Source organism: Alosa pseudoharengus, unplaced genomic scaffold, assembly GCF_046254945.1.
Source record: "Alosa pseudoharengus isolate Yale_2024_CS ecotype anadromous, Long Island Sound unplaced genomic scaffold, YU_APseudo_1.1 YU_APseudo_1.1_scf_2, whole genome shotgun sequence".
Classification (NCBI taxonomy): domain Eukaryota; kingdom Metazoa; phylum Chordata; class Actinopteri; order Clupeiformes; family Clupeidae; genus Alosa; species Alosa pseudoharengus.
Genome location: NW_027468663.1, coordinates 21,121,715 through 21,186,532, shown reverse-complemented (window position 1 = coordinate 21,186,532; position 64,818 = coordinate 21,121,715). Strand labels below are relative to the sequence as shown.

General features: G+C 42.2%; 5 protein-coding genes and 1 pseudogene across 8 annotated transcripts in view; 3 read left to right on the top strand and 3 right to left on the bottom strand.

The window, feature by feature from the left end:
* Positions 1-8,404: 8,404 nt before the first annotated feature.
* Positions 8,405-10,117, bottom strand: LOC143133404 (uncharacterized; annotated as a pseudogene).
* Positions 10,118-24,241: 14,124 nt separating this feature from the next.
* LOC143134070 (choline transporter-like protein 1) lies at positions 24,242-34,639 on the top strand. The gene is made up of 16 exons (XM_076294148.1): positions 24,242-24,523; positions 25,173-25,259; positions 25,408-25,550; positions 25,847-25,983; positions 26,101-26,194; positions 27,960-28,120; positions 28,330-28,419; positions 28,597-28,733; positions 29,014-29,200; positions 29,902-30,070; positions 32,708-32,864; positions 32,955-33,038; positions 33,442-33,579; positions 33,759-33,995; positions 34,109-34,180; positions 34,296-34,639. The coding sequence occupies exons 1-16, from the start codon at positions 24,500-24,502 to the stop codon at positions 34,311-34,313; spliced, it is 1,935 nt and encodes a 644-aa protein (XP_076150263.1). The 5' UTR covers positions 24,242-24,499; the 3' UTR covers positions 34,314-34,639.
* A 273-nt stretch (positions 34,640-34,912) lies between these two features.
* On the bottom strand, positions 34,913-37,959 carry aptx (aprataxin). Of its 4 annotated transcripts, XM_076294149.1 has the most exons (8): positions 37,566-37,959; positions 37,391-37,437; positions 37,223-37,276; positions 36,730-37,035; positions 36,554-36,613; positions 36,246-36,469; positions 35,468-35,571; positions 34,913-35,296 (listed from the first exon to the last, which is right to left on the bottom strand). In XM_076294149.1, exons 1-8 carry the CDS (start codon positions 37,693-37,695, stop codon positions 35,142-35,144), a joined length of 1,080 nt encoding a protein of 359 aa, XP_076150264.1. In that variant the 5' UTR covers positions 37,696-37,959; the 3' UTR covers positions 34,913-35,141. The 4 variants fall into 4 exon arrangements, with proteins under 4 accessions (XP_076150264.1, XP_076150267.1, XP_076150265.1 ...); XM_076294152.1 differs by lacking the exon at positions 36,730-37,035 and having other exon boundaries at positions 37,187-37,276; XM_076294151.1 differs by lacking the exon at positions 34,913-35,296 and having other exon boundaries at positions 35,486-35,571; positions 36,215-36,469.
* A 60-nt stretch (positions 37,960-38,019) lies between these two features.
* On the top strand, positions 38,020-48,033 carry dnaja1 (DnaJ heat shock protein family (Hsp40) member A1). The gene is made up of 9 exons (XM_076294145.1): positions 38,020-38,121; positions 39,040-39,177; positions 40,920-41,112; positions 41,227-41,331; positions 41,950-42,177; positions 42,298-42,412; positions 42,696-42,811; positions 45,955-46,055; positions 46,324-48,033. Exons 2-9 carry the CDS (start codon positions 39,046-39,048, stop codon positions 46,558-46,560), a joined length of 1,227 nt encoding a protein of 408 aa, XP_076150260.1. The 5' UTR covers positions 38,020-38,121; positions 39,040-39,045; the 3' UTR covers positions 46,561-48,033.
* A 1,147-nt stretch (positions 48,034-49,180) lies between these two features.
* Positions 49,181-57,557, bottom strand: LOC143134069 (WD40 repeat-containing protein SMU1-like). Its single transcript, XM_076294147.1, has 12 exons — positions 57,507-57,557; positions 56,847-57,057; positions 56,571-56,723; positions 56,300-56,410; positions 55,673-55,813; positions 54,414-54,533; positions 53,359-53,475; positions 52,887-53,014; positions 51,205-51,331; positions 50,889-51,056; positions 50,222-50,374; positions 49,181-49,815 (listed from the first exon to the last, which is right to left on the bottom strand). The coding sequence occupies exons 1-12, from the start codon at positions 57,533-57,535 to the stop codon at positions 49,717-49,719; spliced, it is 1,557 nt and encodes a 518-aa protein (XP_076150262.1). The 5' UTR covers positions 57,536-57,557; the 3' UTR covers positions 49,181-49,716.
* A 6,255-nt stretch (positions 57,558-63,812) lies between these two features.
* The window catches only part of rps6 (ribosomal protein S6), a 7,419-nt gene continuing 6,413 nt past the window's right edge, over positions 63,813-64,818 (top strand). The window contains exons 1-2 of the mRNA XM_076294144.1: positions 63,813-63,869; positions 64,735-64,818. The exon at positions 64,735-64,818 is cut by the window's right edge and continues 48 nt beyond it. Coding sequence (XP_076150259.1) covers positions 63,864-63,869; positions 64,735-64,818 — 90 coding nt within the window. The 5' untranslated portion in view covers positions 63,813-63,863. The remainder of the gene's footprint in view (positions 63,870-64,734) is intronic.

The following is a 64,818-nucleotide window of genomic DNA, read 5'->3' as shown; positions in this document are numbered from 1 at the left end:
ATGAGGGTCGCCTACTAGCCTACAATGGAAAAAGAAAAATACGTCAGAGAAAAGTCATACTGAGTCTATGTTAACAGTATATGGCTACAGTGATATAGCCCTATGCACAATGCTTGATCAAGTCTAAACCTGTCAGTGTTGGTCTGTCAGTGTTGGTAGCTTACACCAATGATGTTGCAAGGGTGTTATGATTGTTGCAGACACAGTGATTTTCTGGATGAAAATGCAATTAACAAATTGATTTTGAGGGGTTTTTACAATAATTATTTCTTACAGGAATTGGCCTAAAGATGTGATCCCACCATGGATCTTATGAGGGTTTGTTATGATTGCAGCACAAAGTGATTTAATTTAGAGCAGGAATTCTCAAACATTGCTGTGATTTTGGGTTCAGATCTATTGCAATAATGCAGAGATTGTTGACATGTAGGCTATAAGCCTAATGGAACATAATGCATTTTGCAGACATATCCTTAAATAAGAGAAAGGGCAGCCGGCTCCTTGAATTTGCGAAGTCAGAGCCCAGAATTGAGAAACTGACTATCTGCTTGTGGGGGGTGTATTTGTCTTTGCATGTGTAGCCTGGCTCATTCTCAAACTTTTTGTAATTTTGTTTAAGTGCACTAGCTACTAGGGTGACTGCTTATCCCATGCTCTCCTTTGAGGCCCAATCAGTTAGCTCCTCAGAATAGCCTTCCTGCTTTGTCAGTTGCCCTTTTAAGACTGTATAGCCCTGGACATTTTGTCAGTTTTGTCTCAACTGCAAAGAAAAACAATTTTGGGAAGGTTTTTACGACTCAAGTCATAGCCACAATATTTTATTGATGATTTTGCATTTTGTTTTCAATTTTGTGTATGTGACCTACAGCTAAGGGAAAACATAGTTTGCACTTTTAATGCGTGTTAGTTGTAATGCCCCATTGTGATAGCTGCAGACAACCAATCAGGAAACTGAAATTGTTGCCAAGTAGAACATTTTAACAAACCCCCGACAGAGCGGCGAGGCTTTTCGGGCTGTTTAACACGATGCTTCGGTGAATTATGCAGAATAGGCTATGTAATAAAAAGGAGATTGTGTCTTGGTTAGCCTATTGTTAATACATTAATAGCCAATTCCACATTAGATGACATCACATTAGCCTATCTTATACTGGAAGTAAGTTAGCCATACACGGGGTTTTATCCTATCATGCCTATAGGCTACATAACAAAAATGTGAATCTGGTTGTCTTTTTCACCATTATCATCAAAAGATAACGAGATGGACACATCATGTCTGCTGCGTTCCATTTGACACTCCAAATATGCAGCCTATTAGCGTAAAGCCTGAAGAGCGTCGCTTTTTAATCTATTTATACTATAGACTGTTCTCAGTCTATGATTTATACAGTCCGTGCTTCTAATGCAAACAAAAGAAGTTCATCGTGTGTCCATGTGGGAAATATCAGAACTGGAAATAGCCTATGCAAGGCTGCGAGTTGTTTGTCCGATAGTAACCTCGGTACAGCGAGGGGGGATGGGTAGATAAAACTAAAGGAGATGAATTGTTAGTCTAGAACATATGAATATGTCGACTTGAGGATTTCTGTTGTCTATTTGAGATCATTGCTCGATTTCGGCCAACTAGGCATGGATGACTTCGAAAGCAGCAGCATAGCGATAAGATTCGCCTGAATGACCGAAAGTAACCTCTTTAAGAGTCGTAGGAACTAGGTGAAAGGGAACATGATGTCATTGCGCTCTAGACTGTGTGGACTGCCATATAGCCTATGTGTGATGGATAAACAATTGTTGGTAGGCTTACAGGAAACTGCGAAACAGTTACTTTTCTTAAAGAAATGTGAACATACATAGCATACGAAACTGATTTCTAAAAGAATAGGTAAAGCATAGGCTATTATATTTTGCCAGTGTTGGTTTCCCCGTAGGCTAGGCTATATGCTTAGACCTACCTGAAATATTTATTTTGGTAATTTGTTAATTTAGCTACCTCCATCACTGAAAGAGAGTGTTTGGTGTTTGTATCATTTCAAGGCAATGGTGAGACACTAAAACCCCATCCCTGAAATCTGGGGTTGCTTGGTCTTAAAGGGATAGGGTGGAAAGAATAAAAGCTGATTGATCTCATTATTCAATCAATCATTATTCATTCAATTTTTAAAAGAATATCTGGGCTCCACTAACCCTGAGCTTAATGAATGTAGGCAGAAATAAATGTGCTTTGTCGCTGTGTCCATGGAAACATACTAAATGACCCCATGATATAAAATACAAACTTTCACTGACATGTTCAGATGGTATAAGAGCTGGTAAACAAATGCTTTACAACCAGCCATGTGCGTTTTTAGGGTGAGTGGCGTGTGCGGCTGAATTACCAACAGCTGACAGGACAGTCTACAAAAGACAACTGGTTTGAAGGGAGCCTCAGTCTTTATTCCAGCTGGCCGGGGGGTTGGGGTCCTTCTCTGGCCACACGTGCCTGCCACAGTAGCAGTTCACAATGTTCAGTCTGTCATGCAGGCAGGTTAATTTAATAGTATTCTTCAGACAGGGGCCTCTCCAAACAGGCTGACCCAGTGCAATGGACATCTTGGTGTTATTTGAAATATGTGAAGTCTTCAATAATAAAACAACATGAACCTTAAATCTGGAAATTACAGACAGAACATGAATTGTATTTAATTATATGTGGGTATTAAACAAACCACCGTTCTGATCTGGAAAATTCCATTGGAAATAGTTACAGGCATTGCTTTTGTCAAAGTAAAAAGTATTTCATCATGGACAGCTTAACTGAGGGGAATCATTTAAACTGGTCATGTAAGATTTTTAGAACTTACCAAACCTTGAAAGCTTGTCTTTTCTTTGACACATAGAACAGAATATTGTTTTTATGATCATTTTCTGACCAACATTAAATTAAAGAAACAGTTTGAGGTGAGGTGAACATCAATTATAGAAACATTTGCTCAACGTTGTCGGCTTCCATGGCTTTCATAAAGATTGCATGAGATGAACTGTCTAATCACTTTTTGACATATTGAGACAGTTTTGAAATGCACACAAATGCACATGACGGACGCACAACTGCTAAGGTAAGCTACTGGCTAAGGTAGTTAGTTAACCACTGATTTTAGCTCATTAACTGGTATAAAACTAGATGTACCGCATAGCGGTACAAAATATGACCGCCGCTCAGTCCTGTACATCCGTTCCGCGAAAAGAAATCACACTTCAATTTGTCTCCATATTTTACTCCATCCCCCACTCTTGAAACTTTTGTGTATGCTTGTTTGGTATGCCTGAGTGTGTGTGTGCGGCTGCACAGAAAGTAGCCTACTGGTGCTGAAAAGGTGAATAGATTGTAGAATAGCCAAAGAAGATGTAGCATTGTTATAAAACCTTTAAAATCTCTAAACAATCACAAGTAGGGCAGTTCATCACAGTTCATCCATTGCAACTGGATTGATGAAAGGTCACTTACACCTGTAGGCTACATTGTATTTGGGAAAAGCAAAAGGTATCAGCATAATGTTATTTATTTATTTATTTATTTATTTATTTATAAACAAAAAACATCTCTGTCAGTTCCATGCCGTTTTCAACAGCTATCAAAAACAAAGGTCATTTTTGGATGGATGGATTTTTTGTGAATGTTTCTCCTTTTACATAAGATTTTAGTCATCTTTAGTTTATGTGATACTTTATTGTCAATGCACAAATTAAGTAACAGTAGTCTGAAACGTTATTGTTAATGCACAAATTAAGTAACAGTAGTCTGAAACGAAATGCTGTTTTACATCTAACCAGTGGTGCAAATAACTGACATGTCCAAATGGGCCTTGATGAAATGCGTCGCTAGACTGTTCATACACATTTTAACGGGCCAAAGTTGAAGAGCTGTTGTCCGTTATTGTTCGTGCAAATATAGGCTGATTCATGTTCCCTTGCATTGTGTAACTGAGGTCTATGGCTAGTCTGGCTTTCACCAGACCAAGCTCAATCTTTTAAGAAATCAAAAAATAAATAGCAGGCAGATCAGGCTGGGTTCACCCAGCCTAGTCTATAGGCACCCGATATGTAGTAGTCGTCCTACTATGGTTGTTATAGTTACCATTCATAAGCATTGATATGGAACGGTGTCCTGTTATTCAGAATTAAAGGCCACCCGCCAGCCAATCAGAAAAGAGTATTTCTTCTCTCCGGGTGATAATGTTTAATTATTACACGGCTCTTCATAATGCTGCAGAATGCTCCATTCACTTGAATGGGCCTTCCCAACGTTCGGCGGTCTGCTAATTCTGAATAACAGACCTTTGCTAAGTATAACAGACCGCTGTCAAGGAAAATGGGCTTTGTGCTTCTGAGTCAATTCTTTCATATCACTACTCAAGGATTGGAACTTCATTCAAAAGTGAAAGCAGACGGTTGATCAGCTGTGTTCTAAAGAATGTTTGATTCAAGTTCAGCGTGTGTTGTTGCGAACTATTTGTTTCTCAGCCAAAGCCATGATGAAACGGTAACAAATAGGCTATAGCCTAGGCTATGTAGGCTAAAGAGTCATATCGTGGGGAGTTTATTGTGTCGTTTTGGTAAGTAGCCGTGTAATAAGCGGGATAATGTATAGAACACCGGTCATTATCGGGAAATAGGTCCCTTCAGGGCGGAACAAGACCCCTCCGCTGCGCGTCGGGGTCCGGTTCGCCCTGTCGGGACCTATCTCCCGACAATGACCGGCGTTCTATACATTATCCCTTACTTATCCGATTGAGATATCTACGCTCTGGCTATTCTAAATGCATCAGGGAGTTATGACAAAACTGTAACTAACAAACTAGATCCTAATAGAAAGCTGTTAGCTTACCTAAGCTACAGGTAGGCTCATAAGGTAGGCCTATTTACAACATAAATTGTCAATAGGCTATGCTGGCGACACAAATAAAATCTCATTTGGAAACCAATGGCTCACGCCTTACAGTATCAAGCGGACTTAAACTGCCATATCGTGGCGAAAAGTTGTAATAAAATTCACGCAGCTCCATGAGTCAAGGAAAGCGCGAATGAAGTAGCCATTTCTAAATGGGACCCACCACACAGTAGCTTAAGGTGTGTTGCTAAAGCAGCCACAATGAAATGAAGGTGTCATTGTTTGGATACTTCACACACACGTGCTTTTTAATTTCACAGACTACAACTACCAAGCTGGAATCAAAGCACATCGATTCCCCTCTCACACCCTGCACGCACTTAAAACGAAATAAACAGGCGTCTCAGTCTCACGCATGTATAGGCAAAACTGTATCAGACCGGTGTAACGTTGGTAAATCTTCCATTGCACAGAATGATTTTTGTAGCACGTGCAACAAATGACAGTCGAAAGATACAATTACAGTGCTGCTATCAATTTGCTTGGTATAACCGCATAGTTTTCTACAAATGCAATCAATCAAATTGGCCTCCATCACTCAACCAACGCTAACGGTAACATTACCTAGGTCCTTATTGATATTATAAGATTAACGTACCTGCAGTAAAAACCAAGCATGTCCGATAAACATCCTCAGATTTATTTCGGCTTCAAGAAGGAATGGGAATTACATTTCATGTGAACATCTTCCTATCCTTATTAGACGTTCTCTGCGGTAAACTACAGTCCTTAGGAAGCGTCCATTGTTTTTCCAACCTACTTTTAACTTCCAACAAAATTACGTCTCACTGCAACGATGCGCCATCTAGTGGACAAACGACTACTTATCGCCAATACTGGAAATGCAGCCATGATGATAATGATGAATATTTATTTTGGCTTTCTTTTAATCCTACTGAATTTGTAATTATGTATCGGCCGTTCGAATACCGATAGTATGTGGGTGCCTGTGTGTGTGTGTGCATGTGTATATGTGTGCACCGCCATCTACAGGCCAATGAGTGTACAGTCACTAAATGTACACATAACTTAAAGGAATTATCCGGAGTAAAATGCACTTTAGATCGATTTCCGGATGATTGGGGGTACATACGTTGAGTTGACATCAAAATTATGTCATTCGGATGTGTTTTGAGAAAGTTCGATTGTACCGTTTTCAGTCACAACTCGTAGCCTGGAAGTGAGCGGGGCATTTCAATTGCGCCGCTACAAAACGCTATTTTTATACCTCTTCTACCCCAGATAGCAAACAAACACTGGAACGGAACTGGGCCACACCTACCACAACGTCCGGCACGGATCTGCATAATGGACCTGATCGGTCCAAAATTGGTCTGGATCCGTTTGACGGATCTGGTACCAATAAGGGCTAACGGCTCCCACACACAGCTGCGTGCTTCGCGTTGCTGGAGACGCATCCCATTCACTTTACATGGGCTCACGTGATCCATTGCCGAACTGAATTGTGGGTCCGTCGCGTTGCGTTTCTCCCGCCGCTCGCGTTGAGGAGTTCAGCTGTTGCTGCACCGACAGACGGCACCGGCCAATCAAGCCAATCTACGGACGGCACCAACCAATCACATTACGGTTTTACTTCAAGTCATTTGCATAGCTACCGTCGGGAACACCCACTGGCATGCATTGACGGAACGCAGCTGTGTGTAGGAGCCGTAAGACTGGCCCAGTTCCGTATGGTAGTCTGTGTTACTGACGTGTTCCAGATCTGCTTATCATATGCAATACGGGTCCGCTTATTGTGTGTGGTACGGACCCGTTTATCAGACATCAGCTGGCTTTATTTGACATGTGAAATGTGATTGGTAATTAGGCCTAATTATCCTGAAAAATCTGTTTGCTACACATTTGCTAACAGGTTCGTTATAGGTTCACCCAGGCTAAAGTTCGTAACGTTTTCCCAACAGCTCAACTGATAAACATAAGCTAGGCTACAAACACAAGAGGATTGTAAACAAAACTTTACACATAAGTGTCTAATTATTTTTTTATTCAACAACCTGGCTGTAGAAGTGCAATCCCAGACAAAGTTTAAGTCGTGTCAATTCCTCTGTTCCCATCGATATTCAGGCTGTCTTCCTCAGTCATCTCCATGGTCAATCTGAAACAACACAAAATAAACATTAGCCATTTATTCCTTTTTGAAAATAGGTAGTCACAATTACACTCGTTTTTTATCATCAGTGATCCTTTTAGCGTTATCAATGTTTTTTCCAAAATAGTTATTGTGATGGCTGTTTTGCTTAAGCTAAGGTAGTAGGCTAGCCCATATTGCTGGAAAATAATAGTATAACCTTAAAGTTATCAATCGCTCGGTTGCTTGTGTTTGTCTGAATAAAACAGAGATAAAAAGCAGATAACCTACCTTGAAAAGTTGGGCTGTCCTAGTCCAACCCCAGGCTGGCAAATCATGTCAAAAGATTGATAGTGAGCAAACCAAAGATCCTTGATTAACGTTACTGCTTGGACTTCTGCATGCGTGGAAAGAATATGGGGTTGTCTCATAGCACTGTTAGATCTGACACAAACAACAATTGACTACTTTTACCACTGCTAGGTAATAATAAAAATAATGAAACGAACATATGATCAATATTGAGCCAACTATATCTTCTTTTCCAGCCTTACTGTAGAAATGAAGTGGCCATGGGAACATAGTGCACCCCCATGGTTTCTAAATTTGTGCCATTCCAAAATACCTTTTTTTTCTTTAGCAGCCAGTTGACAATGAAGTAGGGAAAGGACAGTCAATTTAGCAGAATCAGCACCTTAATTAATATCATTACCACCTGGGTCTGCTGTGAAAAAATGGTCCTTCGGCTCATATCCGTATCACAGGTTTGGGCCAAATCAGTGTTTTGTATTTTAACAGCATCTCCTGACTTCCAGTTGAGTTGCGGAAATTGGACCTGGGACAAATCTGTAAACCGGTGATAAAACAGCATTGCTAGCAGAGCTGAAACCTGTATCAGGAGCAGACCTGGCCCACAGTCAGATACCGTATGTCCGCTACAGGCGGATCTAAAGGCTTTTATGCGGATCCGGCCCAAAGGAAAATGCTATCTGGGACACATAACACTTACGTGGTAGTGAGTAGAGGGTCCCTAAAGCCAAACCGAAGTATCCCGAGGTCTTTATGTGGTCGAATAGAGAGTCCAGAATGAATTTCATCAAGCCAGTACCTTTCCGGAAATGTTGCCATCTTTGTCGCCACCTTAAGGGGAAAGTCCGTAGGAGTCTTATTGCTGTGTAACACGCTCTGGAAATTCACAATTTCGTCGCCGTTTAAAAAAAAAAAACATAGTCCAGTCCATACAACTTCATTTCAATTTCGAAAGAAATACTGGACTATGTTTTTTTAAAAAAAAAAAAAACGGCGACGAAATTGTGAATTTCCAGAGCGTGTTACAACTCTCTGAATGGTCGCTATGACATTGCAGGGAAGTCCTGCAGCTGTCAGATTCAGCCTTTCACGGGCCAAACCCAGAGGGCCAGGCGCTCTGGATGACGGTGAAATATTTCCCCGTTCGCTTGGGACAAGTAACGGGATTATTTCAGCTAGCCAGGGTTTCCCTGGCCAGCGCGGGGCTACGAGAATGAGTGAGAGGCTCTGTTCCCGCACCCTGGCGAGCGTTGGAGTGATCAGTTCCAACGGAGGGAAGGCATAGAGCAGGACGTGTGGCCACTGGTGTGCCAACGCATATATCCCTAACGGGGCTTTCTGATCGCGCAGGGAGAAAAACATCGGACATTGCGCATTCTCCCCGGAGGCGAATAAGTCCACTTTTGCTCGACCCGTTCGCAACCAGATTTGAGCCACCACATCGCTGTGGAGTTTCCAGTCTCCGTAGCGGGGGTTGCCCCTGGATAATAAATCTGCACCCAAATTCAATACACCGGGGACGTGTGTGGCTTTCAACGACAGGAGCCGTGTGCTGCTCCATAAGATCAGTCTGTGTGCCAACGTGTGCATATGACGAGACCTCAGTCCCCCCTGCTTGTTGACATAAGCCACCACAGTGGTGTTTTCTGTTCTGACCAAGACATGATGCGCTGATGCGAGCCAAACCGCCATCAGTTCTAGACGGTTTATGTGCAAAGATTGCATGTGTGTGTCCCACACCCCGTTTATCGACCTGCCCTCGTGAGTAGCTCCCCAGCCACTCAGCGAGGCATCCGTCGTCACTACTTTCCTGTGTAGGACAGCACCCATCGTAGTTCCCTCTGTGAGGAAGAGTGGGCGTTTCCAGGGCCTTAGCGCAGCGCAGCAGGCTGCTGAGATAGAGGGATTCAATCCCAGCGACGCCACCCATCGCTGAACAGCCCTCATGTATAAACGGCCGAGGGGAACGACCACCAAGGCTGACGCCATGAGGCCCAGGAGTCTGAGGCAGACCCTGAATTTCACAGTAACCCCCCTGCGGAAAAGCGCGAGGCATGCGCGGAACGCTTTGACTCGTTCCGATGACAGGCGCGCTCTGAATGAGACGGAGTTTAGAGACAGCCCTATGAAGGTGGTGATCTGACATGGGCGCAGCACGCTTTTCTCCCAGTTTATTCTGAAGCCTAGTAACAACAGGTGCTCCGTTAGGAGAGCCGTGTGCTGCTGCGCTTCCTGGTATGAGTGCGTGGCCACCAGCCAGTCGTCAATAAAAGTAGCCAGACGTAAACCTTTTTCCTGTGACCTTGACGAAGACTCTGGGGCTGAGCGCAAGGCCAAATGGGAGGGCAAGCCACTCGTAGGCCACACCTCGAAAGGCAAACCTGAGGAACTTTCTGTGGGGCGGATAGATCGGGACGTGTAGGAACGCATCGGTCAGATCCAATGAGGTGAACCAATCGCCCGGGCGCATTAATGCGTTGTTGGTCAGCATCCTGAACCTGTACTTTCTTAGGTATCTGTTCAGTGCACGCAGGTCCAATATCGGGCACAAGCCCCCCCTTTCTTTGGGACCAGAAAATACCTCGAGTAAAAACCGTGACGCTTTGCTCGATGGGGACTACTCTGATTGCTTGTTTGTTTAACAGGGAAATTATTTCCCCCTGTAGAACACGGGCAGATTCCCCTGTAGCGTGGGATTGTACAATCCCATTGAACGGGGGTGGGGGTGTAGCGAACTGTAGGCGGTAGCCTTTCGCTATAATCTTTATTATCCTGTCTGACTTCACGTGCATCCGCCAGTCCTAGATTCGCTCGGTCAGTGGCGAAATGACGCCATCTAGTGGCGCTAACTGGCGCGACCGAGCTGGCGTGGGCTGCAACGCTAGCGTGCTTATGTTGCCCGTCGCCCCCGGTGGAGCTTTGGCTCCGCCTGATGGCGTTATTAGGGAGTGATTGCACGCTATTGCCACTGAACATGGCTCGTGACTTTTTGTGAGAGCTTTTTTGTTCATTTGACAATTTTTTGCATTCTTTTGACGGATACGCCCTCGGCCCTCGGCCTGGCTGCGCACCGAAACATTTATTTTTGAAGGGGGGCACTGGTGTGTGCTTGTGAGACTCTGTTGGGGCTCGAACTGGCACTCCAGGTCTCTTCTCCACTTCAGTGGGCTGTGAACTGCGAGCGCCTCTGTGGCCTCTGCACGCCTCTTGGGGGGCAGTGAACATGCCTCTTTGAACAGGCCCAGGAACGGGGCCAGTATGAGTCGAGGAGGGGGGAGCGTCTGGCTGGACTCGCCCCCCCCTCGCCTGCAAGGCGCGTACTAGGCGCGCTTCTTCTTCCTCGCTCCCTGCGCGGGTGGGGGGTTTTGCTGACCTCCCTGTGTCGCGTTAGGGTTAAAGGGCTTTTTAACCCAGGCACCTTTGAGCTCGGGGGTCTTACCAAGGCTCTAAATGGCGGTCTGGGTCGGGAGCTGACGTCTCGGTATCCGGTACTGCGGCGGGCGTGCCGCTGCCTCGGAGAACGTCTGTCTGGGTGCTTTGGGAGCGGGGGCTTGTGCCTTTCTGGGGAGGCACAGCTGCAGCGCTTCACCGTCCCGTTTCTTTTCCTCACACCGCTTTTGCATAGTGGCCACGGCTGGTCCAAAGAGGCCTTTGGGGTCCACGGGCACATCTAGCAGCTGGGTCTTCTCCATGTGGGAGAGGCTGGAGAGGTTGAGCCAGCGAGCTCTCTCTTGGGAGACCATGAGGGCCATAGCCCGTCCCGCCGTTTGCACCGCACACCTGTGTAGCCGTAGGCAGAGGTCTGTGATAGTGTTGTCACGATACCAAAATTGTGACTTCGATACGATACCTGCCATAAATATCACGATGCTCGATACTAAAACGATACTACGGCGAAATCCTAAGATATCTGGAGAAGAAAGGACTCATACCTCCTCCAAGTGTATGGAGTCATTTGTGTTGAATTCGGTGCACTTTTGTAGTGTGCAGGTCAATTCTGGTTTCTAAACTTCTAAACTTCCTACATAATTATTATTTTTTTATAGTCAGTAAAATAGTAGACCTACTTTGTGTGATTAAGTCCTTTATTGTTTGTTATAGTTCATTTACATTGTGTTGTGTTTTGGCAATAAAGTAGCTTTAAATAGCCAAACTAGGCTAGATCAAGGTCAGTGTTGAAATTACTGCATGCAAATCACTGAATGCTAAGCAGAGAGGCCTAATCTTTAGGCCATCTGATGTACAGTATAGGCTACCCTAGGCCTTCCCGTGTTCATGGGATTTCTTTGACAGTTGCAAAGGGGAAAATGTGAGGATAGTCTTCTTTGCGCCCAGTGTACAAGTACGAAGTTCCAACCACTCAGGTCTTCGTCAGATAGGCCTACACCATTACCTGTTGCAATATATCTGTGTGCATTCCTACATTAGGCTACGTCTATTTCTTTGATAACATGATTTGCTACCACGTACTGTAACAATAAGCCGCTATTATTATTAGGACTCAACACGCTTTGGTGGTATGCTGTGGGCTTTAATTAGCGGTCTACATGCCATGACAAATATTACCAGTAGTACTGACCGAACATAGATCGTTTACAAGTTATGGTAATGTTATTCTGGCGTGAACATTGCGCTTTCATCACGTTAGCACCCTATGATTACAGCTCGTTATGTCTTGTCAAAATGATTACAGCTCGTTATGTCTCGTCAAAATTCATTGATGAAGGAAGGTTCGCTTTATCCCAGAGAACCATACTCGTTTCACTTAGGCTAGACTAAAACATAAGAGAAGAACTTGGCACTAACCATGTAGTCGTGTTTTCTATAGCATATTCGTTAACCTGTCGTTCTTTGAACTCTTTAAAAATGTTGGGATATGTCTGCGAGGTGTTTAGCCAAGTTCCATGCGTAGCCTACTGCTTTTAAATGACTTTGAAACATATTTTACAAACGGGCCTCTGTGTACCTGATGACTTGCCTTCACTATTCGCGATGTATCCGAAATAGTTGCAGATTTCACTGCACCTTTTGTTTAATCCACAAGGCCTAGAACTGTCGGCAAAGAACTATGTTGACGTTGGCTGCGCACTAACTAACTCAGAGCTGCCTGCTTGACACGCCCACTTGCCTAGATGCGTGCAAGGAGCAGTGAGAGCAGCAGTTCACACAGACACAGAACGTTATTATTTTAATAAAGTATCGATTCTAAAAACGTCTGAAATCGTATCGTTTTTTGCGTGAAGGCATCGTGATACCTTTTTAGTATCGATACACCGTGCAACACTAGTCTGTGACCACACACATTTCGTCCCACACAGCTGGCTGGTTGGGGGCGGACGAGAAGTCTTCCTCCAGCTCGGCTTGGTAGGCCATGAGCAGAGATGAGGCGTTGAGAGCTCTCACCGCCGACGCCACTGCTTTGTAGCTTTTTTCAGTCACGGCGGACTGAAAAATTGTCGTTTTTGGAGGGGAATGCGGGTCCCGAGGGGGTCATCGCAGACTTCTGGGTGGGGTGGAGATGGGAGGCCAGGAGCGGTTCGACAGGGGGCAGATGGGAGTATCCACTGCTCTGCCGCGAGCCCTTGAGCCGGGTTTTTCGCTGAGAATGGGCTGCTCCATGAGCGTGTGGCTTCCTCGAGGCACTCGGGGAAGACGGGCAGTAGTTGTCTGGTGGAGCTTTTAGCCTTCGGGAGCCTCTTTCCCTCGTAGCAAGAGGACACGGTCTCCTTCTGGGCCTCCGGCCAGGGAACGCCGAGCTTTGCAGCTGCTCTCTTGCAGACGTCGTGAAGGCCCACGCTTGCGGCTTCAACAGCCTCAGTGGCGGTGCTATCACTTCTCACGCCGCTCGGGCGAGCAGCCTGAGTGGCTGGGAGGAATAAGTCGTCGCCATCCTCATCCCCCAGGGATAGTAGGTCGACGGAGTCATCCTCTGAGATGAGTTCAGCTTCGCCAGTCGCACCTAGCATCCCCATTGGGCTGTCTTCGGTGTCGGATATAGGCGATAGAGCGTCGAGCTGTTCGCCCCAGCTAGCGCCCAGTTCTCCAGCGCCGGCCGGCTCCTGGGAAAGGGTTGCTGACTCAAGGGGAGGTGGGTCATCCGCTCCTAGCATGGGGTCGTCGTCGGTGAGACTAGCTAGGCGTGCTAGCCTACGTCGGCGAGACTGGAGGGAAAGTCGGGCGCAGTGTTCACACACTTCCGGGGATGTTAACGTGGTCTGGGCGTGTTGCAGCCCCAGACACGCGGCACACACCTGGTGGCTGTCAGCGGCCGAAATCTTGTTCCCACACAAACACATCCTAGCCGGGGCTTCGCACTTCCTTGCGGGGAGGGGGGGCACTGGCGTCGACATGTTGTTTCGCTACTGTTTGAGGACAGGCTAGTGGTTGCTACTGTTAGGTGACAGACTAGCTTTGGAGCTACTGTATGGAGACAGACTAGCTTTGGGGTTTGGAGGCTACTGTTTGGAGACAGTCTAGCGGGCTACTGTTTGGAGACAGGCTAGCAAGGGAGAGGCTACTGTTTGGCGACAGGCTAGCCAAGTCCAAACCAGTGCTCTTCGAAGATGAAGCGGCGTTAAGGTAGCGTTCGGGGACCGAGTCGTTACCTCGCTCAATGAACAGTTAAGCCACCAAGCCACAGCACCTGTATACGAGAGAGCAAGCCTCTGGGGGCGAGAAGAGGTTTTAGACTGAAGCAATGACGTTGCGCCGTAGAATATAAGGGAGGAGGAAGTACCTCCTCCACGTCGCATACGTCAGTCGTCCAGCCAATGGTGGCTGGCGTAATGAAATAATGGCTTCTGGGGAACTCGAGAGGGGGCGTGTCCCATAGTGAGATACCGAATGAATGCTTGAAAGATAACCTAATTTTTTTTAGACCCCCCCATGGATGAAATTCTACAAAACTTGGCATACCCCCAGAGAATGCCAGGTCAATCATACACATAAAATTTGGTGCAGTTCTGAACATCTTAACTGAAGATAGGGGTGATTAAAGCAGAATAATATTGCATTTTCATTTTTTACCGGGGGGGTGCAAATCACAAATGAGTGATTATGGGCCAGGTTGATGTGGGCCCTTGAGACCAACATACCATAAAAGATTCTTCATCCTCAGTGCTACGGTTCAGGTAGTTATTTAGGAAAAACTGCTTTTTTTGCGGTTCGGGGGGCCCAGCACGGGGGGGGGGAGTGGCCACCGGGGACGAAACGAAATTTTTCCGTAAAAGTCTAGTGGGGCTACATACCCACCAAATTTCATGTGCCCCGGTGGTTCGGTGTCCCGGGTATCGTTGACCAAAAATTCAGGAAGTAGATGACGAAAAAGAAAAAAAAAAACTTTGACAATCCCTATATGACCGCTTCGCTAGCTTCGCTAGCGGCGGTCATATTAACTGCATGATTCACAATGTGGTGACATTGAGCAATTGTAGCTCAGAAAACATTTGCATATGTCTAGGGAGGAGAGTTTGAGGGGATGTACTAAAAATGCTTTAGCCCCCATACAAGGTACAAGTCCTCTTAAAAAGGATGTGTTGGAAATAGTTTGTGTTGTTTCCAACACATTGCTTTTGTTATTTGTTACACAATATGTGTTGAAAATAACACAACTTCAGTTGAAAATAACACATCTTGGTGTCCTTACCTAAACACATAAATGTGTTATTTCCAACACATCCTTTTTTTTCAAGTCATGCCTGCTGTTAAAATCTCTGGTAAGTAGGCCAATATCTGCCAAGATATGTGGCATTAAATCTTCTGTGTCATGCCTGTTTATCTGCACATTTATTCTGCAAGTTTTTTTTATCATGTCGACAATTTGTTAATTTGATAATTTTGTGCATCATGAGCCTACTTTAGGTCTTGATTCACACACACAAACACACACACACACACACGCACACACACAAACGCACACACGTGTGCATTCGCCTACAAATAAAAATAAGGAACTGTAGACAATAATTCAAAAGAAAAAGAGGATAGAAGCAATAAAAGGGAAAGGGGCCAGTGATGTGTAATGTGGTCCATTTATGACAGGTCTCGCAAGAAAGGAGAGGTCGGATTAATCCCATGGGAAACCAGGAGCATGCTCAGCTCAGCAGCAGCACGTGATGGGAGGGGTTAACTAATCTGCAGTTAACTGATCCACAGTTTCCCTCATCCCGTTCTCCCTGCACCCCAAAGTATGGTATGCCCCACTAACATTACAATAAAAAATATAGGCTATTTCTGAACAGTTATTCTTTGTAATCACTCAGCAACATCTTATTCCATGTTTTAATTTATCTAAAAATTAAATATGCTTAAAGGTCACATTTATAAATATGGTATACATCTGCACCTCTGTACCCTGTACTAAAACCCTTTCTTATGAATCATATTGCGAATTGCACAAAGGGATATAATGCTAGTCAATGATGGTGCAAGAAAGCTGTGTCATACTATGTGTCATGATCTAAGACTATTCATTGCCAGGAAATGAGTTTGGTTGACAGAAAATGATCGTTGGACTGCTCAAACAGGGACAGAAAATAAACAACAAAATCTCAACATATTGCTAAAATGATCATTCATCGCCACCTAGTGGTTAATTGATGCCATTTTTAAGGACATCAGATCTAGGGATCTAGGAATACCCATACCAATTTTGAGCAGAAGATCTGCGTGCTAACCAGGCTAGTCTAAGGGTATAACCTATTCTTGACTTGAGATATTGTAAAGCAAAAACAATTAGAGCATAGCTAGAGCTATGAACATGCCCCCAGACTGCAACACAGCTGACTGGCAGCTCTAACTGTTGGCTGCAGTAACCCTCCTTTAATCTGAGGGCTACTTTACTACAACTCCAAATCCAAAAAGTTGGGACTTATGCACATAAAAACATAATGTGATAATCAGCAAATCTCTTAAACCCATATTTAGCTGCAAAAAGGACATACAACATGTCAAGTATTGAAAGTGACCAATTGACTATTTCATACAAAAAAGAAATACAAGGTCTTTTTGAATTTGATGCCAGCAACACATTTTTAAAAAAAGTCAGGACGGGGGCAACTAAAGGCTGAAAAAGTTGTGTAATAAAGACAACAGAGGGAGGAACATTTTGGGTTAACTGGCACCATGATTGTTTATAAAAAGAGCATCTCAGAGAGGCAGAGGCAGAAGTATGGTTATGGAATTTAGCAGACACATAAAATAGCAATAATAAAAATAATGTCAGCATTCCATAATGAAAATAAACAAATAGCATACTGTAAATATACAAATCAAAACTCATAAGAACCACTTAATTAATTACAATATGTCTTGAGACCCCTCTTGAAAGACCCAAAACTATTGCTCGGACTCAGGCAACCCATTCCAACGAGGAACCACTGAGGAAAAAAAAGTCTTCAATTTGACCTAGCATTTATGGCTGATCAACACAACAGATGCTCATCAGAAGGCCGCAGTGGATGGTAGAAAATGTAGAGCTGGATCACAGAATTGAAATAGCAGGGAGCAGATCAAGTGTCCGTAAATCGTAGCATGCTAGCTAATGCAAGCCAATGATGAGAGGAGTTACATGTGTCCTCTTTGGTTGATTAAAGACCAGGTGTGCAGCATTATGCATCAATTATAACAATCTCATTACACAAACAGGCAGGCCAGCTAACAGTGAATTATAATAGTCCACTTTGGAGATAACCATGGCCTGCACAAGAAGTTGTGCGGAGTCTTGTGTCAGATAAGGTCTAATCTTCCTAATGTTGGAAAAGACAAACCGACATGACTTTGCAACAACATGCAAACATGGCTAGGCCTACATGCTCAGAGAAGTTACAGTTTTTCTCAATTCCTCTAAAACCCATTGGCTGAACAAAGTTCTCAGTTGCCTGAACTCATTTATCTAATTGTTCAGTCTGTTGTCAATACCTAAACCCATTTCACATGGTAAAACACATTGCAGATCTCACTTATACTTTTCAGCAAAACTCTAAACACATTCTCATTCTCAAAACACATTCTACATTAATGCACATGTCATCCATACTGGTAAACACAAGTAGCAACAATTAAATACAAATAGAGCAGACATGTCATTGATTAAACACAACCATTCAAAATTGATTTAACTTGTTTCAAATGATGGGACACAACCAATATAAGACAGTTCAGAGAGCAAATAGGATTTTGAAGGTGGGAATGAGAAAGTCTGATTATGGCTAGAAGAAACTATGTGAGAGGACGAGGACGAGTATGCGAGGTGGGGGATGAGGAGGAGGAAGAACAATAGAAATTGCAAAGAGAAAAGCAAAGTAGTAATTTCTAAATCAATTTTGAGCTACTATGATAGAACATGTTTTTGTTCATCAAAAGACAATGACAAAAAAATATTACATTTGTTTTGAGATTACAGTTTTTCTCAGTTGCTAAAACACTAAAACCCATTGGCTGAAGAAAGTTCTCAGTTGCTTGAACTCATTAAAGGAAAATTCCGGTATTTAGCACTTTGAGTCCCTTTTCTGGTTTGTTTTGGATGAACTGGAGTGGTGGACACCGACATTTTGACGATTGGTCCTGTCTCGACTCTGACTCGTTTTGAATCGCCTCTGACTACTTCAGAGTGGCTGGTACAGGCATGCACAAACATGTCCTTAAAACAACCCTTAATGTTCGTTTTCAAAACTGTGCAACTCACCGAGTGGTTAGTGGTATTGTTCTAGTTCATCCAAAACAAACCAGAAAAGGGACCCAAAGTGTTAAATACCAGAATTTTCCTTTAAGCTATTGTTCAGTCTGTTGTCAATACCTTAAACCATTTCACATGGGAAAAACAATTTGCAGATCTCACTTACAATTTTTAGCAAAACTTTGAACACATTCTCATTCTCAAAACACATTCTGCACTCTAATGCACATACATCCATACTGGTAAACACAAGTGGCAAAAATGAAAAAGAAATAGACATACACATCATTGATAAACACAACCACTCAAAATTGATTTCACTTGTTTCAAATGATGTGACAAAACCAATATCAGCCAGTTCAGAGAGCAAACAGGTTGTTGAAGGTGGGAATGAGAATGGATAGAAGACACAATGTGAGAGGATGAGGACGAGTGCATATGCAAGGTGGGAGGAAGGGGAGGATGGCAAGAAAAAGGATTTCTATTGGACACTGTAGTGTGACGAGTGCATATGCGAGGTGGGAGGAAGGGGAGGATGGCAAGAAAAAGGATTTCTATTGGACACTGTAGTGTGCATTGTAGGCTGCTGTACAATATTGTAAACAAATCGTATGGCCCTGAACATTGTGCTTTCAATTTGTTTACAGTACTGACTGCTCAATAGATTTTGACTGGTTGCAAGTTCATATCAACAAAGAACAAGAATCAAAGGACAATTTTGTGATATTCAGGGTATTGTTATTAGGGGTACAAGGAGGAGGAACAAAAAAATGCAAAGGGCAAAGCAAAGTAATATCTACTTGATGTTTTCGTTCATCAAAAGACAATGATGGAAATTTATGAAATTTGTTTTTAGATTAAAAATGTACTTCTCCCTGAGAACTATATGTTTTGAACAATGTGTTTTCTATTTTTATGGTGTATTGTTTATTGTTTCGTACTGCTTGATATCATTTTGATCACTCTGTTTGATTTGAGAGCAGTGTTTGATTTTGAAAACAAGTAAAACTGTTTTGAAGAGAAAGTTTGATTTTGAGCACAGGTAAATCTGTTTTGAGGAGAAAGTGTGATTTTGAGCATGTAAAACTGTTTTGAGGCAAAAGTTTGATTTTGCAAGAGGAGTCAGAGGTTTTGTAAATAGTGCTGAGATGAGGTTTTGTGTTAATGTTTTAAGAAAATGGAGCAAGGTTTCAGAAATTATGTTTTAGCAATTGATCTAGTTGGGGTCAGTGAAGATGAGTCAAGCTGGATGTTGGGAATAGCCGTTTTAACTGGAAACACCAAAAGCTTCGATTTGGAGTGATTAACCTAATCTAATCTAAGTAGCCGAGGCATGCATCTTTCTGTGAAAACCTGTGTGGGCACATAATGCAACAACATAAGAACAATACTCCTCAACATGCAGTTATGGAGAATATAGGGATTTCATCATCTAAAGTACATAGAATATGCAGACAATCCAGAGAAATCATTGCAAACAAGTGACAGGGCTGAAAAACAACACTGGAGTGCGTTTCTAGAAAAGTTAGCAACGACGTTTCTCAACCACCATGGTACGACGCAACTTACGCTCAAACAACTACTAACATCTTTTTCAGGATGGCAGTGTTCTTTTGGACCTCAGTGTGAACACAGTGTAATGCTCCATCCACATATGCTTAAAATACCATGCAAAGAAGAAACCATGCATATTCAGACATGATACAAATACCACCTTCTTATCTGGGCCTTTAAGATGGACTGAGGTCAAGTGGAACACAGTCCTGTCCTGTGGTTAGACCAATCACAATGTGTAATTCTTTTTGGAAATCATGGACTCCTCCTGGCTTAAGAGAAGAGGATCTATCCAACTTGTTATTAGTTCACACACAGTTCAAAAGCCAGCATATAAGGAAGCATTCGTGCTACTGCCTATGCATGGGCATCTTACACATCTGGTAGGCTAAGGCACAATTAATGCTGAGTGATAAAGGTTTTGAGCAACATACTGCCACCCAGACAACGTCTTTTTTCAGGGAACACCCTGGATAGCTCAAGAAAACAATGGCAAACTTCATTCTGCACATCTATCTATCTATAAATTACAGGAACATCTATCTGTGTCTGTCTGTCTGTTATTCGCATATCTCTCGCTTGTGCGATTGATTTCAAACTTGGCAGTGTCTTGCTACGGGCACGATTAGGCATACGTTTAGTGCCAAGATTGACGTTGTTTGGATGAGTAATGCAAAATATATTGTTAAATAAAGAAAAATATGAAATCATTACATCTATAGGCTCGACTACTGCAATGATCTACTTTATGGCATCCCGGCAAAAACCCTAAATAGGCTGCAGTATCCGTCCGTAGTACATGCCGAGGGAGTTCTCGCACGCTGTCTGTGTTTACGTTCCACCTCGAGCTCTCCCGGATACAGCATGTGACGTCATCCACTCCACAATCGCAAGGCTCCAAACCCAACACAGTGATGCCTTTTTTGTGATCTCTGGCGACTTCAATCACATAACACTGGATTCCACACCACAAATTTCTACCAGTTTGTTGACTGCCCTACAAGGAAAAACAGGACAATAGACCTCATGTATGCAAACGTGAGGGATGCATACAGTGCAAACCCCCTTCCCCCACTGGGAAAGTCAGACCACAACCTCATTCATCTCCAGCCAATGTACAAGCCAAAAGTACAGAGGCTATCAGTTGCCACATGCACCTTCAGAAAGTGGACACCTGAAGCGGATGAGGCTCTGAGAGACTGCTTTGAGTGCACTGACTGGAGTGTGTTACAGAATGGAGAGGTCACACAGTGCACAACTGACTACCTGAACTTCTGTATGGACATTGTTGTTCCCACCAGAACTGTACGCTGCTTTCCCAAAAACAAGCCTTGGAAAACCAGCAATGTCAAGACCCTTCTTAATAGGAAAAAGATGGCGTACAGAGAGGGGGACATGGCAGAGCTGAGGCGCGTGCAAGGGGAACTCAAAGTCAAGCTGAAGGAGGCTAAGGAGGACTACAGAAGGAAGGTGGAACAGAAGTTGCAGGAAAACAACATGAAGGAGGCATGGGACGGGATGAAAATTATAACTGGCCTGAAGAAGAGCAGCAGCTCTGTGGAGGGGGACCTGGACAGGGCGAACCAGTTGAACCACTTCTACAACAGGTTTGACTGCCCTGCTCCAGCTCCAATGGCGGTGGTCTGTCCACCACCCCCGGCTGACTCAGGCACTGCTCTTGTTTGCGTGCCTGCCCTACCCCCACCTCCCAGCCTCCCAGTCTCTCCAGCTCTGCATCCCGGTGACACCCAACGACCTAAGCCACCATCACCTCACGCCCTGCCCCCGCCTGACGCCTCCTTATGCGAGTATGCGAGGTGGGGGATGAGGAGGAGGAAGAACAGTGGAGAAAGTGGGCGTGGACGATGCCATCACTTATCTTCTACACAGGACACATTCTCACCTAGACATGGGGAAAAGTGCTGTGAGAATCATGCTTTTAAGTATAAGTATAGTATATATACTTTTTTGATCCCGTGAGGGAAATTTGGTCTCTGCATTTAACCCAATCGGTGAATTAGTGAAACACAAACAGCACACAGTGAACACACAGTGAGGTGAAGCACACACTAATCCCAGCGCAGTGAGCTGCCTGCTTCAACGGCGGCGCTCGGGGAGCAGTGAGGGGTTAGGTGCCTTGCTCAAGGGCACTTCAGCCGCGGCCCACTGGTCGGGGCTCGAACCGGCAACCCTCCGGTTACAAGTCCAGAGTGCTAACCAGTGGGCCACGGCTGCCCCCCTAACACCAGCTTTTAACACCATCCAACCCCTCAGACTGGGAGACAAGCTCTTGCAGATGGCTGTGGACGCTCACCTGGTAACCTGGATTACAGATTACCTGACTGAGCGATCACAGTTCGTCAGACTGAAGAACTGTCTCTCTGACACTGTGATCAGCAGCACCGGAGCGCCACAGGGAACTGTGCTCTCTCCAGTCCTGTTCACCCTGTACACATCTGACCTGCTACAACACTGAGTCATGCCACATGCAGAAGTTTTCTGACGATACTGCAATTGTGGGGTGTATCAGGAACGGGCAGGAGGAGGAGTACAGGAGCCTGGTGGAGGACATTGTGCAATGGTGCAAACTTAATCATCTCCAACTCAACACTTCAAAGACCAAGGAGATTGGGTGGATTTCCGCAGGTCTAAGCCCACTCTGCTACCCCGTGATTTGGGAAAAGCCCGTAAAAGTCCTGGCAGGAAGCATGCATAAGGATGTAGATCCAGGAATGCACTAATATTTTGTTCGTAGTCCAGTTTGCAACAATTATTAGTTAACACTAAGTTGTAAACACTTCAGAAAAAAAATATTTAAAACTGGATATACCAAAAAATGTTGATGTAATCGCTTCCTAGTGATGGGGACGAGACCGCCTATTCCGAGTCCGAGTCAAGACCGAGTCTTTGAAGGGTCGAGACCGAGTCGAGACCGAGTCTGTTGGTTTTCAAATACAGTCGAGTCCGAGTCAAGACCGAGTCTTTGAGGAAGCAAGTCCGAGTCGAGACCGAGTCCTTTAGGAGTCGAGACCGAGTCGAGACCAAGACCATAAAAAAATGTCAGTTTTAATATTCATAATTTAATATCACCCCAGTTAATAATTAACAGTTAACCTACAGACTAAGCTAGATTAGGAATTGTTTAGAGGAGCAGTCTTAACGTCTTAATATGGACTATGCTGACCTACAGACACTCACCGGCAGCAGAGCCATAGAGATAAATAAACGGCTCTGATGGCAGTATCTTTGCATTGCACCATGGGATGTCATTGCAAATAATGGCGGTCAACATTGCATTTTATTATTATTGTTGTTATGTGTTGTCTGTTTTTTTATATGAACATAAAAAATGTGTTGGTCTCGAGGACTCGGTCTGAAATTACGAGTCCTTCGCCTCCCACTGTGGTCCGAGACCGAGTCAAGACCGAGTCTTTGAAGGAACGAGTCCGAGACGAGACCGAGAAAGCAGAAATTGGTCTCGAGACCGGACTCGAGTCCGAGACCGGACTCGAGTACTACATCACTATCGCTTCCTGCAAGGACTTTTACAGGCTTTTCCCAAATCACGGAAGAAACGTCGACGCAGCGGTATAGTAGCAGATAATCAGGCAAGTCTTATTTAAATAAACTCCTGGTGCACTTACAAACTTTCTAATTTAGTCAGATTTTTTTTTCTTTTTTTTTTCTTTCTTTTTCACATGGCCAAATTTCCGTCAAGGATTCCCGGGACACTGAAAGACCGGGGTACACGAAACTCGGTGGGCATGTAACCCCACATGGATAGCATGGAACCATCATTTTTCGTTTTGATCTGTAGCCCCCCCACTGGACTGGACCCCCCGAAAGGAGGGTAGGGCAGACACAGTTTTCTGTGAATATCTCGAGAACCGTAGGGTTTAGGAGGACCACCTTTTTTTTGTATGTTGATCTCAAGGGGCCATGTCAACCCATTCCATAACCACTCATTTCATGTATAGCGCCACCTAGTTAAACACAAAAAAGTAAAAATTAGGTGTTGTAATCACAGGTATCTGTGACCTAACAAAGTCAAAATTGCACAAAATTGGAAGTGTAGGATCATTATGACACCCTCTGAATGCACGCCAAGTTTCGTGGAATTCCGTTCATGCGGGGCCTTACAATAAATTAATTTATGTTACTATACACCAACTGGCCTGTAGGTGGCCGGAGACAGTTTTCTGTGAATATCTCGAGAACCGTAGGGCCTAGGAGGACCACCTTTTTTTGTATGTTGGTCTTAAGGGGCCATGTCAACCCATCCCATTACCACTTTTTTCATGTATAGCGCCACCTAGTTAAAAATTAAAAAGCAAAAAATTAGGTGTTTTCATCACAATATCTCTGGCTGACATGGTCAAAACTGCACGAAATTGAAAGTGTAGGATCATTATGACATCCTCCAAATGCATGCCACTTCATTGCAAGGGAAAATGTAGAAAGATAACAACGTCAGCACGAACTATTCTTCGAGAGAACAATTTCAGTCATCTCGAGCACATGTTGAACTTTTCAAGACCATGCTTTTTTGCATAGGCCTACATTCTAATACCCAGAAAAATATTCTCTCATGTGAACCCTTGCAGGTCAACAACTGTCACAAAATGCCTAGATACTACTTGAGAGGCGTTACCCCGAATATCCTTACAACAGTGCCATCATCAAGTTTCGGTTTCTGTCTTCTTCCTATGTGGTTGCGGTTGGTTTGTAGCCTGGTAGATCCGAGGAGAAGACCCAGTGGTGGCATATCGTAAACAAGAAAAGCAGAGAGAGAAAAATTCAAGGCCAGAATATGGACTGTTAAGTCGGTTTATCCTCTACAACGATTCTTCAAAAACGTAACACCTTCCAGAATATCTGTTGTTGTTAAGTGGGGAAGAAAGGCGGAAGTCCTCGATAGCCTACGTTTTGTGAATTCTTGCAGGCAATGGCGTGTTTTGGCAACAAAGAGGTAAATATATATATCAACGTCATTGTTTCTCTGTTGCGGAACTTGAAAATCTTAAACTACACAAACGTTAGCTAACTTAAACTTTTGGAAATTGTGCACTCTAAAACATACGCTATCGTCGTCCGCAGTCAGTCAGAGCTTCAACAACTGGAGAGTTATGCATTCCTCGTAGACAATGCACAATAGCGATGGTACCATAAGATCCTAATTTCTAGTTCTATCAGCCATTTGTATATAGACATGTGGGTTGGTGTTCTTCTGGTAGACTGGCACGATCTAGGAAGGGGCTGGTGTTTTATGAACCTCTCCAAGATGTTTAGGCTATGTTGTCTAATGTTGAGTCATTTGAAATTGGGGCAGTCTATACGTTGCTTATTAGGTTGGCTTGGCCTGCCTTAGTACAATTTTTTTAGCGCTTTAGTGTCACTAAGAATAAAATAGCCTGGCCATCATCCTGGTTAAACATAGACAGCTGTTATTAACATTGGCTGTGTAGCCTACTAGCCGAGGCTACTACCACAGTAGTCTAGATAACTTTCACAAAACTTGAATTGCAACAAAACCCTTTTAACGTTTTCTTTTTTAGACAAATATTTAAATCCAAAAAAGCAATGCCATGTCTGCTAACATAATTTGTTTTTGTTTACAGAAAAGGACTGAATGGACTCCACTGGAGGAGAGAAGTGTCACAGACATACCTTGGCTCATCTTTTTCATTTTGTTTTGCATTGGCATGGTGAGTGTCAGGTTAATCAGCTGATTTTGATATACTGCATTATATCACCACACAATCAACTGTTTGATTTTTCAGATCTTAAATATTTAATCAAAAGTCATATATGGTCCTTTGCTCATGCTGGTTTTGTGTACTTTGTGTATACTAGGTTATAATAACTGGATTATCAATTGCCATGGGTGGTACATCCAGACTGGTAAAGGGATATGACAGCTATGGGAACATATGTGGGCAAAACAACAGCAAGACTTTAGACATTCCTCAAAATGGAGGGGATTTCACACAGAGAAAGTGAGTCATCTGTTTCACCTTTCTGTTGTAGCAAATACTAGGTATACAGATATGTAGGCATCCAAGACACAATGTTACAAGACATGAATATGGCTATAGTGATCTTTGGATTCAGCTGTTTTGTTATTAGTTTTACTCAAAACTTTTACTCAAACTCACTTTTAGTGCATACTGTTTGAAAACCTGCACAATTTTCCTTTCATCTGTCATCTTTTTCTTAACTGTAGGATATTCAGTATGAGATGGAGTATCCAAGTGCCCTTATTGAAATAATAATCTTCATTGGAACCCTGTAGGTTTGTGTTCTTCCTGGACCCCTGTAAGATTGACCTTGTTAATAGGAAGATCAAGTCAATAGCTCTGTGTGTGTCAAAATGCCCAGAAGAGGAACTAAAAACCCTTGAGGATGTCAGAAAGTTTGCAATTATGAATGGTGAGGACCACAAAATCTGCTGTATCTTTTGATGTAGTTTTGTTTAAAGCTGTGACTTCAGTATTCAGTCCATGTCAGTTCAGCACTATGTTGTAAACATTTGATTTTTATTTCTAGGGTCAAAACTTTGTAGATATGACATAGAGCATTCCTCTTACCCCAGCCATCCTGACAAAGCAACCGGCTGTCCACAACTGCCTGTTAAGCCCAGGTATGGTACAGAAGACTGCATACATGTTGTACGATGCTCCCCACTGAAATCAATAATGCAACTGTCTGCAGCTTACCTTTTATTGAGTAGAGATTTCTATTTCTATTGACATACTATTTCTAGTTGCATGGGCATATGTTTTTTGTGTTGTTTTGTTTCTTAATGAAAAAAGTCTGCAAAAAAGGTTCATCATTTCATATATTCATAATATTTGATACACATATAGCCTGGACTCTTATACATTAGTAAAAGAAAACCATAATTTAATGCATTTCTTAGTCTAGTTTTGCCATTTTGCAGAACTTTGGGATTTCCCTATGGGGTCTTTAATATGAATAAAATATGTTTTAAATCTAATCCTTACATTTCATTGCACTGTATCTTGAAACCTGTAAAAGCAACTGCATTTCAACAAATGTGGGTGAAAGGGAGGACAATAAAACGTTTCAGAGATATTGACCTGGCTTTAAAAAAGGATTTAAAGGCATCCTAGTTTTTTACCTTAGTAGAACAGCTTCAAAGTAATTTTGAAAGTAGCCTAAACAAACCAGCCTGGCAACTTTGCTCTCCCCCCTATCCGTTTTACAAAAATGGTGCAAAAGCCTAGTATTTGTGGGGGCAGCCGTGGCCTACTGGTTAGCGCTTCGGACTTGAAACCGGAGGGTTGCCGGTTCAAACCCCGACCAGTAGGCACGGCTGAAGTGCCCTTGAGCAAGGCACCTAACCCCATCACTGCTCCCAGAGCGCCGCTGTTGTTGCAGGCAGCTCACTGCGCTCACTGCGGATTAGTGTGTGCTTCACCTCACTGTGTGTTTCACTAATTCACGGATTGGGATAAATGCAGAGACCAAATTTCCCTCACGGGATCAAAAGAGTATATATACTTATACTTATTTGTGGTCGACATAGCCCTTTGGAGATTATCTTTGCCGGTTCCTATCTTTCGGCTTGTAAACAAATCCACATGTATTGAATAACTTTTTTTTATCCCCAGAAGAATAGCATATAAAATGGCTTTAAGGTCTGCACAATGGCAATGCTGAAGAAAACATGTATATTATAGTCCGAAACTCAGTAATGGAGCTACATTTCTAATCAAGTCTAAATGGTCCTAAAACCAAATAGAAAAATATTGTTTATAATTAATTCTTCTCTGGGCCTATGTGGGGTGTAAATGCATGATCTTTTGACCATGTGATCACAGGAACATGCATTTCCACCTGTGTTTTTAGAAATACTGAAAACAGTATGACAATAGAAATGGCTGTATGTCAGAAACGACAAGGATTTACAGCATAGTTGTACCGGTGGTGGTACTGTTGGAGTCAGAAGTAGAATTTTAAGAATATGTTACTTCCCTGTAACAGAATCCGTTACTTCAGTGTAAATCTAACATTCATCATCATATCAAATGATTGTTGAACTTAATTTTGTGATTTTTTAAATCTCAACTTTGTCCACTGATGCCATGATAAATATGAACAATCATAATTTTTTGTTTTGTCATGTGTAGCTTGTTCCAAGAGGTATTACACCAAATTTCATGTTCCTGCCTCTTGCAGAAAAAAATTAGGGTGCCTTTCCTTAGCATACGTTTTTTAATAATATTTCAATTTTGTATGACAGAAGCAAAGTTTTCCTTGAATTTCCCCTTGGGGATCAATAAAGTATCTATCTATCTATCAATGTTTTGAGCTTGATTTAAAGAGTGAGTATGTGACAAAGAAAATGGCCCTTTGTTAAATGATTATATCTACCTCTGCAGCAAGGCTCGGCTCAACCGCTGTGTCCCAGTTGATGTCAGCTGCTACGCCCAGTTTGCTCAGGCCATAGTCAACTCCGTCAGTGAGAACGTGTTCCAGAGGATTGCCGCCGGCGTTATGGCCTCAAAGGAGATCATCTTTGGACTCTGCATGCTCTCAATAGGTATGGCCATCAATTAGGCTAGTGGTCTACCAGTAGAGCACTGTGCAACTGTTTACATGGATTAATAGTATCAAATATGGATGTTTACATGAATTTTTGTTTTACATGGATTAATGGTATCAAATATTTTTCACCTTATTACATATTGGTCTTTATTTGTTATGGAGAGATGTGCAGTGCATATGGTGCTTGTCTTTTGCTCTCCACAGTTCTCTCAGGGATTCTTATGGTGGTGATCAGATACATCTCTGCCGTACTGGTGATGATTCTCACAGTACTTGTGGTCTTGGGCTCCATCGGTATGATCAGCAAAAGTCTGCACACAATAGAATTCTTGTTTCTTTTTGCCATGTTATCACTTTGTATTCCTTTCTATCTTGAAAAAGATTTAGATTAGAATTCTCAAAATTAAGATTGTTCCGTATCGTTCATCTTGGTCCGGTGTGAAGGGAAATCCTTTTCTCCTTTTGTTTCAGCTGGCACTGGTGTTTTATGGTGGTTGTATGTAGACCTTAAGAAGTCTACTAATTCCACCTCACCTGTTGAACAAGCGATAGCTCAAGACAACACCCAGGGTCTCCTTGCCTATGCAATCACAGCCACAGTGTTTACGGTAAAACTTTCCAAATATCATTTCGATGTAGATTCACCTATAGAGTAACCTGCTTGTCAGGAATGAAGGCATGTTTAGACAAAATACAAAATACTAAGAAGTTAGAAAATAGAAAAAGTAGGTTAAAATTTGTTCACATCTACTATCATTTATCTATTTGAGTTAGCATGTTTAACAAAGCAGCCATTTTTGCATTTATACAATAATGAGAGTAAAGTAAAGACAGAGTGCTGTCGGCAAATGTTATATTACTCTAAGGCTCAGGATGGTCTTTTTCCAGGTGGTGCTCCTGCTGTTGATTGTCTTCCTGAGGAAGCGAGTGGCTCTTACCATTGCCTTGTTCCATGTGGCAGGGAATGTCTTCACTCATATACCTTTGCTAGCCTTGCAGCCAGTGTGGACGTGTATGTCCCTTTTGCTTTTTTGGGTGTGTTGGGTTGGAGTGCTCCTGTCTCTAGGAACTTCAGGTAAGTTGTTAGCCTGGGTAAACCCAGACAAATCTACGAGTGCATTTGACTTTGCTCACCAATCTTAATTGAGATTTGAGAATCCAAACGTCCGTATGTCGGTCTGTCTCTATCTTAGCGATATCTCAAAAACACCTCAAGCATGTGCTTCAATTTGATACAAATGTTCAATTAGACTCAAAGACGAACTGATTAGATTTTGGGGGTCAAAGTTCAAAGTCATTGTGACCACAAGTACTGTTTGTCCCATTTCCGTGAACCTATATTTCAAGGATGCCTTGAGGCACATTCTTCAATTTGGCATGCTTCCACACAAGGAGTTGCCTTTGCAATTAGCTAATTTGGAGGAGTTGAAATTATGATTTTGATTCAAAATTGATTAATTGTGTAGTAGGCCTAATAGGCAGCAGTCAACTAGCTGTGGATAAAATTGGTAAAGGCTAAATGGGCTAGACATTCCTATGTATGGAAGTACTTCACTGAAAATGAGATCTGAACAGCTGTACTAAGCATCTGCTCTAGATGACCATATAGATATGAAACACTTGCTTCCAACATCTACTACTAGCAGTAATGTTAGCACCAGCACTGTACTCAGTCAAATAATACAAATCGTGAAATCCTTAGCAGTAAGATGAATCTGAGATTAGTGACACTATTATGGTGCCACCCCACCAGTCATAGCCCTCTTGTCTCCACAGGAAACCCTGTGTTGAATCCAGACACACAAACGGTGGAGTTCAAGCTGGCTGAGCCGCTGCAGTACACGGTGTGGTACCATGCCGTGGGCCTCATCTGGGTCAGTGAGTTCATCCTGGCCTGCCAGCAAATGACTGTGGCTGGCGCTGTGGTCACCTACTACTTCACCAGGTAAGGGACATGGCATCTCAAGGAAAAGAGGTCTACTGAGGCATAAATGTAATCGTAATAACGATCACAAAAATGAACTAATTAATCAGTTTTGCTGTGATTTATCACGATTAATTTCACAAATTCAAACACACTTTTAGCTTTGAACACAGATTCTGCACAGAACAATACGGCTAATAGATTTCCAACTAGATGTACCGCATAGCGGTACAAAATATGACCGCTGCTTAGTCCTGTACATCCTCTCCCGCTTGTCATGATTGTTAATTTGTCTCCATCTCCTACTCAACCCCCTACTCTTGCAACTTTTGTGTATGCTTGTATGTGCGTGCCTGTGTATGTGCGTGCCTGTGTATGTGCGTGCCTGTGTGTGTGCGTGCCTGTGTGTGTGTGTGCCTGTGTGTGTGTGTGCCTGTGTGTGTGTGTGCCTGTGTGTGTGTGCCTGTGTGTGTGTGTGCCTGTGTGTGTGTGTGCCTGTGTGCTTGCGTGTGTGTGAATGTCAGTTTGTCTCCATGTCCTATAGAGCCTGACCGATATGGGATTTTGAAGGGTGATAACCTACCAATATTTCAATATTTGAGTTTTTTCAAAAACTGATAACCGATATATCGGCCGATAGTCATTTTAACAAACACAATGTAAAAATGTTCTCCCATAACAAGGTTCTAATCAAGGTGGGGCATTATGTATTTGAATAGGCCTAACTATCTAGATTCCTAATGAAATGCTCTTCATAAACAGCAATTTATTTGTTTAAAATAAAAGAGAGTATAGAATAGAAAGAATAAGAATAAAATAGGTCTTTGTTCTGTGATAACCATATTGCCATAAACTACATTGTGAGCAGTTTATACTTGCAGTGCCCGTTCAAACATGCTGTTCCTGTAGAAAACCCATAGCCCAATTGCATGCCCGCAGGTAGGCATGCTTTAAAAATAAGATGATAGGGAAAAATATCATTCCAGCTAAGCGTTCAATAATGAATATATTATAATACATTAGCCTTTAATAAATGTTCAGTGAACAGACTTTAGGCATGGCTTCATGTGACATTTTTTACAGATCAAAATGATATAAGCCTAACAGCTATTTTCAGTTATGGCTATATTTATTGTTAAGCCTATTGAATAACTTCAGGATAGAGATGACAAACCATTTTGTGGAATGATACATCATATGAAATTTGCAACGATGTGACTTAAAAACGGTCTCTGATAGGCAGCATAAGTGACATCTCGCTCTGTCTGCCAATCATTGTCTGTAGCTGTGTGGCATTCTGAAACATACCATTAGCGTATCGCGCGTTTCAATTTGGGACTTTGCAGCCGGAATTGTCGTTTTTTTATTAAGTCCAAAATAGCCTGGGCTATTCCAATTGTCAGTTTATTGCACATTTTTTCGTTGTTAGAGGGGATGCATCCCCTCTATTGAAATCCGGAGACTTCTTCTTCTTATTATTTTTCTTTTTACCTTTTTGTGCGCGCTATTCAGCCTAAACCACTTAACGTACAAATTTGGTTGAAGCACCGTTCCGTAGATCTTCCAAGGCTTTACCGTCATTTTTCATTTTTGAGAAGTTTATACTTTTTGAGATATTTGTAATTAAAAGTGTATTTTTCCCCCATAGACTTGAATGGGGGCTGTGATGTCATAATAGAGCCAGCTGCGCTCGTTAAGTAGTTCTCAGAGCAGTTCCCAGGCTAATCAGAACACTGGCACAGGTGTCACCTGTGAGGAATTCAACTGGGTTTTTTATGGACTCAAAGATGAAGTGAGTTGAAGTTGGAGGTTGAAGGTCAAATGTCAAGGTCAAAAACACCTTGAGTATGATATCTCAAGAATGCCATGTCACACAAGATTCAAATTGGGTTACTCCAAAAGCACCTTTGCAGGTATCACAATTACCCTACCAAACAGCTAGCAGCAAGCTCAACAGCCTCACCAACACCCTAACCAGCAGACTGCATCCCCTCGTGTAATTCCTCGGAATTGCATTTATAGTTTTGAATGGACACTGCATACCCGTGTTTGTTGGCGTGTTGTTGCAAAATCTGCGGAATCATTTTATGCAAGCAAACTGCATACAAGGAGCCTTAATTGTTGATGTCAGACATGATAATCATCCAAGCATCTTGCATCATGCATATGCTGTCAAACTATATATAGTAGTCTAGTGAGTGTTTGGGAATGAACGTTAGCTCAGATGCTCACATTTATTTTGTGTAGACTTTTTGGTGGACTGTGGGCGAGTCATCAGCAGAAAACCCTATTTAGCAAGCAGAAATGTCCTAGCCTGATGTTTAGAGTGCATCGTAGACACAGGTGCCCTGTATATCTTCCATCAGCAAACCATTGCATTAGCGAACATTAGTGCGACTGTGTCCCGGGTATTGTTGACCAAAAATTCAGGAAGTAGATGACGGAAGAAAAGAAAGAAGAACAAAACTTTGACAATCCATATATGACCGCTACGATAGCGGCGGCCATAATAAAACCATTAAGATCATTGACTCTTGGCTTGAAAGGCATATTTTGTATGCACATTAACAAACCCCAGACCAAGAAGTGCCAGTTGATTGCCAGTTTTTTGTAGTATAAACACTGTTATAAAACTGCCATTTCACCTATACTGTGCAGGAACAAGTCTCAGCTGCCTGTGATGCCAATCCTGACCTCAGTCCTAAGGTTGGCACGCTACCACTTGGGCACTGTGGCCAAAGGGGCCTTCATCATCACTTTGGTGGAGATTCCACGCCTCATCCTCACCTACATCCACACCCAGCTTAAAGGGAAAGTGAGTAAACGTGAGAGGGCAGGAGTGTTCAGTAGAAATTGCTCTACAAAGACAAATGTTAACCATGCATTGTCAAATTGCATTTTGTAGGAAAATGCTTGTGCTCGCTGTATGCTCAAAGCATGCATATGCTGTCTGTGGTGTCTTAAGAAGTGCCTTCAGTACTTGAACCAAGTAAGTGCTATTTGTTCACTCGTGTTGATGCATAATGCATACTTTTATAATCAGGGAGCGCTCCTAGACAATTGAAAAACGTGCAAAAACTTGATGACTTAAAATGTACAAAGATAACTGGTTGAACTTATTTAACAGAGGCTATACCTCTATGCATCAAAGTAACCAGTAGACTTAGCAACAATGAACAGAATTTCCAGTTACACATTATACATACTTCTCTCTGACACGTTTTCTCTGGCACCTGTTACAACATATTTTGGATTGTGTGCACCCGTTTGCAAAAATATATGTATTCAAAATTTCTCATCATGAATACCGAAATGTAACATGCATGCCAAATTAGTTGTACTATTTGTAAATACTCTAGTTTTAAATTCCATTATTTTTTTATCACTTGTAGAACGCATATACAGCCACTGCCATCAACAGTACAAGTTTCTGCACATCTGCCCAAGATGCATTTATTATCATGGTGGAGAATGTTGTTCGTGTGGCTGTCATTAATACCGTGGGAACCTTCATCCTCTTCCTTGGAAAGGTATTGTAATGGGGTACATTATCAAATGTGAGGAGTGTTGAGGCAAATGTATCTACCTCTAATTTCATATCCAATGCCTATATGAATTGTTAACGTGAGTAGAATGTACTGAATGTGTTGTCTATTTATAATGAAAATAAACCACTGACGTCTAATTTAGGGTCTTTATATTGTTGCAGGTGCTGGTTGTGTCATGCACAGCTTTTGTGGGTGTCCTTACTCTGAGGTACCAGCAAGAATACACAGTGTGGGTAGTACCCGTGATTATTGCCTGTCTATTTGCCTACTTGGTTGCCCACTGCTTCCTGTCAGTCTATGACATGGTGGTGGATGTGCTCTTCCTCTGCTTTGCCATCGACTCCAAGTACAATGATGGGAGTCGTGGCAAAGAGTACTATATGGAGAAGGCTCTCATGGTGAGTGGGGGAGAATGGGACATATGGAGATATATCTGTTACCAAGCGGAGACTTGACTGGACAAGCATGCGAGTTCTGTGTGAATGACTGAGGGTGTTCTTTACTCGTATAGGAGTTTGTAGAGAACAGCCGTAAGGCAATGGAGCGGGATGCCTCAAGTGGCAGCAAAGAACTGACACCAATGGTGAGTAATGTTTCCCAAGTACATTTATCATGCCATAGTCTTAGGCATCGAATCACTTTTCGTTAATAAATTAAACATGTATCGTATACTCATCTGTTTCTGTTCTCAATTTTAGGCACGTAGAGGTAGGTAGGTTTGGCTGGACCTGATGAAACAAATGACACCGCAACACACCTCAATCCTTGATGCCATTTTCTAATGCCAAATGCACCTTTTAATATCCTGAAACTGTCAGTGTGTTGCATTCCAGGTGAAATGGTTTCTGACATGTTCTAATGCCAAATGCAGCCTTTAATGTCCTGAAACAGTCATAGTGTGTTGCACTCGAAGCGAAAAGTTTTACTTGACTGCCTTAACTTTTTATTCATTTTTTGTATCAGAATAGTGTTTATAGATATGTGTTAAATTGTTCTACTTACTGGAGTGTTTGTTCAAAGTTATTAAAAGCTATTGATTATATTTTAAAACATCCATGACTTTCTTTAACTCATATTCTTTAACATCTTTAACACACTTAAACATATTTAGTCTACAGGTAAACTGCAATCGTAAATTTCAGTTTCTTCAACTGACCACTAGAGGGCAGCATAACCCTTTTCTACTCAGAGCAGTATATAGAGCTATATACGGCTCTGTTTCTACTTAGATCCGCAGCTAGAAATGTTCAACTCTGTTTTTATCCCTCACCATGTGTTATGCACTCAGACTCAAAATGTCTATAGTCACTACAAGTTCTAGGAAACACAAATGTATTTATTTGTTGTTACAACTATTAGTAAAAGCGTTCATCATAAACAGAACAAACTAACTTTATGCAGCATTACTCTGCAATACAACAGCTTCAAATACTTGAAAACATAATTACAGCTCTGATGAAGTACTGTAGGACAACAAGAGTCCAGTAAATACAGAATAGTGTAACACGGATAACCATGAAAATGAGGTCTGTACTGAACTGAGATCAGACTGTGAAGTGGCATTTCAGATGCTCCTTCAGTTTGGGTATGGTGGCTTGTTCCTTTTCACACACATGGCAACGCAGAGGCAGCTTCAACAGCTCCGCCATCCCTTCCTTTACGCTCACTTTTCCATTATGCTCCAGCATGGTGATTACCTCTGATGACACAAAAGAATTACAAGTCAGAACAAGCTGCAATCATTTGATTGCTGGAGGCAGACCATTACCAGGATGTATATGTTATGTATATGGCTGGGGTGATATGTCTGGATGAATAGCATCTGTGAGTACATAGTAAAGATTCCAATCAGTGTGTTTGACCATTTTACCTTGAGATTCAATGAAGTAATCTGTAGTGAACGAATTCCAGTGCTTTTTGTTTTTCATGGATGGCGAGTCAAAATCTTGGCTGATGACATGAAGATGGACATGGCTGCAAAACATGAAAGGACATGATCAATGAAAAGTTATTATTACAGCCTTATTAATGACATATTGTATTGCTCAGTCCAACACACTTTTGCCACTTGAGCCAGGAATGAACCAAGGGTTTTTTAGCATAGAAAAGAGTGAGAGGACCCTGAGGAGCAATGTGCAGAATTTCATTCAAGGTATTGCCTACTGGATTAAAATTACAGACCACACATTAAATGTTAAGTAACTGGTCAGTGAGAGAGCCTGACAGATGGGTCAAATATGTTGCTGTTACAGAGATTAGGATTCACTGCAATAATTGTATACAAAAACATTTAAACTAACACTGACAAATAAATATAGTACAAGGCATACTTTTACAGTACCCTCCAGAATTATTGGCACCTCTGCTAAAGTTGACTAAAAAACGGTATAAAAAATAATCTGTTGGTGATTTATTTTAATCTCACAATGAAATAAATTAGGAAAAATCAACCTTGAAGGAAAGCAAATTTATTTTATTTATTTAAAAGGAAAATCTCAAAGAAATAAATATTTTTAACAAAAACACACAATTATTGCTCACAATTATTGGCACCCCTGAAAAAAAATCTTATATACAAAACCTAACAGAAGCATTTTCCTATATATACAGCACTGACCATGTAAAAAGTATGCGTATTTGCATGTCACCTCATGCTGGGGATGGCATGGTAGCCCAGGCGAAAGCGAAGCTGAATAGCTGGACACTGCTCCACCATCCTCTGGCCCACACCCTGCATGTGCACCAGCAAGTCCCTGTGCTCAGCTCGGAGGGCCTTGAGGTTGGGGATGGACTCCCAGGGCAGCACAAGCCAGTGGTACCGCGCCTTTGGGTACTTGTCCTTAATGACGACCACGCGGTCATCCTTATAGACCTACGGGAAGAAGAGGGGCTGCTTCAGTGAGTCTTGTTCATGACACTGACACATCAATACTGAGTGTCAAAATGACACGCATACCTGCATTTTTGGGTCCTGCATTGACGCCTTTAAGCCCTGACTCCAGTGGCCTCCACCTTCCTGTAATCAATGGCTTTCATAAAGATTACACTGAAAACAATGCAAATGTCCTGTGACAACTTGATAAATATTCTTCAGTGGCATAGACATTGCTGTTAGGAATGCATGCTTCTCACCATATGGGCATTGGAATGCTCAGGCTTTTTTAGGGCAAGAGCAGCACTTGATCCTCCAGACTGGCCTGGGCCTTTGGCTGCATGTACATGCTGGGTAGTATCCTGCACTGTGTGCTCAAGTGTTGGTTGTTTATTTCTGTGAGCCCCATCATGGGCAGCCTCTCCTGATTCCTCGTGTTGGTGGGGTCTTTTGGAGCCTTTACAACTGTTCTTGCTAGACAGGCCAGAGGAGTCCTCCTTGAAACATGCAGTGTATGGATAAAGCTGGTTGACCAAGCAAAGCCGCTGTTTAGTCCTCATTTTCACCTGGCAGCAGAGGTAGGCGAAACATTGGACACCAAGGAAATGAACAATTTTGTATCCAGGTCCCAGCATTGTAATGATTCAATGACAATGACAAATTCAGTATATCACCTGTCAAATTCAGTAGAATTGTATTAGGACATTTCTGTTGGACAAGTTTTAATGTATGAATGCATTTTTGCATTTCTACCTGGTTTCCTCTTCCAATGACTGCCATATCAACACTGCTAGGATTGACGCCCAACTATCCAAAAATATCGAGAGAGAGAAAAGTTCAAGTTCTGTTCAGTTCACCACCAAACCATTTTTTTGATAATTGACGGGGTCTGTAGTTTTACTACCGTTTTACTGCACTGACCTGTTTTACAATGATGTATCCCTTGTTGTGGTCTGCCTTCAGCTCAACTGTGAGAAGACACAGTTCAAGACACAATTCAAGCGTTCCATCTTCCAACTACGGCCAGTACAAAGCCAGGCTAGGCAAATGTAACAAGGTCTACTCAACAATCTGTCCGTGGTCTCAAGCATCTTACCTTGTTCTCTTGAGCATTTCTGGTCTTTTATTTTCGTCTCCGGGCCTCGACCCAAAAACACTGCTTCCAGGTGGGGTAACTTGATTGGTTTATGACTGTCATCCTCACTTACTAACCAACACGAGGGCATTCCTTATGTAGTAGCCTATGTTGCATACGTTTGTTTGCAACTCACTGAACTTGCCGCAGTGGAAAGAACTTAGCTACATTAGCTAGCTATCACAATATTACAGGCGTTACAATAAGGTATCCTTTTTTAATTTTTTGTACAAGATTCTATAGTTAACCAACTCTGGTTATCAACCGTCTTTGGTACAGCCAGAGAATGTCTAGTACAGCCAAAGCAGAAAGATTGTTGCAGATTGCTGTTACAAGTTACAAGCAAGAGGGTCTGGTGTCCCTTTGTTATGATGCACTTCCTGCGACGGTCACTCGTCTCTAAAATGACTTAACTTCCTCTTGGTGGGTCAGTCAGAAGAAGATTCTGGAAGTCTGTAGCCATAGCAACTGAATTACCGAGCTGAGTTGATTTCTAAACTGTATAAACGACTGTTAGGTATGGCTTTTTGTCTATATTTTACACGTGGACGGTTAAACATTTTGATTTGCTGATGAAGAGCGTTGGCTTGCTGTTCAGGCAGCTAAGCTAGTCATGGGATTAACGTTAGGCAATGAGTGTTGGCTAGCTAGCAAGACCGTGGGAGACGTGTTAACGTTATTTTTGTTGGTCAGCCCCTGAGCACATCGAATAAGTTAATGGTAACGTTAGTCATCGCTAGATCGCCATCGATACATCAACTTTCAATAAGACCTGATTTCATTTTTATGTATATACCACATGTATCCAATGCTAGCGTTAGTTGACGTGTGCTAACGTTATCAAGTTTACTGTTATCGACAGAAAAGTCATAAAATGATAGCGTGGACCCATGATCTGTAGCACTAAGTCATTGGTTCCTGGACTCACCTTATCAATTACGCTATTGGGTAATATCATAGACCGTATATATACAGTCTATGGGTAATATCAGCATCAACTAATGATGAGTTGACCTGCATTAACCCTAACAATTTAGCTTCAAAGTTGGCTAGCTAGACTAGCTCTATGTCAATAACGCGTTCTGTTTCAGTCATAAGTTACCCTCGGGACATTTTTACTGATGGGTCAATTTTGCACCATGGTTTGCCAAAAGACTGATGTCAATAATAGTACACTGTATATTGTCATGGGGACGGCTTACTTTGCAACCCTAACGTTGACGTTACCTCTTGTCAGAAAATGGAAGTTTAAGCAGTGTGTAGGGGATGTTGCAATATAGGCTACTTCGCTAAACGTTTTTACGGGTTAACGTCAGATTGTTCTTAATCTTCTGAGCACATGTACTATAGCAGTCTACTGTTACATCATGCCATATAGTTTGTAACGTTTTTGTCATTATTATTTATCTTAAACATCGTGCAAACAACTTTTTAGGCGAAGATGGTGAAGGAAACAGGGTTTTACGACATGTTGGGCGTAAAGCCCAATGCCACTCCAGAGGAGTTGAAGAAAGCCTATCGTAAACTGGCCTTGAAATACCATCCAGACAAGAACCCAACAGAAGGAGATAAGGTAAAACAATCTTATGCTCTGTTTTTTTGTAATGATGAGTTTGGTTATGATTTTCTATTTGCTGTGCATCAGTAGCCACGGTTTACAGTGTGGACAGTTTTTTTTTTGTCATTTCTATTAAACTATTCTGATTGAAAATAAAGTGCGGTCTGTTTACATGGGGTGCGTTCTATTTTGATCAGGTGCTTTCAAGCGCTTTAGAATCTTTGATCGGAATAGCCATTGTTGCCTACTTTTCCTTGAGAAGATACAGCAGTCAATCCGAATGACCATACATGGGTGTTCATTCAGAATAGGAGCGGACTACACCATCTCTTTCATTTCGATTAAAATTCTGATAGGATCAGCAGTTTTCATTCAGATTGAGGTGTTTATGTGACAACTTTTATTCCGATTGAGCCGTTATTCCGTTTCTAACCGGAATAGAAGTGTCCATGTAAACGTGGCTACTAGCTACGTTTTGTCCTGTACCATTATTTCAATGTTTCCCCCTTTTCCTTTAGCTTACGCTGCTAGTAGTTATCCATCAGAGCTCTCCAAAACAGATAATATTGCCATCTAGGAGGGAAATTTAGTTTATTAACAAGAATATTTTGAAAAGGTCGCTTTTAGTAATGTGGTAACGCTGTGAACACAAACCCATATGAAGGTTGGATAATATTACAATTGAACTCGATTCATAAGATATTATAAATGTTAACCAGATTGCAAATTATCTGTGATATGATTCTGTAAGCTTTATTTTGTGCTATTCAGTGTGACGTGATGTTTCCATCCTTAAAAAATGTGTGCATCTTTTTGGGATGGCAGGGTTAAGATAAAAAAAGGCAGTAGCTTTTTCACCAGAGAAGAGTGAGGAGGGTTGAGCAGAACAGACTTGGCTTGTAGTGGATGACGTCAGGAGTCACCTGTTTGGCTGTTTTCTCCCTTTGCTACATGTAGGGAAGGCTTGCCATGAGGCATGTCCTGACGAGGAGCATATTTTTGTGAAATGCATGACTGTCCTTAGATAAACACTTAAAGGAGAAGTTCGGTGTGAAATTGACCTTAGCTGTACTGAAAGATGTTGCCGAGTACTTACATGTGTCCAATAGGCACCTTCGCTCACCCCCTAGCATTCCGAATTACGCCGTTTTTAGCCAAGTAGCTGTGGGGGGCATAGCGTAGCCTATGCAGCTAAATCGCTATTTTTACACAATTAAAAAGGTTCCAAGACCCTCAGAAGTCTACCAATGCAGTGTGGAGTTACTTGGAACCTTTTTAATGGTGTAAAAATAGCGATTTAGTTGCATAGGCTACGCTATGCCCCCACAGCTACTCGGCTAAAAACGGCGTAATTTGGAATGCTAGGGGGTGAGCGAAGGTGCCTATTGGACACATGTGAGTACTCGGCAACATCTTTCAGTACAGCTAAGGTCAATTTCACACCGAACTTCTCCTTTAATGTCTGGCAGAGCTCCTTGAAAATCATTTCCTGAGATTGCTCCTCTTGGTCCTCCAGCTGCCCATTCAGCATCTGCCTCTCAAACCATACAGAGTGGCATTGGCAGGGCTGTAAACAGAGCTTTAGGAGCACGGAGGGGAGAGGTGTAATTTGATTGGCTGTTGATCTCAAACATTAAGCTTAAAACCTCTGACAAAACTGAATTGCAGACTTAATGTGAAGGACAGCCATATATTTTGGCAAATTTTAAAGTAACAGATCACAATAAAATAAAATCTTGTCTGTACTTCTCTTCTAGTTTAAGCAAATCTCCCAGGCGTATGAAGTACTCTCTGACCCCCAAAAGAGGGAGGTTTATAATCGTGGAGGTGAACAGGCTATCAAAGAGGGAGGCAACGGAGGGGGAGGAGGTGGTGGTGTCTTCAGGTCTCCCATGGACATCTTTGATATGTTCTTTGGTGGAGGGGGGCGAATGCACAGAGAAAAGAAAGGTTAGATACGTTTATGGCTTATACAAAGTAAAGAATAACTTACAGTATTGTATTTCCTTTGTTCTTTTTCACATAAACATATGCTGGTAAATTATTTTGTCTTTTTCTCTTAAGGGAAAAATATTGTCCACCAGCTTACAGTGTCTTTGGAGGAGCTATATAATGGAAGCACAAGGAAACTAGCTGTTCAGAAGAATGTCATCTGTGAAAGATGTGAAGGTATTGAACAACACGGATAGGAAACACACCCTATGATGTAATGTCCACACTTGTAGTATCCACTAGGGCTGCACAATTATCACAATCGCAATATGAACCAACGCAATTACCTAATCGCAAAAGCTACAAATAATCATGCACAGTTAATTTGATCACATTTCTTTCATATTCACTTTTATATGCATTTCATCCTCCTTGACTGCCACTTCTGGTTGGTGGATGTGCGTTGTGTGTGAGAGGCACAGAAATTCTGATTAGTGAGCTTCATAGTCGGTCGTGGGTGCTGTGCTTCTTGTGCACCAGGCGTGCTCACCAATCAGGGGTGGCACGAATTAAAGAGACATTTGGAATATTGAACTGAATTCATTGCCATTAAAAAATCGTATTGCATATCGCAATATCCGTCAGAAAAATCTCAATTAGAAATTTCCCCCATATCGTGCAGCCCTAGTATCCACATATAGGCCTAATATGTCACTCGGGTAATGTAGTACCCGCTAACTTCATTGCCTTCACCTTTTCGTCATCATGAGTCATAACACCGTCATTTAGGTCCTTGGATATTCAAAAGCACCTTTACAAAACATGCTCCTCTTTGCGTGTCCTTTCTTGTACTAGGGCGTGGGGGTAGGAAAGGAGCGCTGGAGGTGTGCCCCTCGTGCCGGGGAGCAGGCGTGCAGGTGCGGCTCCATCAGCTGGGCTTTGGCATGGTGCAGCAGCTGTCCACCGTGTGTGGCTCCTGTCAGGGCCAAGGTCAGCGCATGAGTCACCGAGATCGCTGTAAAACCTGTACAGGACGCAAGATTCTCCGCCAGAAGAAAATCTTGGAAGTCCACATCGATAAAGGTTGGGGGAGTTTTCCTCTTGTTAAGACTGTGTTTGGTTTGAGGAGAGAATCTAAATTAGGCTGATGGACATGTTTGTCATTCTCATCTTCTTATGTAAATGTGTGTGTGTTATTCGTAGGCATGAAAGATGGACAGAAGGTTGTGTTTCATGGAGAAGGTGACCAGGAACCAGGTTTGGAGCCAGGTGACATCATCATTGTATTGGACCAGAGGGAACACTCAGTGTTCACCAGGTGAATAAGAATGCAACGGCAACTCACAGAACACATTATGACGGTTACATGCGCATTCCTGCTGCTCGGGACCACCAGTGTAAGTCTCTGATGAGCATCAGCAGTTCAGAGTTATCCATTCACACACTGCTCTTCAGCATCATCTTGAGACTATAATGCAATTTTTATTTGTATTGTTAAAGTCGCTTTGGACAAAAGTGTCCGCTAAGAACCATAAACATCTGTCAGAGAGTTGACTCTTAGAGAGTTGATCACATTATTGCTGTTTGTGGTTTGCTCCTAGAAAAGGAGAGAACCTCATGATGACAATGGAGCTGCAGCTGGTGGAAGCTCTTTGTGGCTTCCAGAAACCTGTCCAGACATTGGACAACAGGACTCTACTCGTCACCTCCCATCCAGGTACTTTATAGCTAATACAACTCTACTGTTGTGTTGCAATAGGCCCCTTTCCATTACGAGTGTTTGGGGTAAAACCTAGGAGGCGGGAACTTGTCCAGTAACCTGCTCTCACACAGTCCTCTCAGTCCTTGTGTTTCCATTACAATTGAATGACCCTGGTCAAACTCGCCAGCCTCTGGAAGTTTGTTACAGGCCCATATGCAGCTTTTACTTCACGATCGCGAGACTAATTAGATGTTAAAATTTCAAAGCAGCTGCAGAAAATACTCTCCTCACACTAATACACCTTTGCTAAAGCTTTATTATCATTTACTTCCGTGCAGAGACAGTAACCTAAATATTCTTACTATCTAAATGAGTCTATCATATAAAAATAAAAATGTTTGAATCACCTATTTTACGCAAATAGGCATACGCTACCTTCAAATATAGTGAACTGAAGTCAATGGAGACCATACGCAAACTTTGAATAGCTGCACCAAATCAAATGTTACATTATAGGTTTCATTTTTACCATCGAAATTTAACCAGTTATGAAGCCTATTTTAACGGAAATTTGTTCATTCAGCGTAAGCTACCTCAACTCAGTCAGCTTAATTTAGCTCTAGCCTAACTGACTTCTGCCTTGCTTTTTTTTGTAAAGTGCTTATCGTCTTCCACTCACGCTTCGTTCAGGCTATGCACAGGCGGGTAGGCTGGGTGTAGGCTGAAGCCTTCCCATAGAAAATGGAGAGCATGTTTATTATGAACACACCACATCTCTTAAAACAGCCTAATCCTAGTGTCGTCCATAGATGAATACCACGAAATGATACATGAATACCACAAAATTATAAATTAATACCACGAAATTCTAATCAGTAAAAGCCTATTTTTAGCGGACATTTGTTCATCCAGTGTTGGCTACCTCAACTCAACAAGCTAACAGACTAACTTGTAATCAGTTTAGCTGTAACTGATGTCTGCAGGGTCGGACTGCGAGCAAAATTCGGCCCTGGCAATTTTCTCCAGGACCGGCCCACCACTGGACCGACGAGAGGACAGTACGGCGTAGAATGCAGGAGCTTGGATTTAGGTACTGTCCTCTCCGACGAATTGAGCAGGCTCGCGATTTTTGTTGCTGTCATTCCTAACTGCACATAGGCTGTAATCGTCTCGGCAGGGATATCCTGATATGCCTGGGCCGGCCTCGTGTGATACAAGGGGACTCTAGGGCCGCTACGGCCTCGTCTTGGACCGATCTGGCTGCCATCTTGCCGTCAACCAACCGCGTTTATTGATCTAAAGCTAAATCATGATCATGGTAGGCGCATTTAATTTGTCGTCACCAGAGCACCACCCACATACATCTCATTAACAATGCAGCTCATTTGCATGTTGTGAACTTGAAAATGAAAATCGAGAAATGGAAAATAAATCGCAAGCAGGTGTCAGTTTTCATTTTATTTATCATTTTGGCATACATTGTGCGCATTGTCAGGCAAAGGCAAAGTCAAAGTGAAGTTTGCATTTTCATTTTCCAACTAACATTTTCATTTTCATTTTTGGCAGTAATATACCAGAATGGTAATGAAAATGAAATGACAAATAAACGTTTTCAATTTATTTTTATTTTTGTCACAAATGTATCATGTTTATCAGGAAAATTAAAAGCCAAATGTATATATTTTATTTTATTTTTAAATTTGGCAGGATAATTGCACTGACACTTTGAAAATTAAATGGCAAAACGAGTTTTTCATTTTAATTTCACTGTTTTCATTTTAATTTTATTAATGGCAGGAAAAAACCCCCATATAACAAGGGAGTGCATGCTCTGTTGAATCACTGCCAGAGTGCTATACACACAGAGAGAGTGGCTACCATCATATCTACCCAAAGTGTGGCCCATCTCCTCTGTCAAGACAAGCCAGCTACCAGCCAAAGTCAGGCAGACAGAATAAGGAAAGGGACTGGGACAGTGTATTTTCATATAAAGAACATTTTTGTGTGAAGAGGGTGAGCCCTGGATGGCAGAGGTGGTGGCAAAATGTAATTATATGATATTTCCTGCGGGGGCGATAATCTCACTCCTTTTTGACCATACCTCTGTTTGCATCCCTGAAAAGGAAACACGCACAAACATTCCCGTTTCCGTAAAAATCAAGTTCCAGGCGCGGTAATGGAAACGGGACTATTGTTGGCCTTTAAAATAAGGCCTGTCTTTGCAGATTTTCCTCAAACTAGAACTTGGTTCTATAGATGGTGAACCATCTGAGCAATGGGCCTCATTCCCCAACCGTTCTTACGAAGAAATTTGTTCTTAAAACCCACTTACGCAGTTTTTACGAAGATTAGGGTATTCACCAAAATATAGAACAGAATCTACGAACACTCAAGAGCACTCTTACGCACATTTGAGAACTGACTTGTTTGTGCAAAATAAATGGTTATTGCATTTTCATCATATCTGCAGGTGTAAAATCTAATACAATTTAAATGACAAATATATATTTTATCATTTAGGATATTTTTTACTACATTTTTTACTAAAATACATTCCACTATTTTACAAAACATTCATGTATTTTAGAATAAATATTTAACACCAAATAACACTTTTTCACTTTTTATACTAGCTACTAAATATAACGACTCATTTACTGTTCAATTCCTGCAGCAGTGCTTTCACTTCAAAGCATTTGTCATATACGGTAATCAAATTGTCTTGCTCATGTATTACAATATACGGTCAAATGAAAGCTGGTGCCTCGGCCTCAATTTGTGTGCACACGGCCCTGCAGTATCATGCCCTTTTATCGGGATTGACAGGGCGTTTACCTATGCTAATTAAGAACAATTGGCACATCCCGTCAACTTAAGAAGAAATGGGATTCAGCATGATAAGAACAAAACTGTGAACTATTCTGAGGTTTAAGAACACTTTCGTGAATCGGCCTAAGAGTTTTCGTAAGACCTTCTTAAGAACACAGTTAAGAAAATTCTTAGGAAGATATGGGTCAATGAGGCCCAATGTCCTGATTTAGAAAATCTATGTGTGTGTATTTTCCTGACATCCATACATACCCTGACATCTGATTTCGTATTTCTGTTCAATAGAAGGAGCCCAAATAAAGTATGAATTACTTTGCTTTTTTTAACAGGAGAATTGATCAAGCCAGGTGATATAAAGTGTGTCTTGAATGAGGGAATGCCTTTGCACCGCCGACCTTTTGAGAAAGGCCGTCTTATCATCCACTTCACGGTGGGTGTTCTCTCAAACTTCCCTTTCTCCCTTAATTATGAAATCATGGTGGATCTGCTGTGTTTCCACTTTACCGATTTGGCCTAGACTTATTTTTGCCATTTCTCAACCAGTTGCTCTGCCCGAAATATAATTCAGAGTTTTAGTATCTCTGAACATGCAACATACTTTGTTTCCTGGCTTCTGATTGGTCAAATCTGATATTTGAGTATGCATAATTTGTCAATCAAGCCCAAATTGAGAATGACATCTCTTGCTCTTTTTCCAGGTTGTCTTTCCAGAGGAAAACTTCCTCCCTCCGAACAAGTTGAAGGAGCTTGAGCGTTACCTGCCCAGGAAAGAGGAGCCAGATGAGCCTGATGCCATGGACGACGACCTGTACATCTACGCTGACCTGGAGGACTGCGACCCGGCCCGGGAGCGCCAGCACCAGAGGCACTACTACTTTGTGGAGGACGACGACGACTTCCCCGCTGGCGGAGGGATGCAGTGCCAAACCTCCTAAGGTGCCTGGGTCTTCCCAACAGTCACAGCCCCTTGGCACATCTCCGTAATGTCCCCTCCATGAGTGTGATGGGCAGTGCGACCTGGAGGGTATGCCAACTCTATACCCCTACTTTACCCACACAACCCCACCCTCATAAAAACAACCCCATTTCAACATGCCGATGCCCTTTGATGCAGATGGCTCAGTGTAGCCTGCCAAATCAAGTCCGATGTTTTGCTGTGAGGAACTGAACTGAACCAAGACTTATTTCATGACACTGGACTGGCAAAGCCCTTCTTGAGTGAGTCGAGTTGTGGTGAATGATTACACATACTGTCACTGTGATTACGCCCATCTCTAAGGTTTCTTAATGATGATTTTAAGATCATGAAAAGAGATATAGCAGCTTTGTTGTTGCACCAAATACACATCAATGAAGTGTAAAAAAGTAATTACCCAGTTCTATTCCATTTTGAGGATTACATCCTCTCATCTTACATCTCAGTGATGGGAATAATATCAAGATAAATTAACAGACTGAATGTCACTTGGATGAAATAGTTGTGCTTGAACAACTGTCAGCACAACGCATGTTCAAAAACAAACAGATAATTCAGATTTGTCAACACCGGTTCAAGTGACCATCCCAGAAGAAATACTGTTGGGAAAAGGCAAAGTTGAAGACAGAGCAGTGTTTATAAGGCTGCTGATGTTTTTAATAGCCAAGATACTTTTTTTACGTCAAAAACCTTGATGTCAGTGCTCCACTTGCAATTGTCTTGCAGAAAAGGGCTTGGTGCCTATATGTGTTTGTTAAATGTTCCATGTCAGTGAAGTTCAAATCACAGGAGAGTTCTTCAGTCCGACAGTGATCGTCGTGCAGGCTTTGACATGTTGCATTTCTTTGCACAAGGTTTAACATTTAAAATGTGAATTGATTGATTTAGTTGATTTCATAAATTGTTTTCACAAATAATGCACAACGTGGTCAGTTGCCAAGTAGTTTTCACAATAGATGCTGATCCACTTCTAATTTCCTAAATGTCATAAAGTGATATAGGGTGCCACACCTTATGGACTGCTACTTTGAATTAAGTGATTGGTCTGGTCCCCCATATTATATTTATTTAAAGACACTGTTCAAAATTGGTTTGCCAGATATTCCATTTTCGATTTATAGGAGCTGACGTAATTTGGATGATTACCTCATTTAATTCGGTGTGCCTGCACTGAAGCCTTATGGTCTGTGGTTCCAATATTGCAATTCTCATTGCACCCGTCTGTCAGATCAAGAAAATGACAAACTTTTTAAAGTGGCTTCTTACTAAACGTATTGACACTTTAAATGCAGGACTGACTGATCTTTGTTTTGTTTTTTTATTCTAAAAAGTGTCTGTGTTGTGTCTATATGTACGTGGGTCAGTTCTATTAGGACCAATAAGTTATGCATTTAAATGTTTTTATTTATAATTAAATCAACCTCTGTTCATATCTGAGGCTTGAGAATATTTTGTGAAATCTCCTACATTCAAAGTGTGACTGTATCAGCAAATAGTTACACAACACTGCATACGCCCATTAGGAAACACAGGGATATGTGCCAAATGCTTACTTAGCTTCAAGCCTTTATTGAACCATGAACTTTTTACAGTATGGTAGACCTGAGACCTTGAAGTGTCTTTCTAATTTCCACTCAAGAGATCCAGAGATTCAAACACAATACAAACTGCAATGCCAGCAATTCTCCATGGTGAGTAAAAGAGTCTTGCAACAGACACAATACTCTACATGGTTCCTATTTAAAAGGAGTACATCACTGGAATCATACTCAGATATATTGGCATATACAAATAAAGTTACAAAGTTAACTGATCAAATGATGTACATACCAAGTGTATGCTCTCAGAGCATGTGAATGAACTTGGTGTATATAGTGATATTTGACAGGACAATAACATTTGCAAATGTATGGTAACACCCTTAAAGATCCCATGGAATCATTGGTGGCCATATTGCCTTTCTGCTTGTAAGATAGCATTGGCCCAAACATACTACAACTAGCAGTTGAAATACTCATGACTGGCAACTTACTCCTTCACTGAAACTATTCAGCAATGTAAGGCAACAAAATAAGAAATTAGAATTTCATATTTAAGACACTGAAGTGATACACTTTAACATCAACTGACTAAAACTACTCAGCAGACATAAAACACAGGCAGCAACACCACATTAAATATAGTACAGAACTATATAAAGAAGTATAGGTCACATATACAGATGATACCCATGCTGTACAGATACGGCATGCTGGTAAACTTCATGAGGTCAAGTGCTAGAACACACAGGCCCTTAGCATATCACTGCTCTCCACTCCCTCTGAGTGGAAAGTGACAAGGTTTTACTTCATCCCTGGTGTCAAGCAAGACCTCAAAATGTCATCACAGAAAACCACAGTATCCAACAGGAGACACTATTAGACACGGTGAAGCCCCTGACTGATATTCCGTGTCCATTTGCAGCTCTCTCTGTAGTTGACAACATAGCCAACTGGTAGTATTAAGCCGTTCACCTGAACCCCTAAGATTTTCGTAAAGGGCAGACTCATCACTGTAGAAATCAGCATGCATATTGCAGATACAGACAATATTTTGAAATCCCCATCAACACTAGTCAATTGTGTTTCTTACATGAGAAATCAGAAATCTGCCATAATTGACATGAAAGAAAATGAGTACAGTATAGATTGGCAATAATAGCGAGAAGCCTAATGCGTGTCCAGGTGACAGGATGAAGATTTCTAAAATGAAAGTCACAAGTTATGAACTATTACCATGTCATGTTAGTGATGAGTTTTTAGTGAAAGCCTGTGTACACATTTTACTCCATAAAGACCGCCCTGCACAGTCCAGCCCAGCTCTACATCATCCTGGTGTTCAGCCCTGGACCACAAGGGCCCTTAAAACGAGCTAGCTATTTTGAGGAGCAAATATTTGATCTCATTCATTTTCTCTAACTTTGAGTGATGCTTTTAAGATCTCAGAAACCCATTTGCTGTCGAAATATGACAGAAATAATGGCTTGAATACACAGGGGGTTCTCAAGGTCCAGAACTAAGACACTGCCCATCATGTAAGTACTGGGTTCACTCTCCATACAGCTCTGTGAAGCCATTTAGGGCCTCCACAGTTTCAGTAGGCCATCCTCACTGTAGGTAGCAAGTATGTCCTGATGAGGGTGATGAGTTATGCCGATCACGTCTTTATCGTGAACCTGTCAGAACACGAACATACATGTATATGTACACACACACACACACACACACAGAGAGAGAGAGAGAGAGAGAGATTAGACACATTCAAAAGGTTACTCCCTCACTAACAGAAGGCTGAACTAGGACAACTACAAAACAAATCTCTATAATGCACCGTAATCTCCATCTCAGAATAGCAGCCTTGTGTGATTCATGCATATCTGCCCCACTCGCCAACACCTCCTGCTAATTCATGCAAACTGCATATTCTAATGTATTCAAATCACATTCTTATCTACCAGAGAGCAAACTGCTAATAGAAACGAGCAATGGAGTGTGAGTGTGTGTGTGTGTGTGTGTGTGTGTGTGTGCAGGGGCTCCAATGTGTGTGGGCCATGTGCGTGCGGTGCTGCAGGGCCAGCGTACCGTGAGGCTGCTCTCCAGCCTGCCGGTGAGCGTGCTGAAGCAGTACAGCACCAGGTCCTCGCCCACACAGTAGACCCACTCGCCACGTGGAGACAACGTGCAGCACACAAAGTCCCCGCCTTCTCTTTTACCCGAGCTAAAACTCCTCACAATCTGGAGGGAGGGAGGGATGGGACAAGCAGAGGTATGAGAGAGGGATGGAAAGGTTGACTTGCTCTGGAGTATCTCTGCTGTGGGAGGTTTGTCTGGGGACTGTGAACGCCCACACCACTCTGTGCAACAGCAAAAATGTGTTTCTACCAACTGACTCCTGAGGGATACTCATGAGCTCTATTTTATTATATCTAATATTAGAAAACTAAAACCCACCAAGATATGATATAATTAATAAAAAACAATCTGAACCATTAAATATAAATGTCATTTTACAATACATATGATAGAATAGATAAGTGCTTTGGAAATAGTGTGTCTATGTTAAGTCTGAAATAAAATAAAACAATCCTTGCTGCGCTGCACTGTGACTGGTAAATATTTCATGTTCTGATTTCCTGTTTGCCCAAGGGTGGCGAGGGTCACCACGAGAGTATTAAATAGAAACACACCTGCCACCTCTATAAAACATTCAGCTATTTTAATCCTGGTGTCAGCCCTCCGAGTCTCTCACCTGTCCTTTCATGTTCATGATCACCACCGTGCTGGAGCGGTTACACACCACAAACTGCTCGGGGTTCTTGGGCAGCAGGAACATGTTGTTGACCATGACGTCTACTCCTGCGGACGAGCCTGGCGATTTGAATGTGCTGGTGCATTCGCAGGTCTTCACATTCCAAATCTGAGGAGAGCAAGTATGACTAACTTGAACTTCTGCACGGTCACGTTTTGTACATTTCGCTCAAAAGAGCTCACTTCAAGTGAAATAGAACACACTCAAGAGGCTATAACGGTAAGACGAATCCGATGGCCTAAGCTGGTCATCATACCTTGATGATGCCATCTGAGGACGCACTGATGATGTGGTTGCCATCCTTTGTAAATGATGCTTCACTGACAAAGGACGTGTGGCCCCTCAACTCCTTCAGCGTCTTGCCCGATTTCAGCAAATGAATCCTTTAAGAGAATGCATAGTGCCACACACCAGTTTAATATACTGCATATGTCGACAGCAACATACATTATCCTGTATTGAAGGCATGCAGGCAAAGATGGTATTTGCACATAAAGCAATATGAAAGTGAGTTGGACGGTTGCTATAGCAACATGTTTTACTATTCACCCACTGGAGTTTAGTCATCCCAAAATAAACTGCTAAACCAGAGTAACTGTGACCAAATATATTGGTTTAAATCACAGCAAACTGCAGTGACAGCTAAAATATACTGATCTTATCTTGACACTTGATTAACCACTGCTTTCGAGCTACTACCTCTAAACCAATCAGAATGTGCCACCACAATCTCCATAGTTTTACATGATGAAAATGAAAATATGAAAATGAGGGGGGCAGAATTTGTTTTTTGAAAAATAAACCAACAGGTTTAGAGAGGAAGACCCCATCTCTAAACACAGAGCAGTGGATCATTTGGAATAACCGGCAGTGACTGAATGAAATTCCAAAGCAGCTGAGTGCACATGAAGCCGGCAACGCTGGCACATGCTCCACGTGTCACACTATGCTGCGGGTGGCTCTGATTGAGTGTGAAGGAGTTCCTGTTTGTCAATAACAACCCCAGTGCTGCCTCTTTTGTGAGCTGCCTGGCATGGTGCAAAACATCTGCCTGCCACTGCTCTGGCACGCACACGCACACACACAGACAGGAAGCCCAGCATCATTATCCACTAGTGGTGCACGTGTCGCTCCACGCTACCCTCCCACACACGGCGCATGCCTTGCAGAAAAAGTCCTAGAGAGGAGAGGGGAGAGAGTGAGAGAGAATGAGAGAGAGGGGGAGGGGGGGGGAGGGTGACGAGGCTGCAGTATTCTGTCAGGAGTGTGTTTTCTCTCCTAATGTAAGTTGAATGAGCTTCGGTGCTAATCCTGGCTGAACTCGTTGATTGAGTTTGTCTTTCTCCGAGGTCTGGTAATGGTTTGTATAGATTAGGTATTTCGACAACACGTACAATAACCTTGTGTTTGATGAGCGACATCCCAAAAACCTCCAGCAGTGCCAAAGGCAGTCCGTCTGCGTTGGTTAGGCCTTTAGCTACGACTAATTGAACTCTCTTTCAACAGATTATTTACATTTGCCAATTGCCAGTACGCTGTTTGCCCTACCCCAAGAGAACTGTCTTTTCCAGCAACCATGAGATCCTTTGTTCAATTCATTAGCCCTTCCATATGACATATCTGCACCATAGGCTTCACCGTATAATGGAATATTAGTTACGCCACACAAAACCCAGGCCTCACCCACACATGCAGCTCAAATATCTGTACAGCTGCTGCTGCTGCACTGTGTCTGAAAAGAAATGAAGGACTACGCAGATGGACATGTAGATGAACAAGCGAGTCACACAGCGATAGATAGAGAACAATGGACCATTGACAGAGAGTTTATATTTGTCCTTAAACATTTGCTCATAAGGGTTCGAACTGAGAGAATAAGAAAGAGAGAGAATGACAGAGAAAGAGGGGGAGAGAAAGAGAGAGAACACTGTTTTTAACCTGATGGTCTGATCAAAAGAAGCACTGAGTAGTTGACCGTTGTCCTTGCAGAAGTTGAGACAAGTCACTCCTTTGCTGTGAGCGCGCTCAAATCTTCGCAGACACTGCCCGCTCTGAATCCTCCACACCTGCAGTCACATACCGCACCCACAAACACCAGAGCCAGAGCTAGTCAGTCAAATATTATACAGCAACACATAGCAGGGTATATATTCAACCTATGGAGATTGCACACACCACAAGTCACATCTTTGATCTGAACTTATTGTTGTGTTGATGTGTGTTCGAAACCTTATTTTAAAAGTATACTGGCGCCACAACTACTGTGATGAAATCACTAAAAGTACAAAGAAAAGTATCTAATTAAAGATAAATAAAGATAAACTAAAAAGCTGCCTTGAAACATTGTGATAAAATCTCAAAATGTGCTCATGTAATATTTTGACACAGAGATCAAAGTTTAGAGTCAGACCTTGATCTTGCCATCCTGTGCCCCAGACGCTAACATCTCAGAATCGTGGCTGAAGGCCAAACATAAGACTGCATCATCCATCATCATGAAGTTGTCCTGGGCCTGATACTTCAGATCCTGAGGAGGATGCAGAAACATACCAGTGAGTGTGTACACACACACACACACACACACACACACACACACACACACACACACACACACACACACATACCAGTGAGTGCACACACACACACACACACACACACATACACACACACAAAAGTTGCAAGACTCGTTAAAAAGATGAAATACAGTTCTACTGCTGATGATGTAATTATCTGAAATATTCTGGGCCTGGGAGAGAGGACATGAATCTGAAGTTGTAATTATCCACCATGACACTAATCTTCCATACAATCTGTACATCTGTGCTTTTTCCCGATTCAGTCAGCATTTACATTTACTCATATGCAAACATTTAGCTGTTTCATTGCCCAATAGCTTACTATTGTTCAGACCCACTAAGAGAAAATTACCACACACCAAATATAGCAGATTTTATTAGCAGAAGTATTAAATAAATGTTCAATTCACAGCTATTATTATGTTGTTGTGTGTGGTTCTTTTTGGGTTACGAAGGGAGGGGGGGGGGGGGGTTCTGTGAGAGTTCTGTTGAAAATGTTTGCGTGTAGTTAGCCACTAGGCTAGACTGTGAATTTGTGAGCACCCACAGCCTTTGAGAGGAGGAAAGTTAGGAGTGTTGCCGTTGACAGTGATTCTGCTGCTTACTCACATTGTACTGAAAAATATACTGTTCATGTTTTCTGTATGATATGGCATCTCTTTATGGCTTGTCCTTCCAAGTGTGTTAATGGTTACACAGTTAGTAAATTCTTTTTATTTTCCAATGTCCAATCCAGTAATTTTGACCAATATAGGACTGATACTGATCCTGAGTATTGGATCAGCTCATCCCTAACTATCTAAAACAGTTACTACCAGTATCTACTAGGCTACAGAAAAATAGATAAGATGGGTATAAGTCAATCTTTCCTGCTTCAAATACATCATACCTTCCGGATCTTTCCAGTTGTGAAGTTCCACACCTCAACAAAGCCGTCAACAGAACCGGTGATGAGATACTGACCATCAGGAGAGAACCGCGCGCACTCCACATGAGACTTTGGTCCAAACTACAACACACACACACACACACACACACACACACACACACACACACACACAATTCCAAAAAACAAAGATGACCATCATATATTCAAATAATAAACCAGCATGCAAACTGTCAACAGGCAATGTATAGAAACTTTCCCTTTGCGACCTGCCAGGCACTGTAGCAAGAGCACAGTATGCCTGGGGTGTCCTGAGGAGGTGATGCATAGGGAAGGTGATGAGATTTGAGGGACAGATGGGCTGCCTCTCCGCCACTCCCCGAGCTCTGAGCTCTGCATGAAGGGCACGCAGGGAAATCCATCAGCAGAGACCATTACTGGGGGTTGCAGCCACAGAAGCTGAGTAGAGCTGCTTTGGGCCAGAAAAGCAATTATCTTTCTGTTTGTGTATGCGGCTGCCGCCTATGTGCATGAGTTTGTGACTATTTATGCCTCTAAAACTTGCAACACAATGTATCTTTTCTACATTAAAATAGCAGCTTCAAATACAATTAGCTATAGGTCTTTCACCATGCTACATGCTACACTAACTTACAATATGGAGAATGGAGTCTCTGACATTGCCAATCGCCTGGTATTGCACTATATAATGTTGCTTTTGTGGGTATGAGTATGACCCTTTATGTCGGTTTAAGACAAAACTATGGAACACCCCCCTTAGAACAAATGGATATCCAGTATGTTGAAAATGGACGAGAATTCCTGCACCGTATCACCTTAAATGCTGTGTGGTGAAAAAAAAGGCCGCTGATGCCAAAAATATGATGTATTAAACTGAATAACATTTACACGCATGAAAAGGACAGCCAACCATGGATCTTTTCGTCTCCCTTGTTAGTCCTTTTCATGTGCAGTCCTTACGTTTTTATATTTGAAAACATTGTATTATATTATGTTATATTACTATATGACATTATATCATATTATATTATATTTAATCATATTGCATAATATTATATCAAATGTGATTATTAATTTCACATTCTTATATGCTGTGCTCATAGTCGCTGACATAGAAATACCTGTGAAGCGCTTTATGTCTCAGATAAACACTTTACCCTGCAGCAGGAGCAATCTGGATGCTTGGTGGTTGAAGCAGACATCCAGCCAGTGAATGACTCAGCTGGCGTTGGGTGGTTTACCTGAATGTGGCAAATGAGCTGTGCAGGGACGTGCTCCTCCTCGCTGTCCTTCACTCCGTTGCAGACAGTTCCATTGCACTGTGTCATGTCAATAGCCATGCCAGGATGCAGCGTGTCCTGAGTCTGCTGGTATTTCACGGACTGGGAGGGAGCAGAAGAAGAGAAGGGACGGGAAAAGGGAAGAGATCAACACCTGACTCCTGTACATCTACAACACAATCTACAAGAGTGCTTTTTATTTAAGCTAATCACACAACCATGTGCTAATCACAGTGAGGGGAGACAGAAAGACAAGGGGGTGGGGGTCTTTATGCTCTCTGGTGTGTTCTATGCTGTTCAAGAGGAAAATAACAGGACAACATAAAAGAAACATGCGGCATACTGTTTCAGTTATAAAAGACTGTTTTAGAAAGATTCTATTTTAAAGCTGATTGATTGCCTGTTGTGCAGTTAACCAATCACAATTGCTCCTAAAATTGGCATCATATCATACTATCTGATCTGCCTCAGTAACAATGAAATTACATTTCTGAATAAGGGTTTGAATGTGCATTAATCTTCTCCCTCTCTTATTCGACTTGGCAGTTTAACTTGAACTTGTATAGGTGAAGACATACTCACACGCACCTGTGAAAGAAGTCCCAAGAGGCGTGAGGGAGGGACCACGCTGACCTCTGCTGCCAAGGCGTGGGCAACTGCCATCCTCCTCTTCTCCTTGCTACTGCCATCTGGGTATGCCTGCAGGGACACAGAGGTCAGCACACGCCGCAGCAGTCCTCTGCATAACAACGCAGCACCAACAGGTTGTTCTGGTGCTCATGCAGATAAGCCTGGTGTTCCATGAGCCAGGCTGTATTCTGAAAGACTGCAGGGTAAATGACTCTTGCTCCACTCTCACCTCCTGAGGGTCAAAGTACGGACGTGTTAAAAGGTTCTCCAGGTGGACATATCTGTCCGGCTCTGTCTGTTTCAGGTAAATCATGGGGTCTGTTTGCCACAGCATTGACCGGGCTGCTCCAACTTCTTTCAGCTCGATAAGTTCCAAAACCACCTGTAGAATAAAGATAGGGAACAGATTCAACATCACTATGCATCGATACACCAGATCACTACAGTGTTAGTTTATGTCAAGACTCTCAAAGCAATAAATTCGGGTCATGCGATGACCTTTTACCTGCTCATACAAGTCAATGAGAATTTTGCAGGGTAGCTTGAGATGCTGGATAGCCAGTAACACTGCATCCCAGTGGCCGTTGTTTATGTCTGAGATGAAGCTATCAATGCTATCCACTGTGTGAAGGTATACAGTACTCTCCTCCTGCAGCGTAGCCAGCGTGCGGTGCAGGTTGTTCTCTTTCAGGTATTGCATGATTAGACGGACGACGCTGATGAAAAACAACCAGTTAAAACGACCCATCATGCTGATCATCACATTTTTGTCATTATTACTTGACAATAGTCATCGATATCTACTTGTCATGACAAAGATAGATATACAGAGAGAAAACAGGAATTTTAAACTGTTATTTGGATCACCATATCTCTCAAAAATAAGATGCAGGAGAAAGTTTTGTTATCTTTCAGCGAGGACTGCACTGAAAAATTCAATTGAAGTCACCAGGATCGCATCAGATATGGCATAGCTCAGGCTTTCCACTTAACGAAACCATAATTACACTGTCTAATAGGCAAACGCGGTTGACTCATTGCAGAAGTCCCTATAAAACATTGCAACATCTACTACACAGCGTTTATTAACTTAAAATTCGTGAAATAATCATTAATCAGATCTTTCACCATCAATAAACACACTTAATATCTAAATTAAACTTACTCCGTCGTTTCAACATCATCAAGGGACATTGTAGGAAGTCCTCGTCGCAGGCAGTGTCGGAGTTCTTAACTGGAGTGATGCGCAAGAAGGTGGTTCTGCCTTCTGTTGATAGCCTACTCAGACACGTGAACAGTGCATTGCTGTGACCGCCCAATACACGTGTTCTAGTGTTTAGCGTTTTGCGTAGACCCCTTAACTCAGCCTCCTTCAGTGCGGAATGGTCTTTTTCTTTTGTGTGATAGACTGTGTTAACTTGTCAGGCACATGGACCGACACAGGGACATGTTCGGGCAATGTTGCATTATGTGATGGTTGCTGGAATTGTATCAGCACAATTTCCTGCACGCCTAAATAATGTAAAATCCGATCACTAAATGGCAAAAACGTCTTTAGAAAATCACAATAGTATAATGACTTTTAAACTCCATTGTGCTGTGCGCAGCGCTATGTGTTGCATGCCCAGTGGTCTGCAGTCATTTCTGAAGGATGTGCCTTACGCATACGCTTATCGGTACACGGTTAAATTTCATCAATGAATTGCTAAATTGCTGCGACTTCAATTGAGTCATACAAATATAATGTGTAGGTTTATTTCATCTGATGGCCAATAATGTCTTTACACGTTTAACCAGTGTGCCTTCATTATGATGCTGGACACAAAACGATAATCGACTAGTGGGCTGAGCTCCCAGGGCGAGCCTGATAGGTTCATGGCTCCCGAGTTGAAAGCATGCTATTGCCAATGACACCATATAATGCTTTTCACAAATATCAACATCACCATTCTAATAATAAACATGAAGTGATTTGGAATTATAAGAAGCAATCTCTTTTTATATAATTATTAGAAGCCACATCTCTGATATCAAATGACACAGATGTTTATTTGCTGTAAATAAATGAAACATAATCACAGAGCCACTAGCTATCAATAAGGAATTAAAACAGGGTCTAATTAATTATTTTCTGTTCAGACAAGCAGATCTGACTGGCCTTGTTTTGGTGAGGGAGCATGATTTAGCAACATAGGCAGTAGATGGACGAGTAATGGCTTTGCGTTCCTCTGGTGGGATGTTGTGGCACACAATGTACCCATTCTTACCCAAAGACAAAACGTGGCCCTCTGGCAGCTGGCATGCAGGGCAAGGTTGGACCTCGTGCTTCCTATAGGTGCTGCGGTAGGTTGTGTCACGCTCCAGAGCACACGGGCTCAGCGTTCTCTGGACTGGCTTAAAGCTAGCAATTTTATCTCTCTTTTTTGGTGTGAATTCGGCACGGAAGGTAGTGGTGCCCTCAAAGGCAGACAAAGGTGGACGTGTAGGTATAGGCTTCAGGGACTTGCCCCTCTTTGCTCCCTCCCAGGCCCTGTAATGGTCTTGTGTTGCGGAGCAAGCCTCAAAGGGCTCCCCCTTGCTCCAGGCTTTAATACTGGGGCGTGCTGTTGTTGCAGGATGGCCTGGAGCTCCACTGAAGTCCATGTGGGCGGTGGACATGAGCTCCATGTTGCCCTCTGGTGGGGAGTACTCTGCTGCTTTGTGAACACTGGTGACAGGTCTGACCGGCCACACCTGGAATCTGTCCTGACACTCACTTTTCCCCTCAAAAGGTGTCGACCTGGGCTCCCAAGTGGCCTTGACTTTGCAGGACTGAACTGCTGATGATCTGTCACCCTTGTAATCTTGACGATGGGTAGATATGGCTTGGAACGGGGCACTGCTGGGCTTGTAGGGGATCTTTGGCTTTGGGGGAATCCACTCAACCGGATGTCGGATGTACATCTGGCAATAGACACTTTTGCCCTCAAATGGAAGAGACTCCATCGGTTTCTGTTCAGGTTTGAAGCTCTTACGTGTGCTGGGCTCAGTCTTGTGGCAGTAGTCTGCTTTGGAAGTTGTGGTCATGTCAAGTCTCCCCTCATTCACTTTCAGGTTGTCAATATTCTTGTAGGACATCCGTGGTTGAGGCGTCCAGGCACGATATACATCTTCAGGAGAGAGCGAAGGCATACTTGGTATTACGAAGTGAGACACATCAGCTCTGACAACAACATGATGACAACATCCAATGCTTCTCTTGATTTTTGACCTTGCTGTAGTAACAGTGTGGTCGCACTAAATGAGCTGAATAGAAAATGTTGGCATTTGCTTTTAAAATGTTTCATGTTTTTGCTTTTGAAAACTCCTGTGACATCTACCCTTCTAAAATAACAGCATGAACCTTATTCATTCATATGAACTTTAGTCATTCTATACATTGACAAATAAAACGATTGAACCGAGTGATTGTGTTGTATTGTAAACTTACCATTATATACCGAGCGGGTGTCCATTTTTGTGGTGGGTGCATTGTATTCCTCGACTTTGGTGGTGGTGGTGGTTTTGTGGGTAGGGTACATTCTGAAATCATTCATGTAGGTGGTTTTCAGAAGCAAAACTCCTGTTGGAGCGGCATGTGCTTTGATGGGTTTGGGTGGTCTCGGTTTGACTGGATGTGCAACATAGTCTGACCTACAACAACACAGCATATAGAATACTATGAATGTACCCCAGGCAAAACTGCACTGAAAGCTTTGTTGTGGAATGCAGAATGAATGACTACCAGAAAGATATTTTGCCATTTGAAAATGTTCAATTCACTGTGGAAATAAATGGACTCACTGGAAGGTGGTGGTAGCTGATATTTCTCCCTCCAACACTTCATACTCAGAAGAGATCTTTTTGGAGTTTCGTTTGGCAATGGTGCCATGGTGGTGAAACCTGTCCCTGTACTCAGTGAGATGGCTCACTGCATCTGTGGAGCAGCATGCAGGCAGAACTGTGGGTGGCGTGGGATTGTGGCAATGGTGTTGACTACGGGGAGAGCAGTGTTGAAAAAACACTTCAGCTTATTCAGATACATTTAGCAGTTGGAGCTTGTACTGTATTAGTGAAATGTAAACTGAACTGGATTTGCTGCCTCTGGCCTCTGGAGGCTAAAGGTGAAAATTATTCATACATACAGGAGCTGGTCATTAATTAGAATATCAAAAAGTTGATTTATGTCAGTAATTCCATTCAAAAAGTGATACTTATATATTATATTCATTCATTACACACAGACTGATATATTTCAAATGTTTATTTATTTTAATGATTATAACTGATAACTAATGAAAATCAGTATCTCAGAAAATTAGAATATTACTTAAGACCAATACAAAAAAAAAAAAGTTTTTTTTAGAAATGTTGGCCAACTGAAAAGTATGAACATGAAAAGTATGAGCATGTACAGCACTCAATTCTTAGTTGGGGTTCCTTTTGCCTGAATTACTGCAGCAGTGCGGCGTGGCATGAAGTCGATCAGTCTGTGGCACTGCTCAGGTGTTATGAAAGCCAAGGTTGCTCTGATAGTGGCCTTCAGCTCTTCTGCATTGTTGGGTCTGGTGTATCGCATCTTCCTCTTCACAATACCCCATAGATTTTATATGGGGTTAAGGTCAGGTGAGTTTGCTGGCCAATTAAGAACAGGGATACCATGGTCCTTAAACCAGGTACTGGTAGCTTTGGCACTGTGTTCAGGTGCCAAGTCCTGTTGGAAAATGAAATCTGCATCTCCTTGAAGTTGGTCAGCAGCAGGAAGCATGAAGTGCTCTAAAACTTCCTGGTAGATGGCTGCTCCTCTCTTCCTTCAGACTCTGGGACCTTGATTTCCAAAGGAAATGCAAAATTTACTTTCATCAGAGAACATAACTTTGGACCACTCAGCAGTCCTTTTTGTCTTTAGCCCAGGCGAGACGCTTCAGACGCCATCTCTTGTTCAAGAGTGGCTTGACACAAGGAATGCGACAGCTGAAACCCATGTCTTGCATACGTCTGTGTGTGGTGGTTCTTGAAGCAATGACTCCAGCTGCAGTCCACTCTTTGTGAATCTCCCCCATGAATGGGTTTTGTTTCACAATCAAGGGTTGCTTGTACACTTTTTTTCTACCACATCTTTTCCTTCCCTTCGCCTCTCTATTAATGTGCTTGGACAGAGCTCTGTGAACAGTCAGCCTCTTTAGCAATGACCTTATGTCTTGCCCTCCGTGTGCAAGGTGTCAATGGTCATCTTTTGACCATTTAAGGTCTTTGCAGGTGTTTTGAGTTAATTAGCTGATTAGAGTGTGGCACCAGGTGTCTTCAATATTGAACCTTTTCACAATATTCTAATTTTCTGAGATACTGAATTTGGGGTTTTCATTAGTTGTCAGTTATAATCATCAAAATGAAAAGAAATAAACACTAAAAATATATCAGTGTGTGTGGAATGAAAGTATGCATTATACAAATTTCACTTTTTGAACGGAATTACTGAAATAAATGAACTTTTTCATGATATTCTAATTATATGACCAGCACCTGTACATCTAAGCTTATACTCAAATACCATGTATTAATGGGCAAATAACAACAATTAGAATAGACATAGAATGACAAATAGAAAATACAACTACAACATTTTTAATAAATTAAGAATCAACTAAACATTACCTTGTATACGTAGACTAAACTAATGGACTAATAAAATGGACTATCAGGCCTTTGGAAAGGCTTTTTTTTTTAACTACATCCTAAAGAGACCAAGAGAGTAAGCACATCTAACACTAGGGAGCATTCTGGAACTAATGGAGTGAAATGGGGAATAGTGTAAGCCTACTCACACTTCCTGTCTGTGCACTGCTTATGCATGCAAAGTTATGTGTAAATTGTGTTTTTCTTTAGCTATCAAATGTATTATTGAACTAGTCAGGAACATAGGAGCATAAAAGAAAGCGCATTGCCCTTTTATGGCTATATTTGTAAAAAAATATGCCAGTTGGAATGCACTAAATGCCATGGAAGGCTACACTTTCCTGAGATGAATCCATGTTGTAGACTGTTTCATTCGATGAGCCTCAGTTAGCTATGCCTGACTACATCGATTTCATTAACACAACTCCCAAAAAGTCTTACAAAATGTGTACGTAAACAGGCTAATCGGGAATGGCAGGAACAAACGGAAGAATTTAGCCTTATTCACTGACCAAATTAGACTAGGCCTTACCTAGCCCTAGGCTACCTTACCCGCAAGTACAGATCTCACAGATCTGGCACGAGCAGAGGGTCTTCATCGCATCTTCCTTTATCCAAACTCCAGTGTACACAAACAATGAAGTCACTGCATCGTAACAGCTGACAATCGAATTTACCAAACGAAATCTTCAAGAAGGCCTAGGCCTGCCTCTAATGGTCTAGCAGATGTAGTTTTTCGCTGTGCCGTTGCAGCTGTGCACAGCCCGTAAGACGTCATAGAACGCTAACTACAGCTGATTGAAAATTCCCATTGTGACATCTTGACATAGCATAGGAGGTTACCATTTTGGGTATGTAGCCTAATGTTTCTTGTGACAAAATTAAATACATAAATGACATAAATAAATAAATATTTCATTTATTTATTTAATTTAATTTTGTCACAAACACAAAACATTCCATAGTTGTGTAAAGAATATACTAAATATACTAAAATACGAATTATACTAAATAAAACTTAATCTAAATCAATTCTAAAAAACAGTCTCCACATAGTGGGTGATTAAACAATCAGGTGCGCTTGCAATGACTGAAGCAGGGACTGAGCCTGTGGTCCTCTGTGCATAAGGCAGTGTTTCTCAAACTTTTTTTCTGGGGACCCACTTTTTAAAAATGACAGACTATCGCGACCCAACTCGTGACTGTGGTAGTTAACAAACTAGAAAGGTAAGGTAAGGTGCTCTTTGTGAATGAGTGTCCTGGTGATGGTGCAAATGAGTAAGTCAAACAGTGCAACAGTGCAATAATAAAGTCTATATATCTATATACTATATATCTATAATATAGTTAGATATATATATCTAACTATATTAAGAAAGGTATAAGTGTGGTCACAGTTCGGCTGTGGCATGGAGGGAGGGGTTGTGCATATGTGCTAATAAAGCACGCAAACAGTGAGGCAGAAGACAATGGTAAAGTGGCTAGTGGACAGACAGTTCAAGACATGGAGGTGGTGAAGAGGCAGACAGACTATGCGGAGAAGTCTATTTCTCCTCTTCCCTTAAGTGGTGAATTGTTTTGGTCAAAGATTAAAACGAACATTTAATGAAAATGCATTTTATGTCGCTTTTGCCTCTTTATTCAAATGGCAATGCACTCTGATAGGCCTACCAGTCACAGGCATAGATCATAGGTCCTCTACTGAGCAAGTAGTAGCAGAGCCCGTCTACGGATTTACTCTCGCGAGAGTTTTAATCTCTATGTGAGACTACGAGGAGGATATCCGGCCTCTTTTCGGTGGCGGACGTCAGCCAATTCAGTCCCCAAAATGAAGGTGAGGACTCGAAAATTGTGAATTAACAACTTTGTCAGATTTCTATGTCATATAATACCTTCGTGTAGCTTTAGGATAAACGTAGGTCACTTTGATTTAAGAGGATTTGTTGCCGTTTGCCATTTGAAATCCTTAAGATGAGTATAGATTGTATTGTGAGCTCTTCGCTGTAGTAGCAGAGCTGGAAACATGGCGGCCTTCTGGAATAAAAATGTGCACCTCAGCATAGTGGGCCTAACTGTGTTGAGTAGTTTCATATACAAATGTGTTTGTTGGGAGAAAAGGCTATTTTATTTTCTCGGAATATGAGCTGTTGTATGACTCTTAAGGTGTAAACACTGCCTTGGCAGCTAAGTCGGAAAGTTGGCTAGCTACATAGCACAAACGGCTTCTGGTAACGTTAGCATTAACGTTAGTTGTGTCTAACCAGCTAGCTTTGCAGTTAGTTTTCCGTCTACTGTCAAACTCCTAACCTTTTACTGTCAGGTAAACAAAATATTGAGTGGCGAGCCAATTGTGTTTGCCGAAACAGCATCACACATGAACGTGTCGTGGGCTCTGAAGGATGTTGAACGCTGGAGCTAGCCCGCTGGCAGGATTTGACTGCATCAGCCATCACATATAGGCCGTTGTTACCTGTTGTCGCGTTGGACACGTTTAAGAGTAACATTTAGATATGAGCCTTTGTCTTAGTTTGGGGAAGGTTTTGCCAACAGTCTGTTGCGTCACTTTTTAATTTATGAAGCTTTCTTTAGCATACTTTCATCTTATTAATTAGGTGTTGGCACTTGGAAGTAGAATTGCAGCCTCCATGTTCTCTGAGAATGGTATGGCGCTTGTTCCTAACCTGTTCTCTTTTCTCTAGCTGAATATTTCGTTCCCGGCCACAGGCTGTCAGAAGCTCATCGAGGTTGATGATGAGCGCAAGCTTCGCACCTTCTATGAGAAG

Bases quoted from the DNA above. Each gene is read 5' to 3' on its own strand.
- LOC143134070 (XM_076294148.1), top strand. From the start codon at position 24,500: ATGGCGTGTTTTGGCAACAAAGAG. The intron at 32,865-32,954 runs GTGAGTAAACGT...TGCATTTTGTAG, and splicing joins ACACCCAGCTTAAAGGGAAA to GAAAATGCTTGTGCTCGCTG. The intron at 33,996-34,108 runs GTGAGTGGGGGA...TTACTCGTATAG, and splicing joins ATATGGAGAAGGCTCTCATG to GAGTTTGTAGAGAACAGCCG.
- aptx (XM_076294149.1), bottom strand. From the start codon at position 37,695: ATGCCCTCGTGTTGGTTAGTAAGTGAGGATGACAGTCATAAACCAATC. The intron at 37,277-37,390 runs GTCAGTGCAGTA...ATTTTTGGATAG, and splicing joins GATACATCATTGTAAAACAG to TTGGGCGTCAATCCTAGCAG. The intron at 36,470-36,553 runs GTATGCGTGTCA...TTCTTCCCGTAG, and splicing joins TGCAGGACCCAAAAATGCAG to GTCTATAAGGATGACCGCGT.
- dnaja1 (XM_076294145.1), top strand. From the start codon at position 39,046: ATGGTGAAGGAAACAGGGTTTTACGACATGTTGGGCGTAAAGCCCAAT. The intron at 39,178-40,919 runs GTAAAACAATCT...CTTCTCTTCTAG, and splicing joins ACCCAACAGAAGGAGATAAG to TTTAAGCAAATCTCCCAGGC. The intron at 42,413-42,695 runs GTGAATAAGAAT...GTTTGCTCCTAG, and splicing joins GAACACTCAGTGTTCACCAG to AAAAGGAGAGAACCTCATGA.
- LOC143134069 (XM_076294147.1), bottom strand. From the start codon at position 57,535: ATGTCCCTTGATGATGTTGAAACGACGGA. The intron at 56,411-56,570 runs GTGAGAGTGGAG...GTGTCCCTGCAG, and splicing joins CGTACTTTGACCCTCAGGAG to GCATACCCAGATGGCAGTAG. The intron at 53,015-53,358 runs GTCTGACTCTAA...ATGTGACTGCAG, and splicing joins CACAGGATGGCAAGATCAAG to GTGTGGAGGATTCAGAGCGG.